Source organism: Pseudorca crassidens, chromosome 2 (genome assembly GCF_039906515.1).
Source record: "Pseudorca crassidens isolate mPseCra1 chromosome 2, mPseCra1.hap1, whole genome shotgun sequence".
Lineage (NCBI taxonomy): Eukaryota > Metazoa > Chordata > Mammalia > Artiodactyla > Delphinidae > Pseudorca > Pseudorca crassidens.
This window is the reverse complement of record NC_090297.1, coordinates 25,825,400-25,893,938: the sequence shown is the minus strand read 5'-3', so window position 1 is coordinate 25,893,938 and position 68,539 is coordinate 25,825,400. Positions and strand designations below refer to the sequence as shown.

At 49.9% G+C, this 68,539-nt stretch overlaps 4 protein-coding genes across 20 annotated transcripts in view; 3 read left to right on the top strand and 1 right to left on the bottom strand.

The window, feature by feature from the left end:
* Nucleotides 1-10,169, top strand: part of RNF19B (ring finger protein 19B) — a 24,895-nt gene extending 14,726 nt beyond the window's left edge. The window contains exons 3-9 of one of the 4 annotated variants that reach the window (XM_067725344.1): nt 864-1,008; nt 2,394-2,556; nt 3,008-3,122; nt 4,139-4,279; nt 5,249-5,456; nt 8,212-8,343; nt 9,355-10,169. In XM_067725344.1, the coding sequence (XP_067581445.1) occupies nt 864-1,008; nt 2,394-2,556; nt 3,008-3,122; nt 4,139-4,279; nt 5,249-5,456; nt 8,212-8,343; nt 9,355-9,811 (1,361 nt within the window). In that variant the 3' untranslated portion in view covers nt 9,812-10,169. Of the gene's footprint in view, nt 1-863; nt 1,009-2,393; nt 2,557-3,007; nt 3,123-4,138; nt 4,280-5,248; nt 5,457-8,211; nt 8,344-9,304 lie in introns of all 4 variants that reach the window. The other 3 variants (XM_067725345.1, XM_067725347.1, XM_067725346.1) reach the window with 3 other exon arrangements.
* A 21,369-nt stretch (nt 10,170-31,538) lies between these two features.
* TMEM54 (transmembrane protein 54) lies at nt 31,539-38,330 on the top strand. Of its 10 annotated transcripts, none has more exons than XM_067725336.1 (7): nt 31,539-31,715; nt 33,777-33,845; nt 33,939-34,174; nt 36,554-36,613; nt 36,772-36,960; nt 37,059-37,224; nt 37,648-38,330. In XM_067725336.1, the coding sequence occupies exons 3-7, from the start codon at nt 33,953-33,955 to the stop codon at nt 37,698-37,700; spliced, it is 690 nt and encodes a 229-aa protein (XP_067581437.1). In that variant the 5' UTR covers nt 31,539-31,715; nt 33,777-33,845; nt 33,939-33,952; the 3' UTR covers nt 37,701-38,330. The 10 variants fall into 10 exon arrangements, with proteins under 10 accessions (XP_067581437.1, XP_067581441.1, XP_067581436.1 ...); XM_067725334.1 differs by having other exon boundaries at nt 31,556-31,715; nt 33,981-34,174; nt 37,556-38,330; XM_067725338.1 differs by having other exon boundaries at nt 31,556-31,715; nt 37,090-37,224.
* On the bottom strand, nt 37,880-46,692 carry HPCA (hippocalcin). Of its 2 annotated transcripts, none has more exons than XM_067725343.1 (4): nt 46,556-46,692; nt 43,352-43,750; nt 38,974-39,079; nt 37,880-38,836 (listed from the first exon to the last, which is right to left on the bottom strand). In XM_067725343.1, exons 2-4 carry the CDS (start codon nt 43,727-43,729, stop codon nt 38,739-38,741), a joined length of 582 nt encoding a protein of 193 aa, XP_067581444.1. In that variant the 5' UTR covers nt 43,730-43,750; nt 46,556-46,692; the 3' UTR covers nt 37,880-38,738. The 2 variants fall into 2 exon arrangements, with proteins under 2 accessions (XP_067581444.1, XP_067581442.1); XM_067725341.1 differs by lacking the exon at nt 46,556-46,692 and adding an exon at nt 46,115-46,264.
* Nucleotides 46,693-57,516: 10,824 nt separating this feature from the next.
* FNDC5 (fibronectin type III domain containing 5) lies at nt 57,517-67,530 on the top strand. 4 transcript variants are annotated; one of them, XM_067725329.1, is made up of 6 exons: nt 57,517-57,618; nt 61,653-61,768; nt 62,240-62,438; nt 62,785-62,874; nt 64,960-65,093; nt 66,016-67,530. In XM_067725329.1, exons 3-6 carry the CDS (start codon nt 62,255-62,257, stop codon nt 66,052-66,054), a joined length of 447 nt encoding a protein of 148 aa, XP_067581430.1. In that variant the 5' UTR covers nt 57,517-57,618; nt 61,653-61,768; nt 62,240-62,254; the 3' UTR covers nt 66,055-67,530. The 4 variants fall into 4 exon arrangements, with proteins under 4 accessions (XP_067581430.1, XP_067581428.1, XP_067581429.1 ...); XM_067725327.1 differs by lacking the exon at nt 57,517-57,618 and adding an exon at nt 59,970-60,087; XM_067725328.1 differs by lacking the exon at nt 57,517-57,618 and adding an exon at nt 59,970-60,087 and having other exon boundaries at nt 65,465-67,530.
* The last annotated feature ends 1,009 nt before the right edge of the window (nt 67,531-68,539 follow it).

The window sequence follows — 68,539 nt, the reverse complement described above, 5'->3', positions numbered from 1 at the left end:
TCACTGTGAGCAGAAAGACGTTTAGTATTAAAACTACTGTTTTCCTACTAGCTTTAAATACATCACTGGTTTTGGAAGTAGGGTACAGATTTAAGGAAAGGAAATAATATTAGTATGGATTAATGATTAACCTTAAAAGGAGGAATATCACACATTCAGTTCCAACCTTGACATGTCAGAGTGAACCTCTTTTAAAATGTCAGTGGGTTTATTGCCTTTTATAAGTGTGCTTTATTTCACTGATGTCATTTGAGAGAAGCTAGTAGGAAAGATTTTACCATTCACTTTTTCCTGGCACAGTATAATCTCCTAAATTCTCTTTGTAATAGGATAGTTCCTAGCTTGCTGTGAAAATTACCAGGTGTATGCTATATAGCATACTCAATTGTTTGTAGGTTTTGAATTTTAAAGTATCATGGGAAGGGACTGTGAATTATGTTAACAGCAAATCACAGTGATACTTGTACCTGAGAAATGAGTTTAAAGCCAAATGCAGGCTGCAGACTATTCTTCCTGTAGGACTGTGCTTTTAATTCTGCCAGCCTATTGGCTGCTGAAATTCCATTTTTCTTGGAACCATCTTTCTCTCTAGGGAAGTCTCCTTGCTCAGAGTGTGGCTCTAGTGCTGTGTAAGATGCCAGATTGGGGGATAGGCAGCTCAGTATGAGACAGGATCCATTTTATGAAATTTCCTGAGGTCTAGACATAGCCAGCCTTCCAGTGAAGTGGGTTGCACAATTTGGAATCCTCAGTCAAGAATTCTTGACTGCCTCTTCATTTCTTGTGCATACTCCTAGGAATAATAAAATCAAACGAGGTTTAACTAGGGATATTTTTCTACCCATTCTTTCTCCCCCACTTAGCAGATGACATCAAGCCATGCCCACGATGCAGTGCTTACATTATCAAGATGAATGATGGAAGCTGTAATCATATGACCTGTGCAGTGTGTGGCTGTGAATTCTGTTGGCTTTGTATGAAGGAGATCTCAGACTTGCATTACCTCAGGTGAGATGAGAAAGTGTCTGTTGTTTTTATAGTCTTGTTCTCTTACTGATGTAGGGAAAAGGATGTCAAAGAACCATCGTTGTCTGTCCTCTCATTACAGCATAAGGAAGCTTATGCTGTAAAAAAGTTCCTCTGAAACACCCTTCCAATCATGTTTTTCTCCAGCTCAGCAACTTCCAGTGACTGTTTTCCATTACCTTCCAGATATAGTTCAGTTTCCCTATCATGACTTTTAAGGTTTTCTGCAGTCTGGCCCCAATATACCTTTTTCCATTTTGCTTTCATAAATGCTATGTCCCAGATTATCTGTGTTTCTTCTGTGTTATCTTACCTCCATACTTCTTCATGTTCTTTCCTTCACCTGGAATGCTTTATAATCACCTCACCCCCCAGCAACCCCCTTTTATCTCAGCTGTTCAGTTCTTATTCAGCCTTCAATGGCCACTTTAAATGTCATTCCATCTCTGATGCCTTCCCCCAGTTTCTTCTGCCTCATTCTTCTTTACTGACATTCTTTAAATGTTCTATAAATGTCATCATGACTTTTAATTACTTCATTTACGTGTCTAATTTTGTTAAACTATATTAAGAGTCTTCAGGCCAGTATTACCTTTTTACAGTTCCTTGGATATAGTAGTCATTAAAATATTGTCCTGAAGGAGTTAATATTTACAAACTTAACATTCATCGTGTAGATGAAACATTTTCATTTCCAATTTAGCAAACATTTGATTACTTACAGTATACCAATTATTGGGGACACAGGGGTGCGTAAGACATGATCCCTACTTTCAAAATTACTTACTCTTATCTAGTAGAGAAGACAGTACAAAGGGAGTGGACAAAAGTGGTTGGACTCAGAAGGGCTGAATGTAAAAGTAGCCAAACTCAGAGTATGAAACTGTCATAAAGGGTATGATGAAGTCTTTTTATATCCTATCCCAGGAAGATGGTTTGCAGTATCTACATATGCCAAGAAAACTATGCAAATCAGAGAGAGTTCATTAGCTGCAGGACACAGTATGTATGGATGAGATGTCAAGTGCATAGACTATGCAGGATCCCACGTAGTATCACTCAAAGAAGTAGGTTCGTTTTGGTGGGTTAGAGAGGACAGAGTGCAGCAGAAAAGAATGGAAAAGAGGTTTCGTTTCAAGTCTGGAGGCCTGCCTTTACGAAAAAAGAAAAAAAAAGTAAAGAGCCAGAACTCTTAATAGTCTGGCCTTGTCCTTTGCTCCCCCTCATGTAATAAATTCATTTCTTGTAATCTCTTGTAACTGTTAATCACTCCTATAGAAAAGAATGCTCTTGCTCTTATCAAGCTCTCTGATGACAATAGCTGCATTTGTAATATTGACATTAACTTCAGCATGTTTCCTCTGTAGCCCCTCTGGCTGTACATTCTGGGGCAAGAAACCATGGAGCCGTAAGAAGAAAATTCTTTGGCAGCTGGGCACATTGATTGGTGCTCCGGTGGGGATATCCCTCATTGCTGGCATTGCCATTCCTGCCATGGTCATTGGCATTCCTGTTTATGTTGGCAGGAAGGTAAGATATGTTGAGTTCTGTGCATGTTCCATCTTCAGGTTTGTTGGTAAAGGTTTGAAGGAAATGGGGAGGAGCTTATGTTTCAGAGCTGCCTGAAAACCAGCTGGTTCTTAAATAAAACTAATTTTTTAAATGGATTTTTCATAAATTCCCAAGAGATCTGAAAGTTCTTATTAACATCCTGGGCCTGGTTTGTCTCAGTGACTTAAAGATAAAATGCTTACTTCACTCCCCTGAGTTACTTTGTCTCTTCTTATATTAACTTTTTCTGTATTAGTTTATATCGTCCTGGTCTGAGTTAGATTAAAATGTGAGAAAGATGTCTCTTTGACATGGGGGAATATGTTTTAATATAGATAACTTAAAAGAGAATATTCACTTATCCTTTTTCTCCCTAGCAAAAAGATTGATGTCCTAACCTGCTGACCTGAATTTTCTTTCTTATTCTTAGATTCATAGCAGGTATGAGGGAAGGAAAACCTCCAAACATAAGAGGAATTTGGCTATCACAGGAGGAGTGACTCTGTCGGTCATTGCATCCCCAGTTATTGCTGCAGTTAGTGTTGGTAAGAAGCTAGCCAGGACCATGACTCCTCCCCTTACACGACCCACTCCCATTAGCTTTCTGGCCTCGCAGTTTAGCCAGCCGGCCAGATGTTTCACCCTGGATGCTCCTACATTTTATGTCAGACCCACCTTGGGAGTTTATTAGGCACTGTTATTATTATCAGCCACACTAAAGTATCAGAGTTTGGGATCTTTCATTCGTAAGTTAGTGCCTAGAACTCCATCTGGCACATTAAAAAGATTGAATTAAAAAATATTACTTTAAGGCCTAGTTTTTCACCTTTTCTCTTTCTTCTTCATTTGCCACAGAACCCACAAAACAAAATTACTTTTGATTTGCTTAATGCCTCACAGTATTTTGGAAGGCATGAGGGTCTGTTTTAGAATAATAATAATATAATATTTTCTGAGACTCTCCATGTGCCAGGAGCAGGTCTGAGTGTTTTGCCTGTATTAATTTATTTAATCCTCACAGCAGCCCAGTTGTAACAGAAAGGTGCAGTAATTTGCCCAAGGTCACTTAGCTGGGACATGAATTAAGGCAGTCTGACTTCAGAGTCTGGGCCTTTAACAACTAAGCCATTCTGCCTTCCACAGCAGCAAGATTTTGGAATTAACACTCTGGGGGGATCCTAAACCCTAGGAGTCACTTATTTAATGTTTGATTATTGATTGGTTCTTGGATTAGCACTTCAGCAGTGAATGGAAGGGGGAAAATGAAAGCAACATATATTTACTGTGCTGAGCACTGTATATACATTGATCATTGGCAACCCTAGGAAGATATGTCCAAGGTTATAACAGCTGGTAAATTGGAGACAGGATTCTAATCCAGGCCTTTCTGATTCCAAGTCCAGTCATCATTCTGTTGGACCAGTCTACCTCTTTAGCATAGCTATCTTCTGTCTTTCCTTGGCCCTTTATAAAGTGGTTTGTCTGTGTTCAGCCCTGGGAAGGAGAATTCAGGGCAGCTGCAACCTGATGGCCTGCTGACATGTTTCCTTATCTTCCCCAGGTATTGGTGTCCCTATTATGCTGGCTTATGTTTATGGGGTTGTGCCCATTTCTCTCTGTCGTGGAGGTGGCTGTGGAGTTAGTACGGCCAATGGAAAGGGAGTGAAAATTGAGTTTGATGAAGATGATGGCCCAATCACAGGTAAAAGGAGAATTTTAATTTCCCTTTGAATTTTTGGAACACAAGATAAAAGTCAGTAAAATTCAGCACATTTTACAGAGAGATTGACATTGGATTACATTGGCTAATGAGCTTTATAGGAGGTAAAGTATTTTTAGCTTTTCATTTCTTTTTTCCAGAGTTATTAGGTTAATTCCCCTGGTACTTGCCTCTGTGTGGCAAAGTACAAACTAGTAGGACTCCAAGGTACAAACTAGTAGGACTCCAAGTAACTCTAAGTATGCTGGTAATAGTAAATTACATAATTATAATTATAATAAAGTCTTATATCTGCATGGTACTTTATAATTTTCAGAAGACTTACACAGTTGTTATTTTCACTTGGCTTTTATAACAGCTCTGAAGAGAGAGGGCCAGGGCTGTTATTATCCCCAATTAAAGGGAACTTATTTAAGCCTTTGTCTCAACATCTGTTAAATGTGTTTAAGAGCTTCTGCAGAGCTGGAACTATAGCAAGTCTTCTGACTTATACTTTGATGTTGTTTTCACTTTACCATATTAACTAACCTGGGACATAGAGATCCCCAAAGGTCTTTCAAACTTCCTACTAGAGTCAGCACACGACCTAAGTGTATCTTGAAATTTTCATGTTTAATTAGATGACATCTATAGTGTAATGGAAAGAATAGGAGACTTAGAATCAGATTGTAGTTTTGTGTGACTAGCCACAGACAAGGCATTTAGTTCTAAGCTTTTGTTTCCTCACCTAAAATTGGGGCTATTAGTTCCTAGTTACTGGGAAGATTACATGTGAGCATATGTTAAAACACCGGATATGTGGTGGCTGCCTGTAGTAGCTATTCATTAAGTGAATAAATGAGTATTTTTCTACATGAATATTCTCTGCTCTGAAGAGTCATTGCAGGAAAATGCCAGACTCTGTTTTGATGCTGTGCTATCATTAATTGAGATGTTTGGTTCCATCCCCAGTGGCAGATGCCTGGCGAGCCCTCAAGAATCCCAGCATTGGGGAAAGTAGCATTGAAGGTCTAACTAGCGTATTGAGCACCAGTGGAAGCCCTACAGATGGACTCAGTGTTATGCAAGGTCCATACAGCGAAACAGCCAGCTTTGCAGCCCTCTCAGGGGGCACACTGAGTGGTGGCATTCTTTCCAGTGGCAAGGGAAAGTACAGCAGGTAAGCAATTTCTGACAGAACCAGTTGGAATTATAAGAAGTGACATATCATATTGAGCCATTTCTCTGTGCCAGGCATGTCTCGTATAGCATATCATTTTGATTTAATCATCAATGGTGTTTTTTTGTTTTGTTTTGTTTTAACTTTTACAATTAGAAAATAGGCTAGAAAGGTTAAGCAACTTAAAAGTTCTGTGTTTTTTCCCACTGCACCATAGTGGCTCCATATAAAGAATAATTTTTTTTTTTTAAACACAATAATCCTGTGTTCCTGGCCAAATCTCTCTCTCTGTTTTTTTTTTTTAATATTTATTTATTTATTTTGGCTGCGCCAGGTCTTAGCTGCAGCACACGGGATCTTTAGTTGCAGCATGTGAACTCTTAGTTGCGGCATGCGTGTGGGATCTAGTTCCCTGACCAGGGATCGAACCTGGGCCCCCTGCATTGGGAGCACAGAGTCTTAGCCACTGGACCACTAGGGAAGTCCCAATAAAGGATAATCTTGACTTCAGATCCTCCCTCTACTACGTTAGGCTGCCTCCATCAGGAAGGGGAAGCATGCATTTTTGTAGAATTCCCAAGACTGTGTCCTCCGTTAGGCTTATCACTGGCTTTTAGTTGAACAGCATTTATACTATATCTTGTGGCTTATTGGTGCTGTTATTCTTAAAACCTTCCTAATTCTGATTCCCATTTGATAGATAAGGTAAATCAATTCTATAAACTTCTGTTGAGAATATGTAAAGCTTTATGACTAAAAAGGTTATGATTGGTTGGTCGTTTTACCAGTTAGAAAAAACAGAACATATTCAGAGGAGCATAGCAGATGTTACATGAGAAGCAGTTATTTGAACGCGCTGGAGAAGAGAGCCCTGGGGAGGGGTAAAGGTGGTACAAAACAAGGTAGGGAGGTAGGGGAGATGCTTGCCTTCAGATATCTGAAGGGCCTTGAACTGGAAAAAAGGATTAAGAGTTCTGCCTCATGCCAAGGGATAGATTAAGACGATTTGGCAGAAGCTAGAGGGAAACTAATTTTGTTTCATTATAGAGACTATAGGAAAAATCTATATAAAGTCGAAAGAAGGGATGGATTACGTCTATCCCTGGAAGTGTTTATAAAGTGAGACCAGAGGGCCATTTGGCTCTTAGAAGGAGTCAAGCAACAGATGGCAGATGGACTGGATCCCACACCTGAGTGCTTGTCAGTTACCTGGGAGCCTTTTCAAAATAGATGTCAGCACCCTATCCCAGAATTAATAAATTAAAATCTCCCAGATTCTCTCCTAATCTCCTAGGGATCTGTGTTTTGAAAAGGTTCCCCAGGTGATTTTAGCATAGCCATTGCACAGACTAGCATCTGCGAAACACCTAAGGTGATAGATGGCCTTTGTGAAAGGCCTCTTCCAATTCTAACTGTGATTCTATGGCAGAGCTGAAACTAGGACCCAGGTCTCTGACTCAATGTACTTTCCATTGCACTGCCTCATTTTCCTGAGCCATGGCACATTTTTGAAGGGCATCTAAGGCTGGAGCAGCAGAGCAAAGACTCAGGCAGCAGGATGGAGGTTGATTGAATGTGCAGCTGCAGGCTGCTGCTGACCTGTCTGCGTTTCATGACTCTGGTTGTCTCTTGTTAGGGGATCCTGCCCACACATGCTGAAGAATTCACTGTTGTGCTTTCTTAAAACCAACACCCCTGTAAATAAGCAGACATAATTGGAGACTGACTTGCTGAAACTGCAACTTAGGCAGTCCAGCTGTTCCAGTACTGTGAAAGCCTTTTATAGGAAGTGAATGAGTCAGATGGGTTTGACTGTGAAACCCATTATGAGGAAATACTTAAGTGTGCAACCAAATGATATTGGAGTCAAGAAAGGAAAAGCTATGGGTCCTCTGAGACACCATTGGGAAACTTTGCTGCTCTTGTCAGAGGTTGACTCTTATTATGTCCTTTAAGCTCGTAGGCTGGGGGTAATTTGATTGCTAAATGTTTAAGTTCCTAGTATGTGCAAGACATGGAGGGTAAAGCGTGAATGAGGTGTGGTCTCTCCTTTTTTGGAGTTCACAGATGACTGGGAAAGAGATGCATAAATTGATTTAATAAATAGGTAGGTGCTGTGGGAGCACTTAGCAGGAAGTGACTGGTTTGATAGAAGAATGAAGGGAGATGATACTTCCTTTGTTGTTAAGGACTGAGTATGAGTTTGTCACATAGAGAAAGGAAACTTCCAGAGAGAGGGACTAGCATATGCAAAGTCATAGAGGTATAAAATGTGTATAGGTGCGTAAGGAAAGAAAAAAATTCAGTGTGATTATGATTTAGGACCTATGGTGAGAGATGGAACTGGAGAGAGAGCTTGGAGGCAAATCAATAGACCTTAAATGCCTGTTGGCAAGAGGGAGCCAAGAGAGGGCTGTTAGAGTGATCAGGTTTTTGTCCACATTGGCACTGATCTGGAAGTTGTTTGACTTGGACTTAGGGCTACTGGAAAGAGAACCCAATTGCAGTTACCCACTCGGGAGCTGTTGAGGGCCTGAAGTTAAACAGTAGCAGTGGGGATGGAAAGGAGGGGACGATTTCAGTAGATAAATTTAAGAGAGAAGATGTGTGGGCATCTGTTTGAGCTATTTGACATTTGGAGAAGATCAGATCAACTCAATTTGCAAGAGAATAATGGAAGAGGTATGTGCCAGGAAGCAGACTGTCTCAGAATACCCAGGTCTCGCATTAACTTAAACGTCCCCTCTTTACACAGGTTAGAAGTCCAAGCCGATGTCCAAAAGGAAATTTTCCCCAAAGACACAGCCAGTCTTGGTGCAATTAGTGACAACGCAAGCACTCGTGCTATGGCCGGTTCCATAATCAGTTCCTACAACCCACAGGACAGGTATGTGAACAGTCAGAAGCCTAGGAGAGGTTGCATTTTTTTGGTTGGGTTTTGGCCTTAGAAGCTCAATGCCTCATGTTAGGGCTCTGTGTACCATCTAGTGTGATACATAGTGTGTATACCCTGTAAATTCATTGAGCAAGTTCTTGGTATGGGAGTATTTGGCATCTCTTGATTGATTTTTCTTGTTAGCACTTGATTTTTAGAGGTTCTTTCTTCCTTTTCTATTTCCTTTTCTTTTCTTGGCTATTGCAACAGTGTAATTATTCACATGGAACTGAAGAGCTAGATTGGTGTCCATTGATGTATGTATGTAGCTCTATGGTTTCTGCTCTCATGTTGCTCTTTGCTTGATGTGGCTTCTGTAGCCTATTTCTCTTTATATTTGAGAAGCTAGTGTATCTGGTATGGTGTGACTGCAGCACTCCCTACTGGAGAGATTCTGGTTTCTTCTAATTGTGGCAGAGAAGTAAAAAGCTGTGACTCTTCTTTCACTTTCATATTTTGAGTTAGATAGTGTGAGGCTCCGAACCTTAGTTGAATTTTGGAAGCTCATTTTTAGTTGTTTAAAGAAATTGGCAGAACAACTAATAAGGACCTACTGTATAGCACAGGGAACTCTTCTCAATACTCTGTAATGACCTATATGGGAAAAGAATCTAAAAAAGAGTGGATATATGTATACATATGTATAACTGATTTCATTTTGCTGTACAGCAGAAACTACACAACATTGTAAATCAACTATAATCCAATGAAAGTTAAAATATAAAGAAATACAGAAATTGGCAGAGATGTTTGTGTGCGTATTTTAAATCAACAAAAAGATCTAATTGTTCTTCTCCATCTTATTTGAGTGTTAGGTTAAATTTTATTTTCTCTAAAAGTGAGCTCTATTCTACTATTTACCTATATTTTCGGACTTTCTAATCCTGAACCCACAAACTGCTTTTACCAACAGGTATAGCATGACCCATGCATGATTCAGCAAAGTGGATTTTGTCTCCACAGAGAATGCAACAATATGGAAATCCAAGTGGACATTGAAGCCAAACCAAGCCACTATCAGCTGGTGAGTGGAAGCAGCACGGAGGACTCACTCCATGTTCACTCACAGATGGTGGAGAATGAAGAAGAAGGTGGTGGTGGCGGTGGCAGCAATGAAGAGGATCCCCCCTGCAAACACCAAAGCTGTGAACAGAAAGACTGCCAGGCCAGCAGACCTTGGGACATCAGCCTGGCCCAGCCCGAGAGCATCCGCAGTGACCTGGAGAGCTCTGATACGCAGTCCGACGATGTGCCAGACATCACCTCGGATGAGTGTGGCTCCCCTCACTCCCAAGCCGCAGCCTGCCCCTCAACACCCAGAGCCCCAGGTGCACCGAGCCCAAGTGCCCATATGAACCTCTCTGCCCCAGCTGAGGGGACGACTGTCTTGAAGCCGGAAGATGCAGAAGCCAGAGTATGAAGTGGAATAAATGCTCCTGTTCTGAGAAGCACACTTGTAACTGCATCTTTTGGAATCTTTTGGGGGGGGACAGGGATTTACATATTGTATTTCAAAGATTTTCTGGTCACAGGTTTTCCCCAGGGAAATTCTGAGAAATTTGCAATTTCTTAACAGATAAAACATGGAAACTTTGCCCTTGGTTCCACCCCCCATCCCCTTTGCCCCCCCCCTTTTTTAGTTTTAATTTATTGGTTAAACTGATGGTGGCAATCTGTGAGGTGTGTCAAAGAGTGTACAGATGTATGTGTGTATATTGTATGTATGCTAACATATTACTGCAGGACACATTTTAATAAAGATTTCTGTCGTAATTCAACTCCTCTCATTTTCCTTGGCTTGGATAGTTCTCCAGAGCCAAGTGTTTGAAACAGACCACTACATCTTTAACAGTCTCTAGATCTAAGCTTTCCTAATCCCAGGGAAGAAGGATGGTATTCTAACCAGACTGCAGTGGAGTCATCTGTAAACCAATGACTCCTAGTATGACAGGAAGCAAAGCCAAGCTTGACTTGGACTATGTAGTCAGACTGAAGAATTAGCTGAGTCAGCCAGATAGAGAAGCTGGAGATTAAAATGAGCCCTGTTTGCCCTCTAGAGGCAGCTGTGCAGTTTTCCTATTAAAGCTTTATTTACCCCTTTCTGCATTATAGTCACTATTAGAAACGTGCTTCAGAGGAGGGAAGGGGTATCAGTTCCAGTGGCTCTTCAGAAATCCCAGTGAATGTTGCATGGTTATAAGTTGGGGAACAGAGTATTCTTACTGGATAAAGAAATGTACCTATTCTGCCTAATCACCAAGCAATATCCTAGGTGTTTGTTATGCTCCCGTGTATACATTCCCTGTTCCAAAAAACTCTCTAGTTTTGCCAATCTAGTTTAAGTAAGAGGGACTAAGGAATCTGACTAGGATTTGTAATGAAAGGAGAGAGGAGGCATGTCATCAAAATCACAACATATTTAATTTTATCTGATCTTATAATTTTGTCAGAATTGAGCTAAGTTAGTGCTACTTGGGGTTTTGGCTCTGTCTAGAATAATGGCCTTAGAAATCAAAGCTCATACATAGTATAGCAGAAAAATTAAAAGATTTATGAAACCTGATCTGAGATTCCAAATCTGGCAGTAATTTACTCTGTGACTGTGTGAGTCAGTTACTCTCTCATGCCGCTAATATCCCCAACTCTCAGACAGTATTTAAGGAGCTTCCAGTGCCAAACTTCTGTGTCACTTTAACCCTGGGCCCAGAGGAAGAATTGAAAACATCCTTTCCCTGAGGACCAGATGGCTTTCTGTTTCCTTTCACAGATGCACCTGCTCTTTGTCTTCCTGACCTGTGCTTTACTACGATGAGGATCATGAGTCTGGACAACAGCCATCTTGGAAGATTCTTATCTCTTGGGCACTGCAACCAGACTTAGCACGTTACTCTGCACCTGGGACAGGAGGTGCTGTTAGTGGACTTTGGGTCTCTAGAAGAATGACCAAGAGGGTGTCTTTGTGTGAAAAAGGGAACTTGTTGGGAAAAGGGGCAGACTGTATGGAAATCTCTGAAATGCAAATTATCAACTCAAGACTTGTATTTCTCTTGAAGAAGCATGAAGAGAGCAATTAACTTGGGTAAAATCAAGGAAGTCTTTTGGAGGGGCAGGAGTTTGCAGCCAAACCTGTATTTTTATGTAGGCTCCAGTTCTTACTGCTGCGAGAGTTGGGCTACGTACTCTGAGTGTGTTTACACTTAGCCAAAATGGGGATCATAATCCTAATTATGGAGTTGTAAAGATTAAGTGAGATGGCGTACTGAAAACGCTTTTGTTAAAGGCCCATATTTTTTTTTCTCCTGCAGGAATAAGAAGAAATAAGTTAAGGGAGATTATGGGTGCCATCTAAAAAAAGCCCAGAGCTCTAGACCAGAGGCTATGAAAAAACTAAGCTTATTCTAATCCCTTGCAACACGGTTGTATCTCCTAGACATTAGATGAAAAGGCCCGTCAGCACCACCTGGAGGAGAACATGAGTAATGCATGGGAAAAGTTGATTCTCAGTTTAGAAAATGGGGAAAGTTTAATTTCTTACTTGTACAGCGTTCATTCATTCTGAAATACCTACTACGTTTCAGGTACAGGATGCAGCAATAAGGAAAACACAAAATTCTTGTTCCTGTGAAAGTCACACTCTAGTGGGAAAAGACGATCAGATGTATAATCTGGATGAGGATAAGTGTGATGAAGAAAAGCAGGGAAAGTGGAAAAGAGAGCTGCTTTAGGTGGGTACTATGGGCCTCTCTGATAAAGGTACATTTTACTAGAGTCTTGATGGAGTTAAAGGTACATTTTATTAGAGTCTTGATGGAGTGAGAAAGAACCATGTGGATTTCTAGGGCAAGAACATACCAGACATGAAAAATAAAGTATGAAGGTCCTTTGGTGGAGCATCCTTAGTCTGTTTAAACACACACACAGCATAGAGGCCTAAATGGCTAGAACAGAGTGGACCAAGGAGGAGAGTAGTAGATCAGGTTGAAGAGGTGGCTGAGGACAAGATTGTGTAGATTATCAAAACAACTCTGAAGACAATGACATTTTAGGTTACTCTGAGGCCAGGAAGAGAGGTAATCTTCAAAGCCAGACAGATGGGGTGTTGTGTTCAAATTTAAAAGTGGCTAAAACTGGGAGAAGACATGTCTGGTCACCAGTCCTACTTAGATGGGCCAATGGAAAGAAATTTGTGGAAGTGCTAAATGGGTACTTATTCATTCTGACCTCTTTCTAATGTACTGTCTTATACTCTAGAGGCTGGAAAGTTAAAACTACATGTCTCACACTTCCTTGAAACCAAGGTTGTAAATGTAATTTATTTTGCCAGATGCACAAACAAGGATATGGAAGGAGGAAGTGATTCAGGGGTCATCTTCAGCAACTTTGTTGTTCTTGCAAAAGTATAAAGCCCTTAGGTTTCCCTCCAGTGGTATTCTAATATCCATCAATAGTTGTGTGGATGTTGAAGGGACTCCTGATCCACAAATAACCGTCAGTGATACATGTTCTTGTAGTCAGCCTATGCTGGCCTCCTGGTTCTTCATCTTCCTGATGGTGGCAGAGGTAGTGGCTCCCATACTGGACCGATCTGGGAGTCTTTCCTGGAGGTCCAGCCTAGAGCCCACTTGCCCAGCTTTCCAACTCCTTTGTAAGCACCTAATTTATGTGTATTGAATTCTTTTCTGCTTAAAATAGGTGGAAGGGTTTTGTTTTCTGCAGTTACTGAACCCAAACTGATACAGTATTTGGTTCCAAATTTGGTTATAGACAATAGTCCCTCAAAGATGGGATTCTTGATTAGTTATGACTAAGTTGGATTTGAAGGAAATGAGAATCTAGTTGCCATTGAAAATGGTAAGGTAGTAGGCAAAGATGACTTACATCTGTGGTCACATTAAATGAATTGTCTTTTGGATAAAAGACTTTGATAGACCAAGTGGCAGCCACAACAGACCATCGTGTAAGAAATGAAGACTTAAATGGGGGTGGCTTATGCTAGAGAGATTAAAGAAAGAAAATGAAAGCCTCAAGAGTTTAAAATTTTCAGCTCAAAGCTGTCTCTTGTAGCCACAAGGCTGATGTACATGAAAATCAAGGAGGGATTCTGGGTTGTTGAATTACGACATAAGTTAAAGTCTTAGCTTACCAGGTCTCTTATATAAAAGTTAGGATGTTGTTTAGGAAAGAGTAAGATGTGAAATGGGGACATGTGAGTAGATTTGGGTAAATCCTAATGTTCTGAACCCACAGACTCCACTTAACTTCTCTTACCAGCAGAAGCAGCCCTCCTCTCTCCTCCCGCCGTTGATAGGGCTGGTCCTGTCCTCCCCCCGTTGATAGGGCTGGTCCTGTCTTCCCCCGTTGATAGGGCAACTTACCTGCGGTAGTTGCCTTGAAAGGGAAGGCTTTTGTGTCCCTTCTCATGTACTTCTCATGTCCCACCCACTACCCCTTATTGCTACCAAATCTGTGACTAGAGTCAGATCCCAGTATGCTTCAGAAAGGCAACCACAAAATCTGACCTGAGAGAAAGAAAGGTTACAGAATTGTGAGATTTTGCTAATTTGAATCAGCAGAAACCTGAGGAATGTGTGTGGACTGGATTCTAAAGGTATTAGACCAGGAAGAAAAGAACAATTTTATTTTCATTTGGGTTGAACTTATTAATATGGGCATTCTAGAGATTCTGGAATCAGTATACTGACTTTAGCAGCTAAGAGTAGCTCTTAGCTGGTTGGTTGGATGAAACCTGGACTTAACAGTGGTCTACACTCAAATTGAAATGCTAAAAATTCCTTAGTATAGCATTAGAAGATGAATCCAGAAACATGAAGATAGAAGTGTCGGTATAGATTTATCATATGTGTGACCTACTCATCTCCTAATTTTGCCCTCTAAAATTGCTCAGAGGACATTCCTTTCACAAAGGAATTGGAAAGTACATAGATAAAGGGAACACCTTACTTTGAAAGTGCTGTAATGTAAATTCTCTATAGTCGGAAGTGAAGCTAAGAGATGCTGCCATTGAAATGGAATCCCTGATATCAGTAGGTATGACGGAGATCCTGGAGTGGCAGGGGCCAAGGGGCAGTACCAAGGCAACAGAGCAGGAATACTTGGTTTGTATATACAAAGCAAAACTCCAGGTCTGGCAAAGAGAGGCCTGTTTTAAGTCACCAAAATGGAGAGTTATGGACACTCACTAAATTCTCAGACCCAAAGCCCTTGAATAAAGGAATGCTGAGTACCCTGGAGAAAGCACCCAGCAATATTACCATAACTAAATTGTAAGTTTTCTAATCTTCCCCAAAGGAATCTTAAGTCAATTAACTATGTTCCTGTGCTTAGGGAAATGGAAATACCCAGGCCTTTAGCGAATACTTGGAAACCGACCCTAAGCCAGTACTAATCTCAAGGGACCTAAAAGGTCTTTGTGGACCACTAGTTAAAAATAGAAGCCTTTGGGGCTTCCCTGGTGGCGCAGTGGTTGAGAGTCCGCCTGCCGATGCAGAGAACACGGGTTCGTGCCCCGGTCCGGGAAGATCCCACATGCCGCGGAGCGGCTGGGCCCATGAGCCACGGCCGCTGAGCCTGCGCGTCCGGAGCCTGTGCTTCGCAACGGGAGAGGCCACAATAGGGAGAGGCCACAATAGTGAGAGGCCCGCGTACCGCAAAAAAAAAAAAAAAAAAAAAGCCTTTGGGGTGTTATGGGTTGAAAATTCACATGTTGGAGTCCTAATCCCCAATACCTCAGAATGTTACCTTATTTGGAAATTGGGTTGTTGCAGATGTAATTAAGATGAGGTTATACCAGAGTAGGGTGGGCCCCTAATCCAATATGATTGGTGCCATATAAAAAGGGGAAATTTAGACAAAGAGTCACTCATACAGGGAGAATGTCATGTGAAGATGAAGGCAGAGATTGGGATGATGCAGCAGAAGCCAATGAATGCCAAAGATTGCCAGCAAACCATCAGAAGCTAGGGGAGAGGCATGGAACAGGTTCTCCCTTACAGCCCTCGGCAGGAACCAACCCTGTCAACACCTTGATCTTGGACTTCTAGTCTCCAGAACTGTGAGACAATAAATTTGTAATGCTTAAGCCAGCCAATTTACGGTACTTTGTTATGGCACACCTAGCAAACTAATACACAGGGATCATGTAACTTAAAAGGAATCTTGGCCTGTATCTATCTCACATATTCATCCTGTGTGTGGTTATTTCCCAGTTCCTGTAAGCACAATTGTAATAGATGTATTTGGCACCTGGCAGAATCTTCACATTGACCGGTAGAGTGAAAGCTATTGTGGTAAGAAGAGCTGAGGAAAGCCCCTTGCACAGTCCTACACCAGAATCATAAGCCAGAAGAAATAGTGCATCCCTGAGGGCATGATAAATATTACCGCCACCATCCAAGACTGAGAAGTTCCACAGTGGTGATCCCTATCATATCTACATTTAAATTATTTGCCCGGTAGAAGACTTGCTATGTAGCTGTTATTTCAGATATAATCACTTTGAAGCAAGTCAACACCTGCCCCAGCACCTGCAGCCATGCAACTACTGGCCTGGAATATGCTTTTTTTCTCTAGCCCAAATAGCAGAAAACATGAAAAGCAGATTACTTTTACCTGTCGAGGTCAACAGTACCGCTTACTGTCCTCCCTCTGGGTGGTATCACCTCTCCAGCTCTGCTGAAATCTAATGTGCAGGCACTTCAATCATTTCATATTTCCCAGAACATCACTCTGTATGTGATGGCATGTTTTTGGACATAATAAGCAAGAAGTAGCAGGTATCTAAATGCCTTGGTAAAATACGTGTGTTCTGGAGGATAGGGGATAGTCCCTGCAGAAGCTTAAGGGAACTTTCAGCTCCATGAAATTTTTCGGGATCCAGAGCAGGAGTCTGGAGGATGGCAGTTTATCTAAAGTGATCGATGAGCTGTTGCACTGTATACCCCCCACCACTAAGAAAAATTCTGGGCATTTGGTGGATTTCTTGATTTGGGAGGTAGCATACCCCATTTGATTATGCTGCACTGACCCGTTTTCTAAGTAACCCACAAGGGCTACTAGCTTTGATGGGCCCAGAGAAAGAGAATGGTCACCAGTTGGTACAGGCTGCAATGTAAGCAGTTAGAATTTTATGACCTAGCAGATCCAGTGGTGTGCAAAATCCCTTGGCAACTGAGGCTACTGTACACACACTGTGGCAAACATCCATAAGAGAAAAACAGCACAGGGCCATCAGATTTCAGAGTCAAGCCAGGATATTTTTGGCAGTGGCAATTCTTTTGAGAAGCTGATGTTGGCTTACAGCTGAGCCCTGCTCCATGCTCTGGAGGGACCAGCTGGGCACTTAATATCAGATCAGAGCCCTCCCGTCACAGAGAAGGCAGGGATTTGTCCTCACTGGAAAAGACACTCGAGATATGAATTGTTTCCATGTATGCCAAGCCTAAAATATTCATAAAGAAAAAAACTTTAAATGAGAAAAATAACAATTATCAGGGCAAAGACATCCATCCCCCCATTATTCTAAATTTGACTATATGTTCACTTTGAGAAGCATAGTGGTTAAGAGGACAGACAACAGAGCCAGAATGCCTGAGTAGGAATTCTAACTCCACCATTTATTTAAGTAGCTTATGACCTTGGGCAAATTATTTAACCTTTCTGTCTCCGTTTCTTCATTTGGGACTATGAGGATTAAATGAATACATATGACAGTGCCTGGCCTGTAGTAAGAGCTATATGTATTAGCTAGCATCATTTATTTCATTTATTATTATCATGCTCATCATCATCATCATTGTTACTATCCATGAACTTACTGAATGTCTATTCATCATGTAGTATTCCACACAACACTGCCTCTCATCAAGTGAGGCAATGGGCTAAGACCCATGGGATCATCCAAAGCAGCTGGCCTCACCCAACCGTCAAATGGCGCTATTGGAAGACAGCATCTCATGCAGTGAAGTTCTGTCCTATAGGATGAGGTATGTTCTGAAACAGTGACCTATATATAACCCATTCACAAAAGTTTTGCTTCTTGCCCCTGTGACTTTGGTCTTTGTTAGTTTAGAAGTCTCAATACCCAGAGGAGAAGTACTTCCACCAGGGCACATAACAATGAGTCCACTGAACTGGAAGTTTTTTGGCCAATTTTGGCTCCTCATCCACTGAACCAATAGCCTAAAAGGGGGCAGTTGTGTTAGATGGAGAGATTGATCCTGATTATCAAGGGAGATAAGTTTGTTGTTGCTCAGTGGGGGCAGGAAGGAGTGTGCCTGGAACTTAAAGGGCTTAAAGGGCTACTTCTAGTACTGCTGTATGCAGGAGTCAAGGATAAAAAGCTATTCCAGGGAAGGCTTAATTCCTTTAGGAATGAAGATTTGGGTCACCACACCAGATAAAGAGCCTCATCTGGCTGAGATACTGGCTGTGAAAATGAACTTCATAAGTAGTAGAGAAAGATATTTATGAATATAAGTAATTCCTGAAAGGTGGAGAGATGAGGACTATATTAGTGTTTCATATTTTTCCCTTGCTCTGGTATGTATATATTTATAGATATCATCCCATTTCTTCCCCTCCCACATTTTCCCTAGTATCATAAGGTGTGTTGGTAAGTTGATCAGTTAATCATTAGGTTACAGGTTGTTGAGACAGGATCGTAACTGAACTGGAATGAGTATCACCCAGAGCTGGATACATGACTAATGAGATTTTGGATCTCTCCTTTTAGGGAGGGTGAAATTGTGTAGATGTGGTGAATTGCTTGTCAGCATCCATTCCAATCTCTTTCTCATAGTGCCAAGGCCAGAGTTAAATGCTACACTTCCCAGAATCCCTTGCAGTTAACATTCTGCATGCAAATTAGGGTTTATAAATTGCATCCGTTTATATAAGAGTTGGGAGGAGAAAATAAGGCAAAGGCCATCTTCCAGCTGTGTGGTTGTTGCTTCATGTTTGTGGCAACCTTGAGTTACTTCAGCAGCATTCCAGTGTCCAAGCACTAGTTTCATGAGGTTGAAAAGCAGTGGTGGCAGCAGCAGAGGTAGATTTCTGATCCCTGGTCCTTAGATTGCAGCCACATGGTGTGTGTGTTTTCTAACCATCTTATTTCTTTATGGAGATATAACTCACATAACATGAAATTCACCATTTTACTTTTTTTTTTTGGATGCACCGTGAGGCATGCAGGATCTTACTTCCCTGACCAGGGATCGAACCTGTGCCCCCATGCAGTGGAAGTGCAGAGTCTTAACCACTGGACTGCTAGGGAAGTCCTGAAATTCACCATTTTAAAGTGTGCAACTCAGTAGATTTTAGATATATTCACAAAGTTGTGCAACTATCACTACTCTCTAATTCCAGATGATTGCCATCAACCCCTGAAAGAAACCTATTATCAGTCAGTCGCATTTCCCCCCTCCCTCCAGCCCTGACAACCACTAATCTACTTTCACTATGGAATTTACCTATTCTGGACATTTTGTATAATCATACAAAATGACTTTTGTATATGACCTCTTTCACTCGGCATAAGGTTTTCAAGGTTCATCCACATTGTAGCATGTATCAGTACTTCATTCCTTTTTTTTGCATTCATAATATTCCATTGAATATTGTAAGGATTTTGTATGGATATATTACATTTTGTTTATCCATCCGTCAGTTGATGGATATTTAGATTGTTTCTACTTTTTGGCTATTGTGATTAATGCTGCTATGAATATTGGTATACAGTTATCTTCAAGTCCCTGGTTTCAGTTCTTTTGGGTATATACCCCAGAAGCGGAGTTACTGGATCATATGGAAATTTTATGTTTAATTTTTTGAGGAACTACCATCCTCTTTCCATAGAGGCTATACCATTTTACCTACCAGCAATACACAAGGGTACCAATTTCTCCACATCCTTGTCAACACTTGCTATTGTGTCTTTTCCATTATAGTCATCCTACTGGGCATAAAGTGGTACCTCATTGTGGCTTTGATTTACATTTCCCTAATGACTAATTATGTTGAGCATCATTTTCATGTACTCTTTGGCTATTTGTATATCTTCTTTGAAGAAATATCTAGTCAAGTCCTTTGCTCATTTTTAACTTGGGTTGCCTTTTTTATGGTTGAGTTATAAAGACTTCTTTATAGATTCTGGTTATAAGTTCCTTAACAGATATATGATTTGTAAATACTTTCTCACATTCCATGGGTTGTCTTTTTACTTGGTGTGTTCTTTAATGCAAGAATTCTAGTAGCAGCCTCCTGACTCATCACCTTCATGATTGTGCCAGTTAGCAGCTATTCTGGGGTCTTGTTCTGGAAGTCATTCCTGGAGCCCACTCCTCCAGCCCTCCCAACTATTTTGTTTAAACCTCTGATTCCCTGTATCAAATCCTTTTCTGCTTAAAATAGAGTGGTTTCTGTTTCCTGCAACTGATCCCTGACTAGTAGACAGCACAACTTGAAAACTTCGAGCAAGGATGTGACATGTCATTTTGCTAGAGCTGATGTGCAGCCCAACTATAATAATAAATTCCTGGAAAGTCAAATTTGGACACACCTTTGTGCCAATCCCTTCATTTCTCAAATGAAGGAAGGAAATGGAGACACAGTGAGAAAGACACAAAAACCGTGAAGCTGAGGACCTGTACCTCCCTCTCCCATCTCCCAGGGCCAGCAGACCTGAGCTGATCTTGCTTCATAAAATCAGCGGGATCTAGGTCACGTAAATCCAATGAGGCCAGCCCAGGCCAAATGCTGCTGTGAACAACATGGATGTGATGGAGGCCACGCACCCGTGTGAGGCCGTCTGGTATGAGAGACGTAAGTGCTAGGAGCACATCCAGAGCATGTTGCCAGAACATTGTTCCTGTTCTCCAGGGACCTGCTTGGGGCCCCTGAGATGGCTTCCCCTGGTACCCCACATCCTCTGAGTCCGTACCATTCGCCCCCATTCCTGAAAGTCGTCTGAGCACCTGAGGAAGCTAGGAACATACCCAGCCATGGCCACTGATTTTCTGGAGATCGAAGCCTGGTCAAAAAAGAAGCAGGCCGCAAACCCAGATCTGGAATTCGTGCTCTTCCCACTCCAATATGGCTGTCCCTCATGCAGACATGAGGGAGAGGGCTTCATGAGTGGAGAGTGACAAAGAGAGAAGACTGCTGGTTCTTTGTGGCTGAATTATCAGGCCTGAGTTGTCATCACAAGGATCCAGCAAGGGCAGGATAACCACCCCTCTTACATTTGTGCGTCTGCCTTTGTGAGTGGCTTGGAATATAGTTCCAGCTCTGGATACTGCTTTGTCATTCCTTAGGCACCAGCCTTTGAGGAAATCCACTCATTGCCCACCATATGTGGACAGCTGCTCTGTTCAGGCTCTGTGTCAGGGCACAGAAACTGACACCCGGAGACAGACCCAGGCCCTGGAGATGGAAAATCACCAATGAAAAAAACACTTCTTGAAATCATAGATGTGAATGAAAGGGAAATTGGCCTTCTCTTTTCATAAACCTTTAACCAGTGAGTGCAGGAAAGGAGCAGCCAGGAAACGGAGGAGGAGAACCGGGAATGAAGGAAATGATGGGGTGAGGATTTCAGGAAGGAAAGCAGGGTTAGCTAACATGTGAGACAGGTCAGGCTGGCCAAGAGCTGGATTTGTCACAGGGGAAGTAACTGGTAACTCTGGAAAGAGCAGTTTCAAAAGATGGCAGCAATAGAAAACTGATTTCGTTTAGTTGAGGTGTGAGTGAAAAGCAAGGAGGTACTGCTAAGAAGAGGAGTTTGTTGGGTTTTTTTTAAGTACAAGAGATTCAAGCATGTTTGGCGGCTCAGGAGAAAATAGGGTAGAAATGGAGAGAGTGACAATATAAGAGAAAGGAAGCTATTAGATGGTGCTTGTCTTTAGGAAGATAGAGGGATGGGATCAAGGGCACAGGCAGAGGGGTTGGCTGTGGACATGAGAAGGACCCCCTCTGCTCTCAGCTTGGAGGGAGTTGGAGACCACCATGAGATCTAGTCTCCTTCCCCAAAAGGGATAATCTTCACCATGAGAAGATATAAAATGCCTGCCACAGAACAGATGGTTGATAAATATCAAGCCTTTCCTCCCTTCCCTGGCGGTGTAGTTTCAGTCCCCTGAGGCCACATGTGACGTCACTCTGGAATGTTTCAAGGCTAAAGAACACAGCTCCAGCTGGAGAAATTAAAGGCAATCCCAAGCTTTTCTGGAATTCCAGGGGAGTAGAGGCTGCTTTCTCCTGAGGTTCCAAAGCTGGGAAGTTATAAGCATGGATCTTCCACTACATGGACAGAGACTGCCTGATACTGAAACCAGCACAGACGAAGGCAGAGCTGAGAAATGGAGAGAAGACAAGAGACAGAGGCACATTTGAGCATACCAAATGACATTGGGGTTTTTTTTTGTTATTGTTGTTGTTGTAGTTTGGCCACGCCACGTGGCTGGCAGAATCTCAGTTCCCCGACCAGGGATTGAACCAGGGCCACAGCAGTGAAAGCACCGAATCCTAACCACTAGACCACCAGGGAACTCCCTATGTGACATTAATGCCGGGAGCTAACCACGCCTAAGGCCCCCAAACTTTCCCAGAACGTCATCCAACAAATTCCTTCCCGCTACCCAAAGCCCATTTCTGTTAGGATTCTGTCACCTGCAACTGAAGTTCTGACCACTATGAGAAGTGGAGTGTTGCCAGTGATGTCCCTAGCACGTGGAAATGGCTGAGTTGAGGTGAGGTACAGAACAGTGAGGATTTTCCAACTGTTGGGAAAATCCTGGGATTTTCCATTCCCAGGAGGCTAGGTCAGCATTCCCTGAGATGCAGCTTCAAGGCCAGGGTCTCCTGAAGCTCAGACCATGTACCTGACATAGGTGGGATGTTTAGGGGACTTGATAAAAATTTGTCAGGGGGTTGTATGTGTTGGCTATTTTCCCAAGCCTTGATTTCAGAGTCAAAGGCATAAATTTTGCAGAAAGAATAATGAAGAATAAAAGCTAACATTTCTGAGGCACTCATCATGTGCCAGGCTCTCAGTGCTTTATGCATATTAACTCATTTAATCTTCACAATAACACAAAGAAATGGGTACCATTGTTATTCCCCATTTTACATTTGAGGAACTGAGGCGTGAACGAATTTGCCCAAGAACACAAAGCTAGACAGGGTTAGAGCTATGACTTGAATCCAGGCAACATGACCTCTGAGCTTATGTACCTACAGCTTTGCTAAGAGAGATAGCCTGTAGCCAGCAATCCAAGCTGATGCAGAGTCTGACGGTCACATGCTTTGCAAGATTGAAAAAGCTCATCTATTCACGTCAAAGCTAAAGTGAGTGGGAATAAAGGCAGGGAGGTAGGAAGCACAACCCCCCCAAACCCTTCCTACCTGTTCCCACTAAGAGGACAGTGACCCTATGTAAAGAGCCTTCCACTGGGATGCAGCCTAAAGGTCAGGGACAGCCAGCTGTGCCTTCCTCCCATGCCTGGTGTTCACAATTGCCTCAAGGCAGAGGTGAAGCTGGAGGCCCTGAGCTGAGGACTGGGAGGTCCTGTTGCTAAGACCCTGCATACCAAGCTCAAGGTCTAGATTTAGGGACCATAATTCATCATTCTGCTGACTTGGTTATTAATTCATGGAGTTATCCAAATGTGAATAGCCAGAAAACTTACACAGCTTTTAAGGGAGTGGTTCTGTGAGAGAAACCCCAATCCTGGCACGTGGAATCCTGTAATTGATCAACCCCTGGGGCAATGTCTTGGCCCCAAACAATACCAATCGGAAATCCTCAAAATTCTTCTAAGATGTGGCCACAGTTACAATGGTTAGATGAGATTCCCCCAACCTGGCAGAGCAGCGAGACTGGCCTCATTTTATCAAAGCAGGGAATCCTTGCTGTTCTCACTCTGAAGGATACAATACACACCACGGACCACTGGGTGATTTTTCCCCTCCTCTCCTGTTCAAATGGGATTGCTTATTTATAATTACCTTGTGTTCCCTTCATCAATGCACCAAGGTATTAGGGGCTGATTAACTTTGTTTATCTGTAGCAGCGTTTCCCAAAGTTTTTGGTCTCAGGATCCCTGTACACTCTGAAAAATTGAAGACCTGAAAGAGCTTTTGTTTATGTGGATTACATTATTGATATTTGCAATATTATAAACTAAAATTAAGAATTAAAAATAATTATTTATTAAAAAATAATAAACCCATCAATGTTAAAGTAAATAATACCCTTTTCAATGAAAAATAATTACATTTTACAAATCAAAAAAATGAGTGAAAAGAATGACATTGTTTGACATTTTTGCAAATCTCTTTAATGTCTGACTTAATAAAAAGCAGCTAGAATTCCCATATCTGCTTCTTTATTCAATATGTTGAGATATGTTGTTTTGGCTGAAGTACATAAAGAAAATTCAGCCTCACACAGATATATAACTGGGAAAAGGAGGAGTATGTTAAAAGGATTCTCAGATAATTGTGGATATTCCTCTTTGATACTCTACCTAAACTTGACAAGTCACAGTTTTGTAAAATTTAGTTTCAATGTGGAATCTGAAACCATATCTGTCAACTTTCCATTACATTAAAATATATTGGTCTATCTTGCACTTTGAATTCATCCTTAACCTGTGCATGATTTTGTACAGGCATGTGTTGGTCACTTGGAAAGTATTGATTGGTTCACTGAGTTATACAGATCTTCCAAATGTTGACACATTTCATTATACAATATAAAAGTCATATATGTTAATGTCACCACTAAAAGTCTTTAATATTGGGAAGCTGCTAAGCTCATGGCAGTGGGTACCAATTTTCCAAACACCTAATTTTCACTCAAAAGCTCAAATTTTATCTTTGGCAGCAAATATTGTCAATTTTTTCCCTTGAATTGACAGGCTAACTTCCTTCATTTTAGAGAAAATGCCTGCAAAAAAACCTACATTTCCATAACCACAGTATGTCTTTCAATCCTTCTTTCAAGTAGAAATGGTGCTCATGAAAAAAAGCAGCTAGTTCATCTTACAACTCAAACAATTGCACAATTGCTTTTCCTGGAGACAACCATGGTACTTAGGCAGACAGAAGAATTCTTCCCATTCTGTCAAAATATTTAAAAGAAGTATACTCGTAGAGAGTTAATAAAGTTAATAATTTTTACTGTTTCAAGTCATTCTTAAATGAATCTGGTATATTTATTTTTTTTGTTGTGCGTGCACAGCAGTGACGGATACAATGACTACAAGGGTGTCCTGGAGTCCCTACTTTTCGAAGTGCTAAGGGGACAGCTGTTTGACCCACCATTGCTTTTCCACCATCAAAACTGGAAAATAACATCTTAGAATTATGATAAAAATAGTTTTGACTTCACAGACTCCCCGGTAAAGTCTTGGGGATCCTCGGAGGTTTGCAGACCACAATTGGAGAACCACTACCAATGCTTTATTCATCAGTTAACAAATATGTATCATGCATCTACCATGTCCCTAACTAACACCATTCCAGGCCCTGAGTTTTGAGTAGTGAGTTTTATATGAGATACTTAAGGCCTCTCTGCTCTCATATGACCTACATTCTTGTAGACAGAGCAGAGAATTAATATATAAATGAACAAAGTTATTTCACCTAGAGAAAAGTACCTTGGAAAAATAAAACTCTGTACTCCTTGAACATTATATAGTAATGAATGTCAATTATTTCTCAATAAAACTTAGGGGAAAAAAGAAAAGAAAACTGGATAATTTAATAGAAAGAGGCTTTGGGGTAATTTACGTTCACGGTTCAATATGGTGTCCACTAAACCCTGTGCCTATTTAACTTTAAATTTTAATTGTGTAAATTAAATAACTCAGTTTCTCAGTCATACTAGCCACATTTTAAGTGTTCAGTAGCCACATGTGGCTAGTGGCCACCCTATTGGACCGTGCAGGTATAGAGCATTTCCATGATTACAGAAAGTTCTACTAGACAGCACTGATTTAGACAGTGAGGCAGAGAAAAGATTTGAGGACAGAGTGTTGAAGGCAGAGGGACCAGCAAGAGCAAAGATCTACTTTAGTGCCTTGAAAGAAAAGCAAGAAGATCAGGTGGCTGAAGTGCAGGGATTGAGAGGAGAGTGGTAGGATGTGGTATCAGAGAGATGAGTGGGGACCTTGGCATGTTGGACATTGTAAGCTGTGGTGAAGCCCTACATAGACCACTAAAGGGAGGTGTTTATTTTGTTTTGTTGTTAATTTATTTTTGGCCACGCTGCATGGCTTGCAGGATCTTAGTTCCCTGCCCAGGGATTGAACCCAGGCCCTTGGCAGTGAGAGCACCACCAGGGAATTCCCAGGGAGGTGTTGATATGACCTGATTTATGTTTTTGAAATATCACTCTCTTTGCAGTGTAGAAAATAGATTTTAGGGGTAGATTAGAGGGGCCAGTTAGGAGGCTACTAGATGCAATGACTGTGGAGATGGAAAGAGGCTTTTTAAGATATATTTTGGAGATAGGATGACAGGACTTGTTGATGGAGAGAATATGGAGAATGAGAAAAAGGGAGGAATCAGAAATGCGTTTTATGCTGTTGGCTTGAGCATCTAGGTAGATGATGATGCCATTTATTGAGAAGGGGAAGACTGGAGGAAGAATGAATTAAGGGGAGTGGAAGTAAGGGCTCTTCTTGGGTATATTCAGTTTAGATGGCCATTAGATGACAAGGAGGCATTTGGGTACACAAGTTTGGCACTTAGCGAGTGGTCAGAGCTGGAGATATATATTGTTGTTACTGACATTATCATTGACATGTTGATAGTATAAAAGCCAAGAGACTGGATGAAATCACTCAGAAAGAGGGTGCAGATGGAAAAAAGACGTTTGCCCAAATTCTTAGGCATGCCATCATGAAGCATGATGAGAGTGGAGAGAGTGGAGGCTCTTAAGAAGCTGAAGAATTGAGAAGGTAATAGAGAAAGTAATCTGGAAAGATAGGAGATAGGTGTCAGGGAGTAGGGTGCTGAAACGTAAGGTCCTAGACGTAGTATAGTTACTGAAGATGACAAGATCAAGGGTTTGACCTTAGAATGGGTAGTTGAAAACTACCATGCATGGTCTTAGCAGCAGGACCTCCCAGTCCTCAGCTCAGGGCCTCCAGCTTCACCTCTGCCTTGAGGCAATTGTGAACACCAGGCATGGGGGGAAGGTACAGCTGACTGTCCCTGACCTCTAGGCTGCATCCCAGTGGAAGGTTCTTTACATAGGGTCACTGTCCTCTTAGTGGGAACAGGTAGGAAGGGTTTGGGAGGGGTTGTGCTTCCTACCTCCCTGCCTTTATTCCCACTCACTTTAGCTTTGACATGAATAGATGAGCTTTTTCAATCTTGCAAAGCATGTGACCGTCAGACTCTGCACCAGCTTGGATTGCTGGCTACAGGCTATCTCTCTTAGCAAAGCTGTAGGTACATAAGCTCAGAGGTCATGTTGCCTGGATTCAAGTCATAGCTCTAACCCTGTCTAGCTTTGTGATCTTGGGCAAATTCTTTCGTGCCTCAGTTCCTCAGATGTAAAATGAGGAATAACAATGGTACTATTGTTATTGTGAAGATTAAATGAGTTAATATGCATAAAGCACTGAGAGCCTGGAACACGGATAAGTGCCTCAGAAAGACCCACTGTGTTGGGTCTTCATTGCTGTGTGCGGGCTTTCTCTAGTTGCGGCCAGTGGGGGCTACTCTTCGTTGCAGAGCGTGGGCTTCTCATTGTAGCGGCTTCCCCTTGCGGAGCAGAGGCTCTAGGCGTGCAGGCTTCAGTAGTTGCGGTGCACGGGCTCAGTAGTTGTGGCTCGCAGGCTCAGTAGTTGTGGTGCTAGGGCTTAGTTGCTCCGTGGCATGTGGGATCTTCCCAGACAGGGGATCGAACCCATGTCCCCTGCATTGGCAGGTGGATTCTTAACCACCGTACCACCCGGGAAGTCCCTGTTTCTTTTTCAAGATTGTTTTGGCTTATTCTGAGTCTTTTGCACTTCCATATGAATTTTATGATCAGCTTGTCAATTTCTGCCAAAAAAAAAAAAGGCAGCTTGGATTTTGGGGAGAATTGCCATCCTAACAATATTAAGGCTTACAATCCATGAACACAGGATGTCTTTCCATTTAGTTATGTCTTCTTAAATTTCTTTTATGTTACTGATTTTAAGCAGAAGAGTGATGTGATCTGATTTATACTTTAGGAAGATTACTCAGTAGTATGAAAAACCAATTGGGGGAAAGAGATGCTGCATGAACAAGGACAATAGTCGCAGAGACAAAGAGGAAGCACTAGTTACAGGAATATCTATGATGTAAATCGGCAGGACTTGACGATTGACTTTATGTAGAAAGAGAGGAAAGAGGAAAGAATGACTCCCAGGTTTTTGGCTTGGGTACCTCATGATGCCAACCCACTGAGATAGAAAATACACAAGAAGCAGTAGGGGGTAAAAGTTGATACATGTTGAGCTTGAGGTGACTGGACACCCAGGTGGAGAGGTAAGATCATTGGATATTTAAGTCTGATCCTCAGGGGAGCTGTCTAGTCTGGGAGAATCATCATATGAAAGGGGGGCCATGAGACTACATGAATTAACCAATAAAGGAACCCATAAAGGAACCAATAAAGGGACCCATAAAGGAAGCAGCAAGGATACAGAGGAATACCAGTATTTAAAGGTTGAGCTGTTGACAAAAAGTCTACAATGGAGACTGAGAAGGAACAGCCAGAGGCAGGAGGAAAACCGGGAAGGAGGTGTGTTACGGGAGTACGGAGAGAGTGGCTGATAATAATAAGTTAGGAACTGAAATGCTTCATTGGATTCAGTGTGGTCAGAAGTCACTGGTGACCTAGAAGAGGGCTCTTCCAGCGGAGGGCTGAACCGCACTGCTGTGGAGTGTGGAGGGGGTGGTAGTTGAGAAGATGGAAACAGCATGTAAAGATAATTCATTTCAGAAGTTTGGAGGGGAAGGGAAGGGAAGTACAAAAGCAGTAAGTAGAAATGTAAAGGGAGCCAAGGGAAGGTGTGTTTTTTTGGGATAGAAGAGACTTGGGTATGTTTATTGGCTGACGGGAAAGACTTGGCAGAAAGGAAGAGGGTGAGGAATGAAGTGTGGTCCATGTGGAGCTGTAGGAGTGACTGGGAGAGAGAGCAAGGTGAGTGGATTTAGAACAGTGCTTTCCAAATTTTAACATGCATACTAATCACATATCTCAAATCTCCCCTCTTCTTTCCATCTTCATAGCCACCATCCTGGTCCAAGTCCCCTACATTTCTCATTTCTCTCCTGGACAAGTGAGCTGGCCTTCAGATGCTCCACCTTGTGATGTAGGCTTGGTGGTAAAGAAGCCAGGAGGGGGTTAACTGAACAGAAGAAAGGAGAATGGGCTGGCGGCCTCTGGGAAGTCAGAGGATGAGGCCATGGGAGTCAAAAGACCAGCATGGTGCAAGAGAAGTCTTTGTGGGATGCTCAGGGGTGGGATTTCAGAGGGGACCGTTCAAGGCATGAACCCGGACAGGATGGCTGGTGTCATGATGAAGGTCACTGAGAAGGTCAAGGAAGAGTATTGGAGGGTCCTTCACATGGATGAGCAGGACAATTTGGAATGACTGCCTCACCAAAATCTGGAAACCCAAGTCCTTGACAGATGGAAGGGGATGGCAGAGAGGGCAACAGATCAAGGTGATGAGAAGGGGTGGCAGCGTAAGGCCGGGAGTCAAGAGTCTCAGAGGAGAAAATTACATACGCACATAGGAAAAAACCCTCCAAAATGTGAATGCTGATTATCCGTGGGGATAGGGAGGATTATGAGTAGTTCTGATTTCTTCTCTATACTTAAGAAAGAAAGAAATGTAAAAGATAGAAAATATACAAAGAGTAACAAACTCCCCATTCACACCATGTAGAATTTGTCATTGTAAATATGCCTCAGTCCCCTTCAACCACCTCCTCCTCTCAGCATGATCACTTGGCCTTTCGTTTTATGTATGTGTATGGAAAGACACAAAATTGAATATGGTAGGGTCCGTGTGTGATTGTTCTACTTAGAGGGAGGAAGTATTCTAATAGTCAGGGAGGAAAAAGCCTTTCTCAGGTGAAGAGGACTTGCACAAAGACTGGAAGCCTGAACCTCCTTCCCAGCTGAGCAGCCCGGCGGGGAGGCCATGCCCTGGGAAGACCCAGAGTCCGATTTAAGTGTACTGGACCACACCTGGTTGTTAAGTGTTCCAGGAAGAGAGAGAATTTCTATTTGTATTTCTCTGGCTAGGTTTCAACCAACTCTCACATCTCTCAAGTCTTTTTATGGCTCAGAAATCTGGGAAGGCGATCACTATCTCCATTTGACAGATGGGGAAACTGAGGTCTGGGGAAGGGCTGTGAGCTGCCAGGGTGTCACAGTGAGTTGGTAGAGCACAAGGAGCTAGTGCTGTAGCCTGGGGTTCTTTCCAGAACCCCAGAACCCTAGCCAGTGTGCAGAAGGGTGAGGCGCAGGCAAGGGACACTGGACAACCCAGAAGAATGGACTTTGGTCACTTGGCAATAAGCAAAGAGAAATGGCAATAACTTCAGGGCGCTTAGGCTGGGCCATGGCCGGGAAACTGTGTCAGAAGAGAAACAGGTGGGCCATTCCCTCCTCAGAGGCCCCAGAGAGTAGGCCCACTCCCTGAAGACTATGGCTCCCCTGTCGCCCACCACACTCAGGAGCAGCCTTCACAGTTAAACAGATCTGGATTCAAGTCTCAGCTCTACCAATGATACATGCTGTGTGCTCTTTGAAAAGCTCCTTTACCTTTCTGGGCCTCCATTTTCTCATCTGTAAAATGGGGTAATAATCTTTAACTCTCAGTATTGTTCTAAAGATAGAAAGAGAGAACCCTCATTTATTCATCTGAAAGCAAAGACATTTAAAAGGTCTGGGTTCCCAGCCTAATTCCAGACTGCCCTGGTTGGGGTCAGTGTCAAGGGGACAGCCTGACACTGACAGAGAAGCCACGTGCACGCACATGCATGAGATTTGACATTGGCTTTGCAGTGACCACACGTGCTCTCCAGGGCAGCCCTTGGGAGGTGGACTTGGTCATCAGTAAGTTGTGTGCCCCACACACAAGGCACACGCATTCAGTGGACAGCTGGTGTTAGATGCATCAAGCCAGCCCCTACCCTCAAGGCCACTGACCAGTGGGGTAGGGGGTGCAGACTGTGAATTGATGCTGCCCAGATACCACGGAAGTGCCTCCCAGAGTCCTGCCTGAGGGCCAAGAGCCCAGGCTGGCAGCCACAGCACGGCCACATTAGAGAAAGGGCACTGAGACCCGTACTCCACCCCTTCCGCTGGACACTCTTGTGTGAGTCCATTTCTACATGTTGAGGATGAAACAAAGGGTCATTCTGGCACATTAAAGGGGCACAGTAACCAATAGCCAGGAATAGTAAAGCTCTTGTTACGTGTTCCTGCTAAGTCTGCACTTTGCAAAGATACTCTAGAGGGTTTTCAAAGCATTTTCTTACCTCATTTTTGTATCTCACCATGACTTTAGGGGACAGGAATTATTATCCCTGATTTTCTGAGAAGGGAACAGAGACACCCCCCCATCCCCACCCCCACAAGTAAAGCACCTTGCTCAGCGTGCGGCCGAAGACCCTCAGGCCACGGCAGGGAGGAAACCTGAGGTCACGGCGCAGGTCAAGGACAGAGCCTGGCTCCCTAGGTAGTGCTCTTTCACCACCCACTGTTGCACTTCCCCATTCTCTAGAAAGAAGTGGATTCCCAGCCCTCACCCCGGGGCTTTCCTGTCCAGCTGCCCACCAGGTCGTGACAACCACGCATCAGGCCCCCGTCTCACTCCCTAGCCCGGAAGATCGCAGCTCCTCTAGGCCTCAGTTTCTATCTGTAAAATGGGCATCACTGGAGCGGGGTGGGCTCCGGGGGGGTTGCTGGCCGGGTGCCGGCCGGCATCGAGGCGGGTGGGTGAGGCCAGCGCTGTGACTCAGCCGGGCGGGCAAGGAAGGGCTGCCCAGCCGGTCGGACCGGCCCGGGATGCAAACGAGCCGCCGGGGCCCTCCCGGGGCCGGGCCGCCCAGGGGGTGACGGGAAGGGAGGCCGGCCGTGCGCTCCGGGCTCGAGGCGGGAAGTGGGCGCGGCGCGGGCTCTGCTGGGCGCTCGGCGGCTGCGGACCAGTATGGGAGTGGGGCCGACCGGCCGCCCGCAGCGTCTGGAGCCCCGCTGAAGCCGCCGCGGAGACCCCGCCCGGGAGCCGAGATGTGTCTGCGCCTGGGTGAGCCGCGGGGGGACGGCCCGGGAGGCCCGAACCCGCCCCAGATCCTCTGGCAGGGGCGGAGCACTGTCGTGGGCGCCCGGAACCCTGGGGTCCAGGCCGCCTTCTCTGCAGGTCACTTTCTGCTCTGGGCCTCAGTTTCCTCAGCACTGAGCTGGCGAGAGGAGGGCTTCTGGTATCTTCCGATGTGGGGTAGCACCACGGCCTCTCGCCCGCCCCCACTGCCCCCCACTCTCCTTTCTTGCGGAGGAGGGACCCCCAGGTGGGAGGAGAGCAGCCAACCTCCAGAGCCCGCAGAAGGGAGAGCACAGGGAGGGCATTGCGAACCAGAGGCTGCCTGCCCTCGGCTTCCTCAGCCTCCCAAAGGGCTCTGGCTCCCATACCCTCCACTCCCCCAAACCGAGCCAGGTGAGAAGGGCCACTGGCAAACATGATCCAGACAGAGGAGTGGGACTGATGTGTCCCTTCCTCTCACTCCCGGGACACAATGATGATGCTCTTGGGCATCAGACAGACCTGGGGAGTCCTTACCCTCTAGCCAAGAGAACTTGTGAGCCTCGGTTTCCTCATCTGTAAGGTGGCGAGGGAGCACCACGGCCTAGAACCATCCTGAGCCAGGGACTGCCCTGAGACTGTCCAGTGCTCCAGGCACAGCCCCACGCTGCCACTGTACCTCCAGTTTGACCAAAGTCTTGGTCCTGGGAGGCTGTTGTTCATGAGCCCAGCCCTGAGCCAAGTGGTGTCTGGGTGGCCAGGTAGGTGGGTGGATGGGGTGAAGTGGGTCAGGCCCGTGGGACAAAGCTGCCATGCCCCTTCCTGTCTGGCCAGCTGTTAATCTTCATGATGCCATCCAGTCCCACGGTGCCTGTCCAGCCCATCATCTGCCCTCTGCTTCTCCTCCATCTGGTACAGCTCCAGAGGCTCCTGAAGGCTCCGAGGATCTCAGAGACCGGCTAGACCAACCCCTTCCCATTTTACATATGGGGAAGCCGGGGCCCAAAAAGGAGAGAGGCTGGTGCAAAGTCGCACAGAGGGTCTGTGTGACTGAGTAGCCCCAGCCCTCTCTGCTCCCGGGGGCTTCCTCTGGGCTCAGCGCCCCCAGGGACATCCAGTCTAGGGATTCCTTCCTTTCTCTCTCTCTCTCTGGCTGCAAAACTCCCATATATGAAATATGACCCAATTCTCGCTGCCACAGATGGGGACACTGAGGTCTAGGAAGGAACTCACAGGTCCCACAAGGAGCAGCTAAAGGAAGAAGGGGGGGCTGTTTAGTTCTAGGCACCAGGCCAGTCTTCCAGTCTCACAGAGCTGGATAGAGTGAGGGGGCTGGTGGACCTAAGGGGCCAGCATGGTGCAGAGCCAGGACCCAAAGGGGACATTCCAAAGAGCAGATCTGGAACAGCCGGAAGGAGGGCTCCTGATCCTGGGGGTGTGCAGATAGGGGCCGAGTAGCCGCTTGGACACTCGGAGAGGATTTGCGTATGAGTCCCTGATGTTCTTTTGACCTCAGCCTCCCGCACCTTGCCGTGTCCCTGCCTAGTGGCCCTGCACCAAGAGCTCACTTTTCCCAGCCCCCCTCGGGTATGCCCCACTTTCCCATCCATGTCCTCATGGGACCCTCCTTCCCCACTGGGAAACAAGGGTTATTCTTCCCATTTTACAGATGGGGAAATGAAGACTCAGAAGTTTGAGTATTTTGCTGGAGTCAGTTCAGCAATTGTGAGTTGAGTATCTACTGTGTGCCAGGCCCTTTACACCAAACTGAATCCTAAATAGAACCTGATCCCTGCCCAGTGAACTAGGGGCTCCTTGGGGCCTGGGCAGTGCCCATCAAGCTCTCTGTGGTACCTCAGGGCCTGGCATGGAGCAGGCACTCAGTGAACATTGATGTAACAAATGTATGGATGAAAAAAATCAGTGGATGCAAAGCTTAGTGGAAGGATCATGGGTCTAGAGCTAGAGACCTGGGTTCAAATCCTAACTGTGCCACGCATGACCTTGAACACTAACAAGGACTACTACCCTTTATTAAGTACCACCTGTATGCTTTTCCAACCTTAGAGATCCAAGGACTCTCATGAAAGCACTGTGAACCCCTTTTCCTGATGAGGAAACTGAGGCACAGAGAAGGCAAGTTACTGGCCTTGAGTTATCCAGAAATAGATTTAGAACCCAATGTCCATCACTCCTGCAGGGGCCTCAGTTTTCTCCTCTGCCCAGCAGGATAAGCCCTACCCATGGCCCTGACATGGCTGTCCCTCACAGGTGGCCTGAGTGTGGGTGACTTCCGGAAGGTGCTGATGAAGACGGGGCTGGTGCTGGTGGTGCTGGGCCACGTGAGCTTCATCGCAGCCGCTCTCCTCCACGGCACGGTGCTGCGCTATGTGGCAGCCCCCAACGATGCTGTGGCTCTGCATTACACTGTGGTCAACATCCTCTCTGTCACTTCCGCCATCGTGGTATGGCCAGGCTGGGAGGGTGGATGGCAAGAGGGGGCTGGAAGGGGCTGGAAGGGTCTTCGATGAGTCCCCACCCACAGCCTGGGGTGGGCAGGCAGAGAGCCCCAAGTACTAACCCCTGTTCCGCCACTTACCAACGGCACCAGTCACCCAACCTCCCTTTGCCTCAGCTTCCTCATCTATAAAATGGGGACGGTAACAGTGTCCATCTGAGAAGATCCTGATGAGTACTGAATGAGATCATCCACATAAAGTGCTGAGCACAGTGCCTAGCATGTGGTTAACTCACTATTGTGAGCTTGGATTATCATTACAATAGGGAAATAGTCAAGGCACTGTTGGCCAGAAGGAAGGAGCATCAGCTCAGCTTGGGAGGGTTCACAGAGGTGGAGGCCCCAGAGGTGGATATTGATGGATGAATAGGAGTTCAAAGATAGGCTGCAATTACCATAACCTGGGTATGAAGCCTGCTGGGGCCAGCTGGTAGGAGAGGAAGCTGGGATGGCTTTCAAGTACGGAGAATGGCAAATGCAAAGGTGTGGAGGTGGGAATGGATAAGGTCTGCTCTGGAGACACTGAAAAAACCAATTTGGGGGCTTCCCTGGTGGCGCAGTGGTTGAGAGTCCACCTGCCGATGCAGGGGACACGGGTTCGTGCCCCGGTCTGGGAAGATCCCACATGCCGCGGAGTGGCTGGGCCCGTGAGCCATGGCCGCTGAGCCTGCGCGTCCGGAGCCTGTGCTCCGCAGTGGGAGAGGCCACAACAGTGAGAGGCCCGTGTACCACACACACACACACAAAAAACAATTTGGCAGGAGTTTAGCATTAGGCCTGGACTATAAGTGCTCAATAAATGGTAGACATGGTTATGGCTGGATGTCAGTACCTGTTTGATGAATACATGAAGAAGGGGTCTGGTATTCTCAAGTTCGTAAAGCCCTTTCCCAACTGTCAGAAGAGGTGGCTACAGCCTTTGGGGAACATCTGCACATCAGTGTCTGAGTTCCATCCCTGCCACCGCCTAGCTGAGGGATTTCTTTCTCTCTCTAAGCCTGTTCCCTCCCCTGCAAAATGAAGCTCAGACAGCCTGCTGGCCCTAAAGCAAGGATCATGGGCCCCGGCAAGTAGGAGAGCCTCAGTCAGTGGGACAGAGCTAGGCTGTACAGATATGTGCAGTGTCCCTTGGGGTTACTGTTATTGTTGTTTATTCGTCTCACCAACCTTGTGAGGAAGGCAGGCAAGGCAGTGAGCTCGGGGTTAGGAGGTCCACCACGGATGGGCTCTGGGCTGGACCACTTCAGCTGTGCTCTTATTTCCTCAGTTAATCCCCACAGCTCCCTGCAACACGGGACCATGATTTTCCCCACTTTACAGAGGGGGAAGCTGACTCAGGGATTCACCCAACCTCTTGCTGATACAAAGAAGCCAACCTGGATGTGAAACAATCTGTGGCTGACACCAAAGCCAGTGTCCTTCCCCTGAGCTCATTCCTGCTGAGCGGGCTTAGCCCAGAGAGTTTGAGGCACTTAACTAGTGGCTGCACAGTGAATTACAGACGTTGCTGGGCACCCTATCATCTCACCTGCCTCCCGCGGGTCCAGCCCGTGCCTGGTAAAGTGAGGGAACTGAAGGAGGGAGCCCATCTGAGTGGAACCCAGAAGATCCAGAGGGCAGCTGGTGGGCTTAACAGTGAGGTGGGCCTGCCTCTTGGGGCTGGGGGTGGTTAGGGGGGCCTGCAGGAGGGAGAACCCACGCAGGTAAAGAGGAACAAGAAAGGCCTTCCTGAGAAGGCGCTGTGTAGGTGGCATCAAGCCCAGGCTCTGTGTGGGTGTCCGTATCCAGGGCGATGAGGAAAGAGCCTGGCCCAGGGTGGAGTTGAGAAACTGATGGGACAGGGGCCAGGTCACTGAGAGCCTGCGATAGTTAAAAATACTCCTAGGGATTTTGAATTCTACGCCATAAAGTATCCTGGTTTATTTTAAAGTAACAATTTTGTTTTTAGTTCCTTGCCAGTTGAGTTACTGAGTTTCTTCCAAAATCTTTTCCACTCCACGGAAACATGTCATATATATCCTGTGACATGGCTCTGTGGCCCTGGGATACACAGGTCCCTGCTTGAGAAATGCAGCTGTAGGCAGTGGGGAGTCATGGAAGGTTGTAGGCAGGGAGTGACTGTGTTTTAGAAACGTCACTTCAGGGCTGGACCATGAAGAGGCAGTGTCCCCATGCAGATGGAGGTAATGAAACCCAAGCTAAGCAGGGGGTGTGGGTTTGGAGGGCTAGAGTTGGTGTTGGTGGAATCTTTGCTGGAGAGTGGCCCTGACCCCCTGCCCACTCTCCTCCAGTAGGGGGTCAGAGCTGACTTGAGCCTCCTCCACAGGTCATCACCTCAGGCATTGCAGTCATCGTGTTATCACGCTACCTCCCCAGCATCCCTCTGGTATGTGGTACCTCCTGGGATGGGGCTGTGCGGATAGGGGCAGCAGCCACCCCCAAAGGCCTGGCCTGCTTGGAGGGGGTGAGGCTGACCCCATGGGGGCCAGAGCTGCCCATGGGGCCGAGCCTGATGTCCACTGACCAGTGGCCTCCTCCATCCAGCGCTGGACGGTGTTTAGCTCGAGTGTGGCCTGTGCTCTTCTCTCTCTGACCTGTGCTCTCGGCCTCTTGGCCTCGATTGCTGTGACCTTTGCCACCCAGGGCCAGGCACTGCTGGCCGCCTGTACTTTTGGGGACCCCGAACTACTGGCACTGGCGCCCGACTGTCCCTTCGACCCCACTCGCATTTACGTAAGTGCTTAGGCCTGGGATGGGGTGGGAGGGCAGCGAGGTGCTCATCAGAGGTGGGAAGGGTTCTTGGAGTCCTGCCCTCCACTCCCCAACCCCAGGCAGCCATCACTGCCCCCTGTCCCCCTACAGAGCTCCAGCCTGTGTCTCTGGGGCATCTCGTTACTGTTCTGCATGGCAGAGAGTGTGTTTGCTGTCCGCAGCGCCCAGATCACCCACCAGTTGCTGGAACTGAGGCCCTGGTTGGGGAAGAGCAGCCATCACATGGTAAGGCCTGCCACTCCCCCAAGCCCTGACTCTTCATACTTCCTGGGAGCCCCTGCTGGGGAGCTCAGGCTGATCTGTCCCCACCCCTCTGTAAAGGGCCCCCACCTTGAAACCTGGGGCAATAGTGTTCTCCCCAGGACCAAAAGGAGAGACTTGGAGGCTCAGAGAACTCAGATCTCCCAGCTAAGTCATACAGCTGACACTTGGCTCTCCCAAGGCCCAGGATGAGTCTTGGGGAGGGGGAGAGGTATCTGGGCTGGAATTGGGGGCACTCCAAGGGTATGGCCTGACTCTTGCTTAGTGGAGAGTAATGATGTCCCTTCACCCAAAGATCACCCCAGCCCCCGACTCCTCCCACTTTCTGGATGTCCTGGAGGAGAAGACCCAGACCCAGTGGGCTGGCAGCCTCTGACATCTCCACAGATGCGGGAGAGCCCAGAGCCTGTGGAGGACCACGACCTGCAGAGCTGCACTAGCTCTGGGCTGATGACCCTTTGACAGCTGTTGCCTCACCCAAGCCCCGTGGCCACTGGGGCCCTCCAGCCAAGTCTGCACCGTGATCAGGCCAGGATTCCTGCAGCCAGCCAAGAGGGCTCAATGCCACTCCAGGACCCGGGTGGGTCTTTCACCCCTCTCCTCCAGCCACCCAGCCCGCTGCACTGAAACGAGACTTTATTCTGAAGATATTAAAAAGAACAGAGATGCTCCACGTGGATGCATGCAGCGGGGGAGGGGACTCGGCCGGGGGCCTGTGCTGCTCTCCCACACAGGACACTGTGGGTGGCGCTCTAGGTGTGTCTGCCCATCTGTCTGTGGGCCTGTGTGTGTATCTGAGAGAGACAAGACACACAGAGGGGTCCGTGGGTCTGTGTTCATCAAAATGCTGAAACGCAGGCGGGGGTTCATGGGACTCACAGCTGGGGGGCTGGAAGCAGGAGGTTTTCCTTTTGCATCATGGCCTCCGGGACAACAAGGGCAGGAACAGGCAAGGTTGAGGCCCTCCTGCAGGGAAGGATGGCTCAAGGAAGGTTTCTCCTCAAGCCCCCAAACCTCTGGAATCCTTCTCTCCGCTCCAAATAAAAAGACAGGCATGATTCCCAACTCCACCAAGGCTGAGATCTACAAGGGTTGGGGTGGAGGCAGGGAAGCTTGCCCCGTGGTTGGCGGAGGCAAGTCTGGCCTCGTGGCTGGGTGTGTGCGGGGGTGGGGGAGGGGGAATGGCTGACGTTCTGATAGCTAGGTAAGGGAGGGCTGACTGAGAGGCAGACCAAGCCAGAGCCTGTGTCTTTATCATTGCCGAAGGGAGATATTGCCTCCCGGATGGGGGGTGCCAACGACTTGCTGGCTTGGGCCTTGGGGGGGGGGGGCTGCAGGGTTCCTTTCTCCATAGGCCCCTCAGAGTGCAGACCCTGGGGGTGGCAATCTGACCCCCAGCCTGGACAGACACAAGGGCGAGGAAGCTGAGAGCCGGGAGAGGGCCAGTGAAGGCAGGGAGGGGAAACCTGGCTCCTCGCTCAGAACTGGGAGGCGCTGCTGGGGTCGCACTGCAGCAGACGCACGATGGACGGGTCGCTTTTGGCCCCGCGGATGAACTCCTCCAAGGACAGCTTGCCTGCGGGGTGAGGGGAACAGTGACGGAGGAGAAGACGGCAGCAAAGCGAGGGGGCTGCAGAACCGAGCCGCGGGAGAGGGAGGGGGAGTAGCTCCCGCCCCGTCCCGCCCCGTCCCGCCCCGCCCCTGCCTCCTCACCGTCGTTGTTTGTGTCCATTTGGCGGAAGATCTTCTCAGTCCTCTTTTCCGGGGTCGACTCGTCCTCCGGCATCTTCATCACGGACGAAACCATCTTGTAAATGGCCTGGGGGGCGGGTGGGGAGGAAGTGAGGGGGAGCCTGCCTGATCCCTCCACCCCCAACTTTCCAAAAACGCCCCCAGGTGCGCTGACGATCGCCGCTCCCGCCAAGGTGAGGCGGAGAGGGGGTGACGGAGGAATGGGGGAACTGGGAAGTTCTGAGACTAAGAAGGTTTCCAGAAGAGGGGGCTATTGGAGAGAGCCCTGAACAAGTTCCCTTGGAGCGCTCGGTGGGAAAGGAATTGCAGGCAGAAGGATCTGCATGTACAAAGGCCCCAGAGCGGGCAGCCCTGAGTGGACGCCGAGAACTTAGGGATGGCTGAATGCAGGGGGTCAGAAGAGATGTTGGAGGACATCGGGGCCCAGAGGGAGAAGGGCCTGAAACGCCCGGCCAAGGAGCTTGTGCCGGACGCCCCAGGTTCCCAGTTAAGTCCCAGGTTGAAAGAGCTGCTTCTCAGAAACTTCGGGGCTCCGGGCGGCCCGCCCTCGATGACCGACAGGGGACGCTGGGCGAAGGGGATGACACTGGGCTGCGATGCTACTGTGGCCGGCAGGGGGCGTAGAGCTGCCCTGAGAGCTGGAGGGACTGAGGCAGCTGGGTCCACAGGGGGCGGGGGATATTATGCAAATAAACGCACGTGAGTACCTGCCCGGGGCGGGGACAGCCTCGGCTGTGCTGGGCCGAGGACGGCTGCTGCCAGATGCAAGAGCTTCGGAGGCGACTCGAAGGAGGGTTTTTGCGCTAAGCGTACACAGAGCACAAAGGACTTGGCCTGTGGGCTGGGTTCCGGCGCCCCGGAGCTCAAGGACCAGACCCGTCGCCTCAATCTGCCAGCTTTTTGCTACTGACACCTCCTCCAAGAAGCCTTCCTTCTCCCATCCCATAAACTTCCCTAGCCTCAGATCCGGCTTTGGCCTCCGCAGTGGTCTCTTCCGGCCTCTCTAGGGTCTGTCCCCAACGCTGCCTCTGAGACCTCTTTACAAACACAGATCTCCACCGCCACGTCCCCAGCCCAGGGGCCGCCCCCTCGTTCCCAACATACACAGGCCTCCCTCCGGGCCTGCCGTGCACCCAGCTCCTTCTGGATGCTGCCCCACGCTCCTTCTGCTGCCTCCCACTCCTCCTTGGTGCTCAGCTTACATGGCGCATTCTTAGGGAGGCCTTCTCTGATCCAGGCTGGGTCAGGGCCCATATGCTGCCCCAGAGCCTCCTTTGGGGGCAACTCTCCGGAAGTAATTATGCATTTGTAGGATTGCTCCTCGGTCCCAGCATGCAGATAAGGACCATGGACATCTAGCTAGTGCCCAGATCCACAGAATTTAGCACAGTGCCTGGAATCTGACAGGGACTCCCCTGTTTAAAAGCCACTGGCACCTCCCAGTGCCCTCTGTTATCAAGTCCAAACATTTGGCCCTTGGCATTCAAGGCATTTCACACTCTGGTCCCTGCTGACCTCTCCACCATCAGGCCTCCCCTAGTAGGTGATTCTGCCATAACCAAATACCCCTGTGCCTTTCAGGTCTCCCAGTGTTTACAGCCTCTGCCTGGAACAATAATACTAACTACCATTTACAGACACCCACTATGTGCAAGGTCCTTTACATACATTATTCTCACCCTTGCAATAGCCCTGAAAAGCAGGTACTGAGATCCCCATTTTCCAGATAATAAATTGAGGCTCAGAAAGGAAATTGATGGCAGACACCAGATTAGAAATTGCTCCCTCTTAGCCACTGGATAGATGCTTGTGGAGTGCTAATGACCCCTCAAAGCAGGGTATATGAAGTAAGGTGGCCTGGTTCCACTAATCACTTGTTCTGTAGCCTTGGACAAGTACTTAACCTCAGTTTCCTCATCTGTAAAATGGGGGTAATCATATCTTCCTCATTTGGACTGTCTAGAGTATTAAATGAGATACTGTGTATAGCTGGCTAGAGTAAGTGGTCAGTAAACATAATCATAGTATAACCATTACTCAACCACCACAGCCTCAGGTCTTCCCTGCCCTTCAATCCCCTGGACTCCCAGATGTCACCTTTACACCCCTGTCACCGAGCTGGTCAGTGTGGCCTGCACAATTGTCTCTCCCAGCAGAGTGGGAGCTCCAAGAGGCTGAGGTGAGGTCTCTTCCCTTCCAGTGTGCCCACCACCTGGCACAGGGCTCCATCCTGAGAAGGACTGAGCAAGTGACTTAGAGAGTGACTGCTCCCCTGTGACAGCCCTTCTCCTGGGCCTCCTAATTAATTGTCTGGAATTACTGCTCGCTCATTGTTTCAGTGGAGCCGACTTGTAATTAATCGGTCACTAGGGTTTGCAGAGTTCTGTCTGCACCGGTCGTTTGGAGCCTCTGGGTTGCTGTAAAGGAACCCAGTGCTTAGATAGCAGAGGCCAGCCAGGCAGGGGTCCCAAGGATGCCCAAAGAATGGTACTGGCTTGACCAATGCCCTGGGTTTGGAGCTTCCAGCAAGGCTGACATTCACCAGTATACACCAGGCAACCACACTTAAGTGGTAAACATGAACATCCATACAGATTAGTTGGTATCCAGCTGCTGCCCAATCCCTGAGTGATCTTCCACCACCCTGGCTACCCCAACCCTTCCACCAGCACCCCCAGAAACCCCCACTATCCATCAACTAGAGAGTTAAGGCCTGGCCCATGGGAGCCATTGATAATCATTAAGTCTTTTCCCTAGTGATAGACATAGGGAGAGCACCACATCCTAAGGCAGCCCATTCTACTCTAGCTGGAGAGAGCAGACCCAGAAGCCAAAGTCAAGAGTCCACTAGTGGCTGGATGAGTTGGGAGGGGGAGCAGACAGCAGAGCTGAGGGACCAGAAGGGAAAGAATTCAGAGAGGCAGAAGGAAAGGGAGCAAGAGCCTGTACAAAGTGGCACATTCCGAGGATGTTGAAAAGGCCATTCTGGCTGGAGCAGAGAACGTGCAGAGGAGAAAATAATAACTGACAATCACTAATGTTTACTGAGCGCCAGTTATATGCCAGGCCATCTACTAGAGTCTTTATCCTGCTTTATACCCACAATAGCCTTGGAAGAAGAAGGGGTTAACACCCTCACTTTATAGGTGAAGAAACAAAGGCTTAGGAAAAAAGTGAACAAGGAACTGGTAGGTAAAATAGGACCAGATCCCTGATGGACCTCAATGCTGCTGAGGGGATGGGCACTCTGGAAGGTTTCTGAAATAAAGCCAACGTACTATGCTTAAATTTGTTCTAAGAAAGGACATTCCTATCAGGTTCTTAAGTCTCCCTGTGAGATCAGCCTCACCATCCCCGTTTTACAGATGAGCAACCGAGGAGTTGAAGCCAACTCCAGAACTGGAAGTCAGACCCCTTTTAAGAGACAGCTCTGAGTGTTGACCAAGTTGAACCTGACTCCACTTAGATGCTGTGTGACCTTGGGCAAGCCACTTCACCTCTCTGAGCCTTATGGGGTTGTTGTAAGGATGCACTGAGCTCATGGGTATAAGCGTCTCACAGTACTAGGCTCTTAGTGGGCTCTCAATCAATTAGTTGGAAGGTGGCTGGGTATCCAGATGGAATGTGGGTGACAGAGCCAGGTGGCCCATTCACAGGCTGTGTGATGTCGGGCAAGTGTCTTTACCTCTCTGAGCATCCGTTTCCTCATGAGTAAATGAGGATCAGTGAAACATAACTGGCCTGTACTCTGCAGAAATGTCAAGTCTTGAAAGACAAAGAAAGGCTGAGGAACTGTTACAGATTAAAGTGGTCTAAAGAGATAGGATGACTAAATGCAACGTGTGATCCTAGACCAGAGCAAAAAACGCTATAAAGAACATTATTGAGACAGTTGGCAGAATTCAATATGGTCTGTAAGTTAGATAATAGCATTGTTTCTATGTTAAATGTCCTGACTTTGATAATCCGGGGCGGGTTATGTAAGAGAATGTCCTTGTTCTTAGGAAATCCGTCCTGATGTATTCAGGGGTAGAGGGTCATGTTCAGAACAACAAAACATTACACACACACACACACACACACACACACACACACACACACACACGATGATAAAGCAAATGTGGTAAAATGTTCATTGGTGAAGATGGGTAAAGGGTATGTGGAAGTTTTCTCAACTTTAAATTGGAAATTACTTCCTATTAAAGACTTCTTTAAATGGGTCGTAAGAATAGCACCTGCCACTTGCCTACCCACAAGGGCTGTTGAGAGGGTAAAGAGGGCTAGCAGGTGCAAGCTGCTGGGCCCTGTGCCTGCCATTCTGAGGGGCCCAGGGGCCCACCTGCACGATCTCCAGCATCTCCTCACGGCTGATATAGCCGTTGCCATCCAGGTCGTACATGCTAAAGGCCCACATGAGCTTCTGCTCCAGGCGGCCACGTGAGGTCACACTCAGCGCGATGATGAACTCCCGGAAGTCGATGGTGCCATCGCTGTTGGTGTCAAAGGTGCGGAAGACATGCTCCGCGAACTTGGAGGCGTCACCGTAGGGGAAGAAGTTGGCGTAGATCTTCTTGAACTCATCCACGTTGAGGATGCCCGTGGGGCAGTCCTTGAGGAAGCCCTTGTACCACTCCTGCAGCTCCAGCTCTGAGAACTCTGTATTCTCCCGCAGGTCCTGCAGCATCTCGGGCCGCAGCTTGCTGTTCTGCTTGCCCATGGCCACCGAGCCAAGTCCCACCTGGGTCCCCGAGGGGGTCAAGGGACAAAGAGGAGTGGTCAGGCACTCCTGGCCCCTTGACAACACTCCAGACACCGGCCACTCCAGCCTCTCTTTTGACCCAGTGAGAGAGAGGAGCTGGCCCAAGATCACACAGCTTACATATACCCAGGCACCCTGCCACTGTGTCAGCTCCACACCATTTCCCCAGACCTTCTACTTCCCCAGGGAACAGACCTGGAGACAGAGGAAGAGAAGGGGGCTCACCTTTACTGAGGCCCTTCTCAGTGCCAGCCACTGAGCCTTCCCAGGGTATACCATTTCACCCTCACAAAGTGAAGCCTGAGAATTAGCCCATTTTACAGATGAAAAGGTAGGCTCAAGGAACTGAGGTGACCTGCTTCAGGTCACATAGCCATGAAGGGGCAGGGCTAACTCCCAGAGTTGCCAAGGGAAGTGCAGAAAGGCCCTCTGGTCTTCCTCCCTCCTACCCCCTGCCCCCTTACTGCCTCACATACACCTGCTCACACAAAATACACCTGCAATCCAAACACTGACCTGTTCTGCCTCCCACCATGTGTGCTTGACAAGAGGCAGAATAAGGTAGGTGTTAGCCTGGGCTCCAGAGCCAGATCACATGGGTTTGAATCCCAGCTCTGCTTCTTACCAGCTATGTGACCTTGGGCAAGTTCCTTAAACTCTCTCTGCCTCATCTGTAAAGTGGGGATAATAGTACCTACCTCATTATTGTTGTGAGGATTAAATTAGTTAATACATATGAAGCACTTAGAAAGATGCCTGCACATATAAGTGCTACCTAAGTGTTAAACAAATTTAAAAGATTTACATGTGTCCAGATGCCAACAGTAAACAAATGAATACATACTGATACATGTTATGCTACACAGCTCACCAAATCCACACATGGATCCCATGCCACTCACATACCAGCACACACCCACCCAGGGTCACCGTGCCTGCACACACGACAACATTCCCTCTGTTCCACAACTCACATGTACTGACACAGCACCATGCACGCACAACTCCCATACCCTGTGCATCGAGACACACCAGCCCACAACCCCACATGTCTCACACATGCCATCACAAGCCAGCTCCCATGCCTACACCTCTCACATGGCCAGCTGCACGTGGGACCCTCAGACACCTTTGCCATCTTTCTTTCTTTACCCAGGGGTGCTGCCAGGTGCGAGGAGAGGGAGCTGCAGCCCTTCTCAGGCTTATGACAGCCCCCTCTTCCAGGGAGACCTCTAGCCAGTCAACCCTCCCCCAACACTTACCTTTCATCTAGTTCAGAAAGGTCCCCTCAGTGCAGGAGGTTAGACTGTGGAGGGCTGAGGGGAAGGTATTGGAAAGGAGACAGCCAGGCGGTTCTGGACAGGGATGTAGGGATGTGTGTAGGTGAATCTCCCCCCAGCTGTGAGGCAGCGTGAGGGGGTTATTCCTTGTGCGTGCATGTGCACATGTGGGTAAGCGTGTGTAAGTGCATGTGCTCATGTATGCGTGTGTGTCCCTGGCTTCTGCCTTGCATTTTTCTCCCCATGTATTTCAATTTATATCTGTGCATGTGCATATATGTGCGTGTGACTAGGTATGCACCCATTACAGTGTGAGGGGCATGTACCTGTGTGGCCATTTGGGGGACCTGTGTGTGTCCTCAGCAGTGTGTCACATGCATGTTTCTGTAAGTTGGTTCCCTTCCTTTCTAAATCAACCTTTTTTGCCCCAGGCTGAGGATCCACTGAACAAGTGTGTGGGAGGGCACTGAGGAAATGCCTGGAGCCGGGGTGGCCGAATGTGTCCCTTAGTCCCCTCCTCAAGGTCCAAGGAACTGGGTCATCTGGGCGGAGGCAGAGAGACGCGCTGGGCAGGAAAGATCTTCTAGTGCCCCCTCCCCCCTGCCACCCTCTGAGTCCGTCCCCCTGCCCCCAGTTGGAAGAACTGGAAACGAGGGCGGTAATAGATTCTGCTGTCTCCGCAAAGACCCCGTCCCCAAAATGGGAAGGACCTAAGCTCGGTCTGAGAAACCCGCCTCGGGGACCCTCTCCAGTCCTCTCCCCAGCTCTCGCCCTGGCCCCCGCCTCAACCCTTTCAGCACTCGGGGAGCGCCAGGCTCGTGGCCCTTCCTGGAGGGGGCGTCCGGAGGCGGCCGGAACGCGACTCCCCAGGCTGGCCACTCGGCGGTCAGGACCCTGGAGAGCGCCAGGCGTTTCCCGGCGGGAGCCCCACTCCGAGTCCCCGGAGGGAAAATTCCTGGGAGGCCCGGGAGCGGCGGGGCTGGGGAGCCCTGGACGTGGCCCCCTACCTCCGGGATGCCCCTTCCTCGCACCCCCTGGCCCCGGCCGAGCAGCCCCCACTCACCCAGCGACGCGGAGACACCGACTGCGCAGGGAAGGCGGCGCTGCTGCAGCGCGCGGCGGCAGAGGCGGCCGGAGGGGCGGGCGGGGGGCGGGGGGCGGGACTGCGAGGGAGACGCCCCGCAGCGTTAGCCCGGTGCCCCTCCTCTGGGGGGGGTCCCCGTTCCTCCCTCTGCCCTAGAGCCCTGATAGTGCGTGGAGCAAAGGGTTAGGCTCCGCCCCCGCCCCTGCCCGGGAGAGGGAAGGGGACGCCCTCACCTCTCCGGCCCCCATCCCGAGGGAGCACCCCGCCTGGGGAGAAAGGCAGAGGTCCCCATCTCCTCAACCTCTCGACTCAGGTAGCCCGAATACGGTGGACGGTAGGGATAGTCAGTGCCCAAACACCTCTTTCCTAAGCCGGGGACAACCCCCGACAGCTCCACCCGCCTGCCTCCCCCATCCCTACCTGGGCTTGGAGCCGCAAGTCACAACGAGGGCGGAAATCGGATCCTGGGCGCCTCGATATGTACCCTCCCTGCACCTGCGCCTCAACTCCGGATCTAACTGAGCTCTTCAGAGAGGGGGCAGCGCCCACTCCTCCAGTCCCTGAGGTCTTGGGGGGCAGACACGCCCCCTACCCCGCCTCTGCCTTAGAGAGCCCCACCCCCTTTTCCCGCCCGCCACACCGGGTCTCGTGCCCAGGACCTCTCTCAGAATGAATTCCACCTCTTAACGTGGATCTAAATTGCTCTTCCCATTCCCCCCGACCCCAGTCAAGAAGCCCTCTCCCTCCCTCCCCAGCCTCCCCAGTGCCTGTACTGGATTGCGATAAGTGAGGGCTGGGGAGCATCTCCACCTGGGGCGTTCTGAGGTGTGTAAGTCCCCTGCCTGCAGACAGGACAGCCCCTTTCCAGAATCGCTGAACTCTATCAAAGCTTCTCCTGCCAGGATGGGGGCTGCATCCTCCTTCCCACAGCCTCAGCAACAATCCCGACCTCTGGGCTCGAATTTTGCTCTTTCTGTATTTCCGGGTGGGGGTTGATCCTTATTGTCCCCACTTCACAGATGAGAAAAATGAGGTTCAGAGGGGTTAAATGATTTTTCCAATGTCTGACAGCGAGCGAGAGGGCTTGGACTTGAACCCATGTCTCCTCATCCATTCATTGCACAAACGTTTATCAAGCATTAGTTCTGTGCCCAGCACTGTTCTAGGCAGTGGGGTTACAGGAGTGGACAGTAAGGCATGAATATAATATACAAGTCAGTTCTGTAGTGTATTAGTTAAGTGTTTTGGGAAAAGTTGAGATCAGTGTGCAGAGGTTGGGATAGTGGCAGTGCTTAGGACCATGCCAAGGACTTTAGATTTTATTCCAGGTGAGATGGGAAGCTCTTGGGGCTTTGAGCAGACTGGAAGCTTACTCAGATATTCTGTCCTCAACTGACTTTGAGGAGTGGGGTCCAGGATGGGATCAGGGGGCCCTCTCAGGAGGTGACCAGGGTGGCAGAGATGGGTCTGGTTTCTGGACCTACTTTGAAGGTGAGCTGACAGAACTTGTCATCTGACTGGACAGCTCCTCCCACTTCCTTGGCAGCAGCTAGGACCCTCATGACTCCCTAGGGCTCAGACCTCCAGGTTCTCAGACCAAGCCTCTCAGGTAGTCCAAATCTAGCCTTAGTCTCTCCTGCTAGAGGACAAGCGGGGAGTCTCAACTGGAGGAACTGGGGAGCCAGGCCGTTGTGGGTGAGGGCAGCTGGACCCTCCAGAACATTAGTTCCTCTCTGTACCTTGGCTCTGGTTTTGGGACCCCTAGGGAGGCGCCAGACGTGTGTGGGTGGTTCCCAGCTGCCTCTTGCAAGAGGACCTGGGGGTGGGGAGAGACTTGCCGCTCAGGCCCCTTGAGTGACAAGCTCCCGCCCCTCTCCCCCCAGGTCTGGAAGGCCGGCTCGGCTTGGGGCTGGGAGAGGGACCTGCCCTTGGGTCCTCCTCACCCTCCTCCTCTTTCCTCTACACGCTGCCAGCAGCCTGAGAATCTTCCCAGCCAGATCTGGATCCTCCTCTCCATCCTTGTGGGGTCTCAGTTTTCCCTCACGGGGGACTGCTCAGCCACTCTGCTTCCTCCTGCTTTCCCCCCTCCCCCGCCAGCTTCACCTCCTGTGGGCTGACTCCTTGGTTCAGCCTCAGGGGAGCCTACTTCCCCCACCCCACTGTTTTTCTTCTCTGTGTGAGTGACTCTGATGCCCTGCCCTCAGGACCCTCAGTCTGCATTTCTGTCTCCCCAATAGATGGGGCTTCTGAAGACAAGGCTATGTCTTATCCTCACCCTGGGTACCCCACATCCCTTTGACTTTCCATACCTCAGATGAGGAGGGTGGATGGCGGGGACAGGGCAGAGTTTTGGCTCTGGGAGCTCTGCTGATTACTTCCCATCAGCCACCTCTCCTCTCCTGGGGGCCTAAGAAGTACTGGGAGCCACCCTGAGCCAAAAGGGAAGGCTTGGGCCTCCCCATACTGCACCCCAAGGCCATTGGCCCACGAGGTATAGCCCAGAAAAGGGGGGCAGAGGGCAGTTGTCAGGAGGCCTGGGTCCCTCACTTTGAACGACCTGGAGCAAGGCTCTTCCCCTTTGTGAGGAGAAAGGTTAGACAGGTGACCTGGGTGCTCTGACATCCCCTATCAAAAACCCTAACCAGAGCACAGACAAGACAGGCCTCACTTACTGCCTCACTGGCCCCTGGGGGAGTGTGGGGACGTGAGTTTTACATAGATGAGATCCCAGTGGCCCCGGAGCCCTGCAGATTTGGATTCTGGGAAGGCCTGTTGCAGGGGTGGAGGTGAGGCGTGCCCTTGCTGATGATACTCAGCGCCCCCCCCCCCCCCCCCCCCCCCGCCGCAACCCAGACTGAGGCATGTCTAGGAGGGAGAGAAATGCAGAAGCGAGTTATGGAGAGAATCAAGCGAGGGATGAGTGGAGAGGGGACTGCATAGCTCTTGAGCACCTACTGTGTGCAGAGTGCTTTGCCTATGTCACCTCCTTTGATCCAAACTAATCCTGAGGAGACAGTAATGTGAATGCCATTTTACAGATGTGAAGACTGAGGCCCAGAGAAGTGAAGTCACCTGTCTGAGGTAATACAGCAAGAGAGTGACAGAGCCAGAATTTGAACCCAGTTCCATGTGACTCAGGAGCCCAGGCCCCTCTCTGGAACCTCTCAGTGAGGTAGGTGGACGTAGCCCCTCCCCATCCCCCTCAGAGGCACAGCCCCCAGCCTCCCTCTTAAGTCCCAAATGGTTTGGAAAATCCTGATGGGAGCAGATGGTGGGGACAGATGGAGGGAAAAGCATCTCAGGGCTGAATTACACAAACAAACATTGATAAAGTGATTAAAACCTCAAGCCACCCCTTTCCAAAGGGCCCTGCCCACCCCAGCCTGCAGCACAATGGACCCAGAGGTGGAGACCTGGGGTCTCTGAATGCCCAGCGTCTTAGCCCAACTGATCCCAGCTTCTGCTCACCTCCCTCACTGCCGGGGACCACCCCCGGACCAGAGCCCAGGGCGGCAGAGCTGCCAGGAGCACAGCCGGGAGGGGGAGGGGGTGGGCCTGGCTGTTCCCGAGGGAGCTGGGCTGAGAGGAACAGAAAGAGGGGAGGGTGGGGAGGGTGGGTAAGTCCTGGGAGCTGGGAACGCAGACCTGAAGTCAGTGGCGGGCATGGGTGTGTTGCGGTGGGGCCGGCATCCCTCAGAGCAAGCGTCACTTTACAGATGGGGCTCAGCTCCCACTGAGCAGGGCCGAACCCTGTCCCACCACCCACCCCCATGGTGGAGGGGGGCAAGGTCCTTCACTTGCAGAAGGTCTGGTCGGTTTCCCCATCTGTAAAATGGAAACTATAATATTAGCACCTCCCTGGAAGGCGCTTGTGAGGATTAAGTGAGATGGAGCCTGTAAAGTTCAGGGCCCTGGGCACTCCAGGCTGCTAATAGGGCCTCCCTGCTGTAGGAGGATCAGGAAGGCCGGGGCTGGTTGGACAGTGTCCCTCTCCAGAGCAGCAGTTGGGGCTTGGAGATCCCGCCGCAAGAGCCCCTGCGGCTGCCGGGCTCTGCAGCAGGGGATCCTCCGGGTAAAAGCAGCTGAAGAGCACCACCTCCCTCCCGAGTAACAGCAGCTGATGACTCTGCCCAGCCCAGAATCCAGGACCCCCAGGGGGAGAGAAAGGGGCCGTGTCTTTGCCAGTCCCTCACTATGGAGGAACGGACTTCGGAGGGCAATAGACCCAGGCTCGGATCTTGATGTGGCCCCTTCCCAGACTTGGGAAAGTTAGCAACAACAACCCCTCTGACCCTCTGGCTCCTTCTCTGCAAAACTTGCATTTCCAGCTGCTTTCTGGACTTGCTCCCACAAACCCACAGACACCTCAGACTCAAGCCAGTCAGTATCCAAGTCATCACCTTCCACCACAGCCTGCCCTGTGCCTGGGTCCCCCTCCATCACCAAACAGGCCCGAGATCCACCATCCAGGACCCCTCCCTTCTCCTCATCCCCACACCTGCTTCCTTTCCAAGTCAGCGTGTCTACTGGGTACATCTCTCAGGCCTGACCTCCGCTCTCCTTGCCGCCTCCCCTTCCCCACGTCCTCGTCGGATTGGCCCTGTGTGACGGCTCCGGCCCTTTTACAGCGCCTGCCTTCAGTTTCTCTAAATCTAATCCCCTTCCTCCCTGCTTAATAACCTTCCATGGCTCTCCACTGCCTACCAAAGTAAGTGGACATTCCAGGCTCTCCATGACAGACCCCAACCCTAGCTTCCCATCTCAGCTCTTCCCGTCCACCTTCCTTCAACAACTCCCCACCAGCCAGCAATCTTCTACCAGACTGCTGGGATCTCCTACACCAAGAGAAGAGATCCAGAGTAAAGGCTGGGAAAAGGGGGCTCCCCGACCCCCATAACGCTGCATATGGGTTTTAACCTAGTTGGGGGTGGGGTGAAGTGAAGCAGGCAGCTGGGATCACGTACCAGCCAACCCTTGTCTGCACAATAATCCCTCTGCTGGTTAAAGCAACTCCTAGCTGGAAGGGCCTCCGGCTCAGCCAGGGAGAAACAGTCACTTGCTTGAGGTCACCCTGCCAGGGCACCCTTTTGTCCCCTCCCCAAGTCATAAGTGACCCCTTCTGTGGCAGCTTTCCTGACAGATAAGTATTCAGATCTTTCTCACTCATTTCCATTGCTGGTTCGCTTCTCCTGGTCCATCTCTCACCGTCTGAAATTTGTTGCTGGGTTCACAGCAAATAGAATGGTCACTCTTGGAAGTGGAATTAAGGGCAAGAGGCTGAGTGTTCACTTGTGACTTCATAAGCAATTCTGCCTGGATGTATTACAACCTGCATGCAGGACATTTGAGACTTGAGTCAAAATCTAAAGAGTCAAGATTTCTTTTTTTAATTAATTAATTATTTTTTCAAAAAGTTTTGGCTGTGCCGCATGGCATGTGGGATCTCAGTTCCCCAGCCAGGGATCGAACCCGGGACCCCTGCTTTGGAAGTGAGGAATCCTAACCACTGGACCACCAGGGAAGTCCCAAGAGTCAAGATTTTTAAAAGATGGTTCTTCCTCCTCTGGGATCTGCTTCCCAAAAGTCTTCCAGCAGCCCAGCTCTGCCCTAGGGGGTTGCCCAGGCTGAAGACTGCACCCAGCACCCGTGGCCAGTGTGACTCTCCTCCTCCTAGCAGACCTGACCCCACCACTGGCCAGCTTTGTCCTCCTAGAGCCCCGGTTCTACTACTGGGAAAAGCTTCCCTCCCAGAGTTGCTGTGAGCAGCCCATGAGACACTGGGAGGGTCGTGCCCATGAAGGAGGCTACTCTGTGACACTCCGGGGCTCTGGGGTCTACACTCATACAGCCTTGAGGGCAGGGCCCCAGCGAGAGGAAAGGTAACATTCCAGCTCAAGGATTCCGCGGGCACCTGCGATTATCCCCATTTTATAGAAGAGGAAACAGGCACAAGAGATCGAGTTCCCTGCCTGAGCCTGTGCATGGATTAGAGCCAGATTCAAGATGGGACCCGGCTCCATGTCCTGAGCTCTTTCCAGTGGGCTGGGATGCCTTAGAGAAGTGAGAACTTCCTAGAGGATTCAGAGGGACGCAGAGTCCCAGAACCCAACCCCCAGAGGCTGAGGTTGCCACATCCCAAGGCCCTCATGCTCTGGATCTGTCTTTCTTGCTGGGAAGACTGGGTCAGCTCTCGTTTCTGGCACCTTAGGCTCTTCCCGAAGCTGGGGATTGCCTCTTTGTTTCCATAGTAACAGCGAACAGGGGGGCCTCCTGAATCAGTGCAGGGATACCGCACAGGTACTGGCAGGTATGCATGTGCCCTGGGAATCCCTGGGATGGACAGCCTGAGGTACACGCACGCATACCCACGCACACCCTTGCACATGCATGCACACCCAGTGCATGTGTGTGCACACCCACTCCCCCTTGCACATGAAGGCACATGTACAATGTGCCCACTAGCCGAGAAGTGGGTCAGGACATCACCCTGCCTGACACGATCCACTCTCACAGCAACCCTGGCCCACTCAGGCAGGGGGAGGGTTTTGGGGAAATGAATGACTTCCACTTTATAATAATACATCTATAGATACTTACTATGTGCCCAGTACTGCATTTTCCTTTTCACATATAACATCTCCTATACTCCCCACACCACTCTGAGAGAGGTGCCTGGTGAGGAAACAGGCTCAGAGAGGTAGAGAGATTTGCCTGAGGTCACACAGTAGCCAAGATTCGAGCCGAGGACTGTTTGGCTCCTGCCCTCCGCGACAGATCCCTTGGTGCCAGACTCAAGAGCACTCACCCCGGGACCCACAAATACAGATGGGTGTGCCTGGCAGCAGGTAGAGCCAGAGCTGAGGCCTCCCAGCTAGGATGCCAGGGTTCCTGGACTTGTGGCTCTGGGCACTGGGTTCCCTCTCTGGCCTCCAGCCATTCTTGAGACTGAGGAGTGAAGGGAAGCCCAGAGGACCGCGAGGGCTTTCCTTCCACTGATTTCTCCCAGTCAGCAGAAAAGGAACTTTGAACAGCCAGAGAAAGACCCACTGGGAATTTCCTGCTGGTAAAGCCATCTGGGTTCACTTGTGAGCTCCCTGCCCTTCCTCCGGAGACAGAAATCCAGCTGCCAGGGTCCTGGCTTCTCGACCTCTCGGGCCTCTCAGGCAAAACTTGGGGAAATGAGGGGGCCTGAGGCTGGAGGCTGGGCCAACTGAATCATCCTGAATAGGAAGCTGGGAGGTGGGCTGTCTTGCAGGAGGCAGCTTTCAGCAAAAAGATGATGTGACAGTGAAAATGGGCTGCTGGGGAGGGAGTGAGCTCCCTGTCACTGGAGGCATCCCAAGTTGGTAGGCACTGGATGCTCCCCGTTTAGGAAATTCAAGATAACCAGTGACTGAGTGCTGCATCGTTCTCCTCATCACTGCCGTCATAGCAGCACTGATTAGATACCCTTTGTGTCAGGCACTTTAAGATACAACTGCCACCAGTGCTAATAAAAATAGCAGCTCCTGTGTACTCAGCCCTTTTGCGCTTGATCATCATTGACTCCTCACAGAACGCTGTGAGGCAGGCACTATCGTTAGGCCCATTTATGGATGAGGAAACTGAGGCTCAGAGAGGCACGGCAGCAAGATTCAGACCCTGCCTGGCTGCTGCGTCTGTGATCTGCTCACCTGGGAGTTGGCCTCTTGGCACCCAGGCAGAGGGACCAAAGCAGGAGGCAGGGCGGCCTCCCCAGCTAGGGCTCTGGGTCCCCCCAGTCCCGGAGCCTTTCCTGTTCTGGGCAGCACTATGGCCCAGGTGGGCGCCCTCTGCTGGCCATGCTCTGGTTCTGCAGAGCCATGTTGTTTTCAGGCTGAGGGAGACCCTGGGATGTGGGAGGTGGGTGGGCTCTTGAACCTAGACCCTCACATTAGATGGTGGTACCTGAGGTCACCCAGCCAGTCAGGGACTGAGCTAAGGTTTAACCTAAGCGTTGTCTGATTCTCAGCCTCCCGTCCTTCCACCCCTCCCTGGTGGGGAAGGAGTTTTACTCCAGCAGCCTTCGCATCCTCCACCCCCTCCCTGCATCTGGACCCCCTAAAACAGAGCCTCTAGCCCCACTGCTCCTGAGGGATCTTAGTGACTGTGGTTTGTAGCTGAGAATCTGTCTCCAAAGGCAAATCTGGGGTCCACGATTTGAGGTAATTTGAGGCATAGAGATGCTACTGACTAGCTGTGTGACATTGGGCAAGATTCTCAACCTCTCTGAGCACTGTCAGATGGGAGTCAGTTCCTTTGTAGACTCTGAAGAACTGAAGAAATTGGAGGAGGTCTCTTTTACCCATTTAGAAGGTCTTTACTCAGACCTCTCCTCTACCTCTTCCCTCCTCCCCTCCTTTCCCCTTCCTCCTCCCTCCCCCCCTTCTTTCTCTCTTGCTCCTCTTCTCCACTCCCCACTATCTCTTCCACCACTCTGTGGTGTGGATATTATCTTTCTTTTCAAGAGGAGGCATTTGAGGCTCAGAGAGGTGGAGTAACTGGCCCAGCGACACCCAGCCAGGTGTTTTGGTTTAGAATCCAGACTTTGGTGAGCTGACCCCTCCCCTGTTCCCTCTTCACCTCCTCTCTCCTCACTCATCACATCTCATCCATCAGCTCCTCCTACAAAACTTTCCCCAAACCCTCCATCAACTTCTCTCCTTGTCCCTTGCCACTACCCAGGCCAAGACCCATTTTTCTGGGCTGGTGACTGCAGCAGCCTCCTTGCTTCCTCACAGGTCACTCGGCCTGGTTTTCTGCAGTCTGGCTTACACACTGGAGCAGGTGAAGTGACCCTTTTAAAATGTAAATCAGATCATATCACATCTCTTTTTGAAAGTTTCCACTGCAAATGGAATAAATCTAAGCTCCATTCCACTCCCTCAGGCCCTGTGCTATTGATCCTAGTCACCTTTATTTCCTCTTTCTTCCCCATGAAGCCCCAGTCTCACTGGCTTCTTTAAGTTTCCTGACCATGCCAAGCCTGCTTCTGCTCCAGGGCCTTTGCACTTGCCGCTCCTGTGGCTGGAGCACCCTTCCTGGGATGTGTGTTGTGCCTGCCCCCCTTTCCTTCTTAGTTCAGATGTCGCCCCCTCAGACCACACTACCTAACATTTTCCCACTCAGCCATTCTCAACCATATTCCCCCATTTTTGCCAGAGCCATGTGAGTCTCCGAAGATATTGTACTGTCGTTAGCTCCCATGTTTCTTGCCCGTCTCTCCCACTGGAACATGAGATCCATAGGGGAGGGACCTTGTCATCCTGTCCACAGCTGTGTCCCCAGGACCTAGCATAGGACCTGGCAGTTAGTAGATGCTCAATATGTGTTTGTTGAATGCAGAAAGCCCTCCGCAGCCCTGACTTCTTTTGCATGCTCAGAGCAGTCTTTCAAATCCAATCCTATTTTTCCTGCTCCCACTGTCACAGCCCAGAGCTTGTAGCAACCCCTCCCATCCCTCCCTGCCACCCTACTCTGCCTCCCTTCCTTCTCCTCCACATAGACAATATGCTCTCCCAGGCCTCAGGCCAATGATTCCTTTTTCCCTCTGTCCTTTTTGCCTCATTTGACTAATTCCCACCTGACTGTCAATACTAATTAACTCAGGTGTCACCTCCTCCCAGAAGCCTTCCCTGCTTTCCTTTTAAGTTAATACTCTCTCCTGGCCCCTGAAGATCCTTGGTCCCTCCTGGTCCATAAGGCAGTCCTCTCCTTGTATATTAAGAATATCTCTCTCCTTAAGGAGCTCCTCAAGAACTTGGACCAATCTGGTTCATCACGATGTCTTTGGCACCCAGCCCAGACTGCCTGGCACAGGCATTCAAGAAACATTGATCTGGGCTGGCCTCATCATTGCTGTGATGGGGACTTTGGGGGATTAGACCAGACCAGTGTCTCCCAGCTGTATGACCCATGGCAAACTACTTCCTCTCTTTAAGACTCAGTTTCCTCATCTGTAAAATGAGTATAACATTCCCAACTTCTTAGGGTTGTGAGGATTCAAGAGAAACTTCTCTAGTGTATGTAGTGCTCTGGCATGTGGAAAGTGTTAGGTGAGTGGTGGGTCCCTTTTCCAGTATGGACTTGGGCCTGGGCTTAGCAACTGCCTCTGGGAGCAGCCAGCCCCCTCAAGCCCTTCAGGGGAGGAAAATGTCTATCCTCTAGTGAGCCCTGGGCCCAGGACCTCTGAGGAGCCCTCAGAGCTGAAGGGAAGATATAGGCAGACTGGATCAAGCCCTGAACTTGAAGCCGCATCACTGAATTTAAGACATGGCTCCATAATTCACTGGCTGTGTTACCCAGTGTGAGTCCTCACACCTCTCTGAGCCTCAGCTTCCTGATCTGGAACAGGAGCTAATAACACTTATCAGCCAAAGACTCAAAATAACATGGACAAAAAGCCAAGTCTGGGTAGGCGCTTGATTACTGGTCCTCAAAGCAATCTCCTTCCCTTCTCCTAATTCTTCCTGTGATTTGGGGTTTGTGTATCTAGGGGACCCCCTAGACAGGGCCATGACCATTCTAGGTGGCAAAGAGGAACCTCCCCATTCTAAATGCTAACCTGCAGCCTGGGTTAGGGGCTGGGACTCTGGACAGCTCTGGACACTCAGGAGGCTCCAAATGCTGGTGACCTCACCAGGTGCCAAAGTGTAAGTGACCAGTCAGCCCCCTAGGAGGTGTCTGTGGGGTCCTCCAAATGCAGATCATCTTTGGAGGACAGAGGCCCACCCCTCACGCCCCCCACCCAGATCCCCGTTCATGCATTTAATCATTCTTCCACTGCTGTATTTCCAGAAGGTTGCACAGAGCCTGGTACATAATAGGTCTCAATAAATATATGTTGTAAGAACAAGTTTTTATGTTCAACACACTTATTGTCTACTGCTCTTAGCCCTGTGCTAAGAGATGGTGTACAGATGGTGCACACAGAGGAACTGGTCCTGACAGCTCTCTCCCAAGATCACCCAGGGGGGCTCTAAATCCTCCCATCTCTTCCCACTCCAGAGCCAGCTTCCACTGGTTGCCAAGCTCCAGGCATCAGGACTTTTCCCAGAATCGAGGTAATGCCCAAGCACCCCATGCATCATGGGGCCTGGGAAGGCTGCACACCTGCAGCCACAACTCTCCAAATCCTCTGTCTTTCATGCCCCGTCCTCCAGCCACGCTTCCCCATCCCTCTAAAAGCCTCAGACACAGCCATCTCCGCCCACCCAGTGCCCTACATCTACCTGGGGTTATACCCAACGTGGCCAGCGGGTGGCGCTGAGACTCCCCTTTCCCCAGCGCTGGACTGGACTCCACACCCCACCAGGACCCTGTCCCTCCCTCATTTTCTCCCCAGCACGGACAGGAGCGGACTCTGTGACCTCTAACTGACCCCTCTCTTTCCTGCTGGCTCCTGCGATGAGGCCTGAGGAGACTCCAGTTGCTCCTGCAGGCCCCGGGTTGTCTTTTCCTGCCTGGTGGGGGGGGGGGGGTCCCCAGGGGCCAAGATGCAGCTGGTGGGGCGGGGCTGGGCGGGGTGAGGCTGAAAGCAGCTGCCGGGTGAGAGAAAGAAAAAGAGAGAGAAGAGAAGAAGGAGCGGGAGGGAGAGGTGCTCTGGTTCCCTGGCTCCTATCCCAAGCAGGTGGAGGTCCCAGCTGAGGCTCGCCCCAGGATAAGGTATGTGGCTGAGGAAGCAGAAGGGGCCAGAACCTAACCCGCTAGCCCCTCAGTACCCCTAGGCCTGCTCTGCTGCTCAGCAAGAACCCCTGAGCCCCCTCCCATCTCACCCCTCCCAAGGTGACCAAATAGAGACTTGGGGGGCAGTACAGGAGTCGAGGGGTGGGCATTAGGAGGCAAAGGCTCTATTGCTGTTCTGGACTCGATACGTGAATTTGCACCAAGCTCTTCCCGTCTCTGAACCTCAGTTTCTTAATCTAAAATGGAGGCAGAGGCCGGGGGCTCTTGAAGATGTTTTGTGGGATAACTTTGCAAGGTGTCCCTTTTTCAAAAAGAATTCGTTCTTTCAGGGGCTTCTGAAGACCAGAAGGCTTTTTTTTTTTTTTTTTTGCGGTACTCGGGCCTCTCACTGTTGCGGCCTCTCCCGTTGCGGAGCACAGGCTCCGGACGCGCAGGCTCCGGACGCGCAGGTTCAGCGGCCATGGCTCACGGGCTTAGCCGCTCCGCGGCATGTGGGATCTTCCCGGACAGGGGCACGAACCCATGTACCCTGCATCGGCAGGCGGACTCCCAACCACTGCGCCACCAGGGAAGCCCCAGAAGGCTTTTAAGACCCAAAGGGATGCGCCCCTAGTGGTGGAATTTCAGGCAGTGCAGGGAGGGGGTCATTTAGAAAGATGGGTGGTCCCTCCATGTCAGGGGCCCTGAGGCCCTGGTCTGTGCCTCTCTCCTCAACCTAGTTTCCCTGACTGGGACTCATGGTGGAGAGTGACACAGGGTGGTGGGTGGGAGCTTCCCCAGGTGTCTGGTGCTCCAGAGGTCCTCTCATTAGGGAGAGGGTGGTGGGCGCAGGGTGAGGGTATTTCTCTGCCACTCCAAGATCAGAAAAAGAGTGGATTAGGCAGCAGGGTGTGTGGCACCAAGGTAGGGACAGTGGTAGGCTTATGGATGTCCCCAGGGTAATGAGGGAGGGGTCACCCGAGCCCTTTTTGAACTGTGGCTGCTGGCCACGTCTCCAAAGTCCCCTGCACTTCAGAGTCATTAGCTCATTCACTGCTCACATCCTTCAACCAGTCCAGAAGGGTGGGGGCAGGGGGGCTGGAGCCATTCCTCCCTCACCCTGCTCTTGGGAAGAGATTGTTCCAGATTGTTCTCTGGCTGGGGAGAAGCTGGCACGGGCAAGTTTTAGGATCTCAGGGATCCCAAGGTGGGAGGCAGTCCAGTCAAGCACATGATGGGGAGTCAAATCAGCCTCTGTTCAAATCCTGGCTCTGCTGTGGGTCCTTGGGGGAGTCAAGTAACCTCTCCTAGCTGCAGTCTCCTCCTGTGGAAAATGCGGACAACAGAGCGGGCCCTTACAGGGTTGCAGTGAGAAGCCGTCGACATGATGCAAGTAAAGCCCCCAGCGCGCAGCTGGCACCTATGAGATGCTGTTGCTCTCATTATGGAGGGAAAAATGGATGTCAAGAAGGGAAGGACTGGCCTGGGGTCACAGAGTTAGGCCCTCCAGTGAGTCAGAGCACCCTCTTCTCAGCCCCATGGCAAACGCTGAGCACCTACTGTCTGCACCCCAGCACCTACGGAGCACTCTATAGTCACCCCCATCCCTACTAGGATTGCTCCCCTCTGCTCACTCCTGTCCCAGCCTGCAAGGCCTCGGGTCTGGGGCTGGGGAGGGGAGAGGGGTGGGGACCCCCAGGCGCGGGAGGGCAGGTCAGCTTTGGGGCGGGTGCGATGGGAGCCCAGAGGAGAGTCTCCGTGGCACTTGTCCTCCCTCTCCCTCGGGAAAGGGCAGCGGTGGCGGCCGGGTCAGGGCTGCGCGGCGGGGAGAGAGGCTGCGTGCGAGCCTGGGGCTGAGCACAGTGGGGCACGGAGAACCCCGCTCGGGCTCCGGCACAGGCGAGAGGGTGGCAGCGCGGGTCGGCGAAGCCCCGCGGGCCGGGTCATCGGGGGTGGGGGCGGCGAGGTGGCGCCCTCCGCCCCTCACCCCGCCCCCGCGCCTCTCCCCGCAGCGGGGGCGCCCCGCCCCTCGGGCGCCCGACGTGGACGCGGCGGCCGCCGCCGCCGCCGCCGCGCGGGAGTCGCTGTCCGCGGAGCCGACATGCAGGCGGCGCGGGGCGGCACGGGGCGGCCGGGCCGGGCGGGCCGCGGGCCGGAGCGCCAGCGCGAGCGGCTGCCGCACGCCGGAGCCGCCGCCATGCACCCCGGGCCGCCCCGCGCCGCGCTCCGCCTGTGGCTGGGCTGCGTCTGCCTCGCGCTGGTGCAGGCGGGTAAGGGGGTCCGGGCGCGGGGCGCGGGCGGGCATCCTCGGGTCCCTTGCTTGCTCCCTGGGGACCCCGTCTCAGGCCCGCTCACTGCTCCCCTCGCCCCACGCCCCAGCCCCTTTCCTGCCTGCTTGACCCCCAGACCCGACCTCCAGCTCTCAAACCCCTTCCCACCACCACTGCCCTGGGATCCACGGTCTTGGGATTCCCCAGCCCCCTCATCCCATTGCCCTGACCCCAGGCCTTTCCTTCAGGAGCCCTAGCTCCTTTCTCTGGCCCAGGGAGCAGCTGAGGACACCGGTCCCCCCACCTTGGGCCTCCCTCCTTGACCCAAAGCCCTGCAGGCCAACTCTGCAGGTCGAGCGGGATGGGGTCCCACTGTGTGAGGGGGATGGGGACCGGCACCCGAGGGCACGGGGACAGGTGGGGTGGACCCCGAGCCTGGAGTCTGGCCTGCCCCCTGGGGCCTGGCCTCCTCCTCACCCCGCCCCTCCTGATGCCCTGTCCCCGTCCCTTCTGGCTGCTGCCACCTTGCTCATCTCTCGTCCGACCCAGCTCTCCTTGGCTGCTCAGTGCTGTCTCCCTGCTTCTGTCCTGTGTCTGTCTCTGATACCCCACTTGTCTGTTCTCTGGTTCTGTGTCTGCTGCCCCTGTCTGTGACCCTCTGTCTCTCTCTGCCTCCACGTCTGTCTTTGTCTCCCCAGGCCCCAGACCTATGAGGTGAGGGGTGAGGCTCAGGCTTAGGTCTTCTTCCCCTTTAAGCGCCTGCCTCTTGGGGATACAGAAGCTGTGTGAGTCCGCTGCCCCTCTCCTAGAAAGTTCTTCCTTCCCTGACCCCCACCATCCTCATCACCCTCCTCTCATCTGGTCCCCTTTGTCCTCTCCTCCCATCCAAGAGGCCCTACCCTGTTCTCTTGACTCCACTGAGGGGCCATGCTCTGAGTGACCCCATCTTCCTCTGCCGCCTTCCCACCTGCCTCTTGGGGCTGGAGGGGTGTGGAGAAGAGGCCTTTCCCCAGGCTTCATCCTGCCTGGGTCTCCACAGTACTGGGGCTTCTTTTCTTGGTCCTCACTCCCATCCCAGGGCTCACCCAGCTAGGCCCTTCTCGACCTCTGGGTCTTTCTCCTTCCCTCAAGGTCACTCACTTGACAGTGCAGTTCTGTAGAAAGAGCACTGGACTGGGGAGCCTTCTGATTGCTTTGCACCAGACTAACCTTGAGCTCCTGCAGCCCGGCCACCTATGTCTCCCCCATGCCTGTCTCCCCACCTCTCATTCCTCCTCCTTTAGATCTGGCCCTGGCCCGGACTCATCAATTTTAGCTTGAAACCTAGTGGGGCCAGTTGTGGCCAGCAGGGGTTCCCACCCTGTTTACAAGGAGCCTGGGGCCTCTCAGGCCTGGCTCTTCAACCACTAAGGAACTGAGACCCAGGTCCCAATCCCACTGGAAAGCCTGGGTTTCTTCCTTCCCACCTCATGGCCATTCCCAGGTTATCTTGTCATACTGACGAGACCATGGGCCTGGGCCTCACGACAGGGGGTGCTCAGGCTCAGGTGCCTCCCCACCCCCAGATAGCCCCTCGGCCCCAGTGAATGTCACCGTCAGGCACCTCAAGGCCAACTCTGCAGTGGTGAGCTGGGACGTCCTGGAGGATGAGGTCGTCATTGGATTTGCCATCTCTCAGCAGGTAACCCTTGAGGGTCCCTGGGAGGGAAGAACACATCAAGATAGAAGTGGTAGACGGGGGAGGAAGGGGTGCCGAAAGAGAAAGGAAAAAGGAACGAGGAGCAAGAGAGATGGCCAGAAAGCTGCACGCGTGGCTGGGAAGGGAGGCCCCAGAAGGGAATCCTTTGGTTGGAATCTGGGAATTAAGGGCATGATTTTGATCTTAAACAGATCTGAGTTTAGGACCTTGCTCCAGTTCTTGCTAGTTGTATGGCCTTGGGCAATTTCCCTAACTTCTGTGAACCTGTCTCCTTACCTGTAAAATGAAGATATCAATACCTACCTGCAGAGATGATGGGATGCTTGAGTCAGATTGTGGATGTCCGGGGTTTAACATGGTAGCCAGGTGAGGCCTTATCACCGCCGGAGAGGTGGACAGACGTGGGGTGGGGGCCTGGGCACTGAAACCTGGGGCCTGGCTTTTGCTCCACAGAAGAAGGACGTGCGGATGCTGCGCTTCATCCAGGAGGTGAACACCACCACCCGCTCGTGCGCGCTCTGGGACCTGGAGGAGGACACCGAGTACATCGTGCACGTGCAGGCCATCTCCATTCAGGGCCAGAGTCCGGCGAGCGAGCCCGTGCTCTTTAAGACGCCACGGGAGGCTGAGAAGATGGCCTCGAAGAACAAAGGCAGGCCCGGGACGGGGTGTGGGGAGGGGCGGTCAGGGCTAGCGTGGCGGGCGACTGGAGGAGAGCATGAGCCCCCCATCCTCCCCCAGCCCCTGCTGCCTAGCCAAGCAGCCCCTGAGAGAGGGAGGCCCACTCTGGTCCCCCAAGCTATGGGATACAAACTTTCAGCTCTGGATTAAGTCTAGTCGGTGCTACCCAAGTAGCCATCAGCATGTTCTAGAATCTCTTTTTGTTAGGTGTGTGGGCACCTGTAGAAATAAGCCCTTAATATTTTGCACTTGGCCCTAGAAATGTGGCTGGCAGGGGCCCAGGGAGTCCTGGAGCTATAGTGTCTCTCTCCACACAGATGAGGTGACCATGAAGGAGATGGGGAGGAACCAACAGCTGCGGACGGGCGAGGTGCTGATCATCGTCGTGGTCCTGTTCATGTGGGCCGGTGAGTCTGGCCCCAAGCCCTTCTTCACTTCACCTCGGGGAAGTGGAGGACCCTCACCAGACCCTTTACTCACAGAAACGAAGGGTGAGGGGCTTGGAGGCAGTGAGAGGACTTAGGAGCCTAAGTTCTGCTCTGGGGGCCAGATCTGATCCCTTCTCTAACTGACCTCTCACCAAAAAAATAGCAGTTCGGTAGCTGCCTCGTAGGATTATATGAGTGAGTGCCCTCCCTAATGAATGGCCAAAGCCCCTGGCCTTCCAGCCCTGGCTGCAGCAGCCTCTCCGTATTCTTCCGGGTTGCTGTGCCTCCAGGTGCTTCAGGCCTGGGCAGCTCAGGCTTGGGACACCCTCTTAACCCACTCATCCTTCTTGACACAACTCGGAGACCGCCTGCGTGAAACCTCCCCAACCCATCCATTAGAATGTTCTCCTGCCTCAATGCTCCCGCGGCACCCTGTGTGCTCCTCTCTAAATTTAGCCCTTCTTAGCTAAGTTAGTTGGGTTCCTGTCTTTCTCTTTTCCCACTTGTCTGTGAGCTCCCTGGGGATAAAGACCATCACCTTTGTACTCAACTCAACCAGAATCTACTGAACAGCCACTCCATTCCAGAGAGTAGTGCTACAGTCGTGACTAAGAAGAGCCATGTGCTTGTAAGAAGTCTGGGAGACGCCAGGCCCATACTTAACAATAATTCAACGTGATGCGTGCTATAATAGCACCATGTATGGGAGCAGAGGACGGGGAATGAATTAATTCTGGGGCTAGGAGTAGAAATCAAGAAAAACACAGAGAGGAGGTAAATGGGGATTGAGCTTTGAAGGATGAGTAGGAGTTCACCAGGCAGCCAAAAAAGGAAGGGTATTCTGGGCATGGTGTGTTCAAGAAGGAAATTAAGCTCAGTCTGACTCTGCAGCTGCGACCCAAGAGAGAAGATAGAAAGTGAGGGGTAAAGGATGTTGAGGCTGTCAAGTGGACTGGAGTCCTTCTTGAGGGAATTAAACACCATGTCGAAGTTATATGAGCATCGTGGTTGAGAGGACAGCCTCTGTTTTAGAAGCATATGGAAAAATAGGTTCCGTAGACACAAAGAAAAGCAGACGCTTGAAAAAAAAAAGCTGGAAAAACAAAGGATTGTACAAAAGGGGAGGTTTGCTTATGGTGCATTATTAGTCTTGGCACAGACAGTATTCACATCATTGTAACAATATAGAATAGTGAATTAACTCGAAATTGTGAGGTAATTCTGCTAGGATGATGAGGAAGGTAGTAGAGGGAGTGGTTAGGCTCTATATGCCATGGTGGGACGTCAACAGATAATCTCTAAAACAGATCAGGTAATAGCACTATAGAGTTTCCTGTTGCCTAGTGGTTAGGATTCTGGGCTTTCACTGCTGTGGCCCAGGTTCAATCCCTGGTCGGGGAACTAAGATCCTGCGAGCCGTGTGGCGCAGACAGAAAAGAAATAGCACTATAAATCAAGTATAGAGGTAAAAATGGGGAAAACACCTACGAGAGTTGGAGGTGGTTGCCTTAATACTATAGGACTTGCAAAAAATATTAGTTTGATAGCGATAAACATTTAGGAGAGTGCAGGCCCTGGAGTGCACACCCCCATTCCACCGTGTGACCTTGAGTGAGTTATCTAAGCTCTTCATCACTGCCCTCCCTCGTAACCTGGGGATGGTAATAACCAGTGCTCTCAGAGAGCTATGAGGGCTCAGTGAGATGGAATGTCAGGGCCCAGCACAGGGCCTGGCACATGCTAGACAAATGCTATTGTTTCTCTTTGCCCTAAAGGAAAGGGGAGCCCTCTGAGGTTTAAAAGAAGGAAAGGGAGGAGACACGATCAGAAGCATGTTGTAAGAAGATCAGCCCAGCAGCAGTGAAGGGGCTGGTGGGGAAGGGGACAGGTGGACACAGAAGCCAGAGGCCAGAGGCAGCCTCTTGCAGTAGTACTGGGCTCCAGATGGTGAGAGGCCATCTGGAGCCCGGTACCCACAGGAGCTCAGCCTGGTCTAGTGGGCATGAAGTGGAGGGGCAAGGACTGGGGCTCTGGCCTCTGACTGCTCTCCTTTGTCCCCTGCAGGCGTCATCGCCCTCTTCTGCCGCCAGTATGACATTATCAAGGACAATGAACCCAATAACAACAAGGAAAAAACCAAGAGCGCATCAGAAACCAGCACACCAGAGCACCAAAGTGGGGGCCTTCTCCGCAGCAAGGTGAGGGCAAAACCTGGGCCTGGATGGGGGCCCCGTGGCTGGCACCCTGGTAGTCCCTGGGCTGCAGAAGGGGTCAGCTTGGGGACTACCAATGGGGCCTGGCATGGCTGCAGCTGGACAGAGCCAAGCTTGGCCGCTGCCCGTGTGACACAGGGGACACTGCAAATTGATTTTGGATCCTCTCCTTTTGCAGGGTGCCAGGAGCCAGTAGGGGTTTAAAAAGAGGGCAGCGAGTGGGGAGGGCAGAGCTCCCAGTAGGTGCGGGACAGCAAGAGTAGGGGTTCTGGGCTCATTCATGCTCCTGCTGTGCTGTATGACCTTGGGCATGTACTTCACCTCTTTGTACCTTCATTTCCTCTTCTGTAAAACAGATATGAAAACCTTTTCAGTGCTTGCTTTGAGCAGCTCAGAAGAGAGACATAGAGAACGGAAGAGAATCTCATGGTTCTGACGATGATTATCCAACAAACAAACATCTGGCTCTCTCTACATTTCCTCCTTCCTCCATCTCCTTACACCCTCTGGCTTACTGTCCTCTCTCTTGGCTTCTCTCTGGCGCTCTCCTGAAGCCTCTTATTAATCCACCATCTCCAGAAGCACCTCAGCAATGTCAGTGGCTGAGGCTACGCTCAGAGGCAGATCTGCAGGATGTGAGAGAACCAGCCAGCAGGATGCTCGGCTAGGGCCCCGGACCCAGTCCTGGCCACTCAGCTGAGTGAAGCTGAAGGCTGGGTTTGAGAGGCAGAGAGATAAGACATCCAGGCAGGGCTCCTCCTTTCCTTCCACCTGAGAACAAGAGCCTGGCTTTTAGGCTGCAGCCCTGCTGCTCCCTTCCTTCTGGTGTCTTCTCCCTGTTTCCATCCTTGCAAGAAGTCTGTTCAATTTAGCCCTGGCCGCTTCTCTCATTTTTTTTTCCTCCCAGTTTCCAAACAAGCCCTCGGTGAACATCATCGAAGCATGACTGCCTGTCTGCAGGGAGAAGGATTCCATTTTTCTTCTCTGCTGGTCCCCAGGTCCATGGGCACAGGGAGAAAGAGGACTACCATGGGGGGAGGCACAGCTAGCTGCACAGTTCTCCCTCTGCCCCCCATCCTAGTCTGGTGAAGAAGGCTGAACTGCAAACCCCAATTCTGCAAAAAATAAGCCACAAAACTAAAAGGCCTGGCCCTGTCCTGGAAAAGGCAAAGCTGCGTGAGACACAGCCGTCTTTCTGCCTCCTCGCCTCTCCTGGACTGGCTTCCTCTTTGAGAAAATGCACAAAGCTCCTGGGAGATAACAAGCACCTAGACTGACAGAAGCTGTGTCTTTCAGGGAAGCTGTGGGGCTGCCTGCCGGGCAGGGGCCTGGCGGCCATCAAGCCTTTGCTGGATCCAGCCATCAGGGACTTGTTTGTGGCGCGATGCACAACTTTGCGAGTGTGTAAGATGTTATCTGTTCTGTCTCTTTTGGAAAACACAACCGAAGGGCTTCACTCCAGAGGGCAGAGGGATTCCCCGAGCTGGTTGCCTGTGTCCTTTGTCTTCTTTGGCCCTTATTTTGACTGTAAGATCATCAGTCTGGGGTCTGAAGGAGACAAAGTGGGAAAGAGACCTGGAAGGTACTGGCCCCATTTCTTTAGGAAAAGTCTCTTGGAGTTGCAACAGTGCTGGCTTGCACAACTGCAAAGGTACATCCACCTGGGACAACCTGGGGGCTGCTAAATCACCCCCTCTGGGGTGGACGCTGCTGGAAGGCGGGCCCGAGCCATTCACCATGGACAGTCAGAGCAGTCCTGACCTCTGGGGTCTCCATATCTTGCCATCTCATCCAGGGTTCGTGAAAGCTACCCAGGGTCCTCATGTCCTTCCCTAGAGCCTGAGTGGTGTGAGGTGACAGGTCTCTCCCTCCACTGCCTCTTTCTGGTTTAAAAAACAAATGGTGCTTGCTAAGGAAGGCAGATCCTTCCCTAGGACTGGTAAGTTGCGGCTGCTGAATGCCTGCATAGGAAGAGACGGACCTCTGCGTCTTCCATTCGTGGCTAAGGACGACAGTGTGGGCGACTGCGCTTGGCGCAAGCCTGGCACGCAGTCGGCGCCCAGTGAGTACCTGCTGAACTGAATGAGAAGCGCGGTGACCCCCAAGCCAGAGAGCTGAAAGCCATTCCCCAGTGACCGCCCCTGCTTTGCGGTCTACAAGAGCTCTCGGGGCTGGGGCAGCTGCCACTCTGCTTTGCCCGAGTGCGGAGCACAGAGAGGGAGGAGAGACAGGGTGAAAGGCAGATGTCAGCAACACTAAGGGCTTCCTCATGGGAGGGCATGAGGCTCCACTCATTGTCTTGTGACTTCCATCCCTGCTGAATGGGGCTGCAAGGCCAAGGCTCCTTAGGGGAGAGGTCCTTACCTCTGATCCAGTTAGAGCAATAACCACTTTTTAAATGTAAAATAAAAAGACATATGAAAAGGCACATCCTCGTCTTCTGGTAAATGCCCAAGTGTTGCCCTCTTTTTCTGGCAGTTGGCAGCAAATCAGGACGTGTGGAGGAGGGAGTCAGTTCTCTCCATTTTGGCCTGCAGCTTCTTAGGGACAAGCCTGCCAGCCAAGCTGGAGTTGGAAGGGAAATCTCTAACAGATGGGGGTGCACGTGTAAGAGGAGAAAATAGTTGCTCTATCATCCCATTACTGAGCCCCCCCCCCAAAACCGAGCTTGGGCTGCCTCACCGCATAGGTATGCAGGCTGGAGCTCAGTTTTTAAAACAAAGGGTTTTCCCCTCTGGATAGGGTTGGTGCTTTTCCTGGCCAAAGGGAATGCAGTCCTGCTTCTCCCAGCATGAAGGGGAAGTAAAGCGGGACTGCAGAAGCTGCCTGCTGCAGCTCAGGATTCACAGCATGCTGTTCGGGGATGTTAAAGGAACATCACTCTGATCCCGCAGCAGGCTGAAAGGTAGAGGAATGATGCCATTAGCCAATGAGCAAACCAGTAAATGGGGCACCTTGAACATTTCTGTCCAGAGCCGGGAGGAGCTTAGGAAATGTCAGGTGAGTGGGGCTTAGGGTAGGCTGTTCTGGAAGGTTCTGAGAGCAGAGGGGAGCAGGTCTTACAGGCTGGGTGGGAGAGTGGGTAATCGATTAGCACGCAGAACTGCCAGCCAAACCTCAGAGAGGTACTTCCCAGGTCCTCTGTGCCTTTTAGTGCCAGATGATGGAGAAACTCCAAGTCAGCATCAGGTATAAACAGCTGTCAGTGGGGTCCAGGGAGTGCCGCTAATGGGAGTTTGCTGTCTTTACCTTATCTGTGCCTGTAGCACATCATCTTAGGGAATGAGGGGAGTGGAGTGAACAACACGCCTCACTAAACACCATTCCCTTTAATCACCTCCCTAAACCCCCAAGTTCTACAACTGAACTCTTCCCGAATCAACTAGTGACACAGTGGAAGCCTACGGCTGTGACTTGGGCTGTGGTCCTTT

Excerpts from the sequence above, each read along its gene's own strand:
- TMEM54 (XM_067725333.1), top strand. The coding sequence starts at position 33,953 with ATGGCCCTGACATGGCTGTCCCTCACAGGTGGCCTGAGTGTGGGTGAC. Across the intron at positions 34,175-36,553 it reads CTGTCACTTCCGCCATCGTG|GTCATCACCTCAGGCATTGC; the intron begins GTATGGCCAGGC and ends CCTCCTCCACAG. Across the intron at positions 37,225-37,555 it reads GGAAGAGCAGCCATCACATG|ATCACCCCAGCCCCCGACTC; the intron begins GTAAGGCCTGCC and ends CTTCACCCAAAG.
- FNDC5 (XM_067725326.1), top strand. The coding sequence starts at position 60,015 with ATGCACCCCGGGCCGCCCCGCGCCGCGCTCCGCCTGTGGCTGGGCTGC. Across the intron at positions 60,088-61,652 it reads CCTCGCGCTGGTGCAGGCGG|ATAGCCCCTCGGCCCCAGTG; the intron begins GTAAGGGGGTCC and ends CCCCACCCCCAG. Across the intron at positions 62,875-64,959 it reads GGTCCTGTTCATGTGGGCCG|GCGTCATCGCCCTCTTCTGC; the intron begins GTGAGTCTGGCC and ends TGTCCCCTGCAG.
- HPCA (XM_067725343.1), bottom strand. The coding sequence starts at position 43,729 with ATGGGCAAGCAGAACAGCAAGCTGCGGCCCGAGATGCTGCAGGACCTG. Across the intron at positions 39,080-43,351 it reads AGATGCTGGAGATCGTGCAG|GCCATTTACAAGATGGTTTC; the intron begins GTGGGCCCCTGG and ends CCCGCCCCCCAG. Across the intron at positions 38,837-38,973 it reads AATGGACACAAACAACGACG|GCAAGCTGTCCTTGGAGGAG; the intron begins GTGAGGAGGCAG and ends CTCACCCCGCAG.